General features: G+C 46.3%; 5 protein-coding genes across 7 annotated transcripts; 2 read left to right on the forward strand and 3 right to left on the reverse strand.

Annotated features, from left to right (window-relative positions):
- Positions 1-9,849: 9,849 nt before the first annotated feature.
- On the forward strand, positions 9,850-15,983 carry LOC123050999 (uncharacterized). Of its 3 annotated transcripts, XR_006423884.1 has the most exons (9): positions 9,850-10,663; positions 10,743-11,662; positions 12,451-12,507; positions 12,861-12,910; positions 13,024-13,108; positions 13,222-13,345; positions 15,246-15,305; positions 15,478-15,570; positions 15,741-15,983. XR_006423884.1 is itself a non-coding variant. In XM_044473727.1 (6 exons), exons 2-6 carry the CDS (start codon positions 11,504-11,506, stop codon positions 13,228-13,230), a joined length of 360 nt encoding a protein of 119 aa, XP_044329662.1. In that variant the 5' UTR covers positions 9,850-10,663; positions 10,743-11,503; the 3' UTR covers positions 13,231-13,517. The 3 variants fall into 3 exon arrangements, 1 of the variants encoding a protein (XP_044329662.1); XM_044473727.1 differs by lacking the exons at positions 15,246-15,305; positions 15,478-15,570; positions 15,741-15,983 and having other exon boundaries at positions 13,222-13,517; XR_006423883.1 differs by lacking the exons at positions 13,024-13,108; positions 13,222-13,345; positions 15,246-15,305; positions 15,478-15,570; positions 15,741-15,983 and having other exon boundaries at positions 12,451-12,946.
- Positions 15,984-22,729: 6,746 nt separating this feature from the next.
- LOC123051000 (cytochrome P450 85A1) lies at positions 22,730-26,769 on the forward strand. The gene is made up of 8 exons (XM_044473728.1): positions 22,730-23,046; positions 23,624-23,948; positions 24,746-25,147; positions 25,250-25,336; positions 25,447-25,525; positions 25,630-25,736; positions 25,844-25,968; positions 26,061-26,769. Exons 1-8 carry the CDS (start codon positions 22,838-22,840, stop codon positions 26,146-26,148), a joined length of 1,422 nt encoding a protein of 473 aa, XP_044329663.1. The 5' UTR covers positions 22,730-22,837; the 3' UTR covers positions 26,149-26,769.
- A 5,278-nt stretch (positions 26,770-32,047) lies between these two features.
- LOC123048178 (cytochrome P450 85A1-like) lies at positions 32,048-34,608 on the reverse strand. The gene is made up of 8 exons (XM_044471330.1): positions 34,418-34,608; positions 33,818-34,142; positions 33,043-33,444; positions 32,837-32,923; positions 32,662-32,740; positions 32,464-32,570; positions 32,238-32,362; positions 32,048-32,135 (listed from the first exon to the last, which is right to left on the reverse strand). The coding sequence occupies exons 1-8, from the start codon at positions 34,606-34,608 to the stop codon at positions 32,048-32,050; spliced, it is 1,404 nt and encodes a 467-aa protein (XP_044327265.1).
- Positions 34,609-45,150: 10,542 nt separating this feature from the next.
- LOC123048179 (cytochrome P450 85A1-like) lies at positions 45,151-48,017 on the reverse strand. Its single transcript, XM_044471332.1, has 8 exons — positions 47,628-48,017; positions 46,935-47,259; positions 46,168-46,569; positions 45,958-46,044; positions 45,783-45,861; positions 45,565-45,671; positions 45,339-45,463; positions 45,151-45,238 (listed from the first exon to the last, which is right to left on the reverse strand). The coding sequence occupies exons 1-8, from the start codon at positions 47,816-47,818 to the stop codon at positions 45,151-45,153; spliced, it is 1,404 nt and encodes a 467-aa protein (XP_044327267.1). The 5' UTR covers positions 47,819-48,017.
- Positions 48,018-49,410: 1,393 nt separating this feature from the next.
- On the reverse strand, positions 49,411-52,851 carry LOC123051001 (cytochrome P450 85A1). Its single transcript, XM_044473729.1, has 8 exons — positions 52,368-52,851; positions 51,487-51,811; positions 50,633-51,034; positions 50,452-50,538; positions 50,283-50,361; positions 50,081-50,187; positions 49,848-49,972; positions 49,411-49,740 (listed from the first exon to the last, which is right to left on the reverse strand). Exons 1-8 carry the CDS (start codon positions 52,565-52,567, stop codon positions 49,653-49,655), a joined length of 1,413 nt encoding a protein of 470 aa, XP_044329664.1. The 5' UTR covers positions 52,568-52,851; the 3' UTR covers positions 49,411-49,652.
- Positions 52,852-70,190: the final 17,339 nt, after the last annotated feature.

Raw genomic sequence — 70,190 nt, forward strand, 5'->3', positions numbered from 1 at the left:
TGTTGTAATTTGTTCATAAATGAATAATATGCAAAAGTTAAAAAAAAATTCTGTTCATAGATTTTTTTGGTTATATTATTGTTGAATATGCAAATGTTTGTGTGTTCATATATATGCAAAGAATATGTCAATTTTTTCATAGAATTTTTATGATTTTTTTCTGTTGTAATTTTGTTCACAGAATTTTTATTTTGTTCATAGAATTTTTATGATTTTTTTCTGTTGTAATTTTGTTCATAGAATAAAAAGAGAAAGTGTTTAATATAATTAGTTAGAAAAATAATAGAACTAGTTAAACTAGTTTATTTTTAATTAGTAAGTACTACTTTATTCTATTTATAGTAAGTGCTTAGTAGTTGAACTAGTTGATTTAACAAAACTAGTTTATTTTACTATAGAAGTAGTTTATTTTTAGCAAGAAAATTAATAGAACTAGTTTATTTTTTTATTTAAAGCAATTATTCCCGCATCGACATCGACGATGCCTATCCCGCATCCTCGTCGTCGACTCGGCGGAGGAGGCCGACTTGATCAGAGGGGCCATGTCCGGGACTGGGTTCCGCCAGCCCGTCGTTGACCCGATCCTTGTTTGGTGGCGGTCGCGTGGGCCAGTGACGGTGCCGAGGTTTCCGGACACCGCGGAGGTGGTACGTCACCGTGTCAGCGAGGAGGACGAGCACGCACTAGTAGAAAACAGGGCATTGGTTCGGCCCTCGTAATACCATTAATCCCGGTTCGCTCACGAACCGAGACCAAAGGAGGCAACTGTCCGAGTTCGTGAGCCCAGGGGGCCGGCCGGGCCACGTGGGCCATTGGTCCCGGTTCGTGTGGACCTTTTGGTCCCGGTTCCACGCACGAACCGAGACCAATGCGCCTCGCCCCTGGCCCATGACCATTAGTCCCGGTTTGTGCCACAATCCGGGACTAAAGGGTTGGTCCTTGTTGCGGTCAGAGTTCAGTCCCACCTCGCCAAAGGGCAGTCACACCGGTTTATAAGCCCGTCCCTCTCTGCCTTGTTGAGCTCCTCTCAAAGTGAAAATAGATGCCCTTATACAGGGTATTTGACCTAAATTCAGAGTAAATTTCTTTGAAATTCATAGAAATTTATTATGAATTTAGGTTGAATTCTCTCTATAGGCGCATCTATGCTCATCTTTTTATGTTGGGGTTGGCGATCTTTACAGACTTTTTGTGTGTTGAATATGCACCATTCGAAATCGGTCTCTGCTTTGAATGGTTCATTTTGAACACACAAAAAGTCTGGAGTTCAAACAAGTTCAAGAAAATGAAATCCCTTTGTAACAGATGAGTTTTCGTCCGAAACCCTGATACTTCGAAAGAGATTATCCATTTTGTTCACGAAGTGCATCCAGCTTTTGCCGTAACCCTCTCAACTTTTTAGCACATGCTATGTGGGTGAAATGATGATACCATGCCAACTTTCAACCTTTTCAGAGCTCATTTGTAGGGCTTTTCAATTTCAGGGTCATTTAGCTCAAAACAATCCGTCACTGCATGAAAAATAACAAATGAAGTCAGAAAGGGTTGAAAATTGATGATGTGGCTTTGAATGGTGCATTTTGAACACACAACAAGTCTGGAGTTCAAATAAGTTCAAGAAAATGAAATCCCTTTGTAACAGATGAGTTTTCCTCCGAAACCCTGATACTTCGAAAGAGATCGTCCATTTTGTTCACGAAGTGCATCCAGCTTTTGCCGGGACCCTCTCAACTTTTTAGCACATGCTATGTGGGTGAAATGATGATACCATGCATACTTTCAACCTTTTCAGAGTTCATTTGTAGGGTTTTTCAATTTCAGGTTCATTTGAAATGCTTTTCAATTTTAGGGTCTTATAGCTCAAAATAATTAGTAAATACATGAAAAATAACAAATGAAGTCAGAAAGGATTGAAAAATGATGATGTGGCTTTGAATGGTGCATTTTGAACACACAAAAAGTCAGGAGTTCAAATAAGTTTAAAAAAATGAAATCCCTTTGTAACAGACGAGTTTCTGTATGAAATCCTGATACTTTGAAAGAGATTGTCCGTTTTGTACATGAAGTGCATCCAGTTTTTGCCGTAACCATCTCAACTTTCTTGCAAATGCTATGTGGATGAAATGATGATACCATGCCAACTTTCAACCTTTTCAGAGTTCATTTGAAATGCTTTTCAATTTTAGGGTCTTATAGCTCAAAATAATCAGTAAATACATGAAAAATGGTGCATGAAAATCAACAAATAAAATAAATAAGTAATTAGAAACAAAATAATATAAAATTTATTAAAATATATAAGTAGAAACAAAATAAAATAAACTTTAATAAAATTTATGAAACTAAAATTAACAAAGTATTTTCTGTTCAAAACATTATAAGAAAGCTCTAGTATTATTGAAACTAGAATTATATAAAATTGATGCAACTAAAATTAACGAAGTATTTTCTGTTCAAAATCATTAAAAGCAAAAAAGAATTTTCATAAAGAACTTTTTTTGTTAGAAACTTTAATATAAAAAAGAATTATCATAAAGTAAAATAAATAAGTAATTAGAAACAAAATAAAATAAAATAAATAAGTTTTTTGTTGTAAGTAGAAACAAAACAAAATAAATAAAGCAAAAAAGAAAAAAAACAGGCTAAAAAATAAAAAATATGCCACCTACTGGGCCACCACGGCCTGAATACAACTAGAAACCCATCGATGGGCCAGGATTCAGGCCCGCAGAAGGCCCAGTAAGCCCATCAGGCATAGCAGTGACAATTAGGCCCGTAAGCCTGCAATGGAGAGGAGCTCGAGAGGGGTGCGGCAGTGGGGCTTATAAACCACTGCGCGCCCCTCTCAACTAGCGAGGTGGGACTAAACTTTCGACGCGGGCGCAGCAGCACAAGGCCTTTGGTCCCGGTTGGTGGCACCAACTGAGACTGGTGCCACCAACCGGGACCAAAGGCCGCCGCTTCCCGCCCTTTGGACTGCTGAAAAGAGGCCTTTGGTCCCGGTTGGTGGCACCAACCGGGACTAAAGGTCGCAATCGTCCCGGTTGCTGTCACGAACCGGGACCAATGCTTCGTCTATATAACTAGCACTTGTGAAATTTTTCATTCAGTTCGTCTTCCCGCCCCGACGACGCCGCTAGGCTGCCCCTCTGTGCCTCGTCGTCGCCGTCGTCGCCCCTGCCTCCGACGCCGTCCCGCACCGCCCAGACGCCGTCGCCGCCCCGCGCCCCCTGCCTCCTCGTCGCCCGTCGCCGCGCCCCTCACCTCCGCCCCCTGCCTCCTCGTCGCCCGTCGCCGCGCCCCTCACCGTCGCCGTCGCCGCCCCCTGCCTCCTCGTCGCCCGTGGCCGCGCCCCTCACCGTCGCCCCCGTGCCCTTCCTCCTCGTCGATCGCCGCCCCCTTAGTGAGCTCATATGAATTTTCCTAATTTAGATGTGTAGTTAATTGACTTGTTGTAATTTGTTCATAAATGAATATGCAAAAGTTAGAATTTTTTTTCTGTTCATAGATTTTTTTGTGATATTATTGTTGAATATGCAAATGTTTGTGTGTTCATATATATGCAAAGAATATGTCAATTTTTTCATAGAATTTTTATAATTTTTTTCTGTTGTAATTTTGTTCATAGTAAGTGCTTAGTAGTTGAACTAGTTGATTTAATAAAACTAGTTTATTTTAATACAGAAGTAGTTTATTTTTACCAAGAAAATTAATAGAACTAGTTTATTTTTTAGTTAAAGCAATTATTCCCGCATCGACGTCGACGATGCCAATCCCGCATCCGCGTCGTCGACTCGGAGGAGGAGGCCGGCTTGATCAGAGGGGCCATGTCCGGGACTGGGCTCCGCCGGGCTGGTTTTGGGAGGTACTACCTTCCGGGGGGGCGTAGGTTGGTGAGGAGCCAGCCCGTCATTAACCCGATCCTTGTTTGGTGGCGGTCGCGTGGGCCAGTGATGGTGCCGAGGCTTCCGGACACCGCGGAGGTGGTACGTCACCGTGTCAGCGAGGAGGACGAGCACGTCCGTCGCTACATGGTTGCGTGGGAGTGCAGGTTCGACAATACCTGGCAGGTTCTTCAGGGATCTCACTGGAGCTATGATCCTGTGATGGTTCCTTCTCTTTGGGTATCCACCGCCCGCGCCGATACCCATCGGGCACTACGGTTCTTGCTGTACTAGCGATGCTATATGTATGATAGTATTCGAGGTGTATTAGTGATAATATTCGACGATGTACGAACGCATGAAGATGATGTAGTTTTGCTTATAATTGAATGCATCCTAATTTGAATACTACTTTATTTTGTGATTTGATTTTGCTTATTGAATGCTCAAATTGGAAAACTACTCCTACTTTGAATGCTAAAATTGGAGAGCACTATGCAAGGCGTATGCATATGACTAGTTGATAGCTTATAGGGTTTTTGTTTTCGCAGAAATCTAGGAGCCCCCCTCCATCATCCCCGCCGTCGTCCCCGTCACGGACCCCCTCCGACCTCGAGGTGAGACCAGCCATGAACCGGTTTTAGAAATATAATTAAATGATAGTTTGGGTTGACTTTAAGTCTATTGAGTGTCCACCATATATGAGAGGACGAAGAATCCCGACTGTTGTCATGGGGGTAGCTTCTCCTTCGTTCCCGTGTGCTAGACAATTAGGTGTAATGCACTCAGGAACGAAAGGAAGGAGCTACCATCACCGACGGTCGCAAATGTCTGAGAGGAATCAGTGAGGGAGAGTTCCACCATATATATATGAGAGGACGAAGAATCCCGACTGTTGTCGTGGGGGTCACTTCTCCTTCATTCCCGTGTGCTAGACATTTTGGTGTAATGCACTCGGGGATGAAAGGAGGAGCGACCATCACCAACGGTCGAATGTATACACCACGTGAGCTGAGTGTTTTCAAGAAAAGACTCGACAAACCGATAGTCAACCCGTGATGAATAATAATGATCTAACTTAGGTTTTTTAGTAAATATATTTAATTGTAGACGTTTAATATTTGAATTATGAACATAGGAAATGTCGTACTCGGACGACGAAAGTCTCTCGGGGGAGTGCGACTGGTGCCACGACGACCGAGGTCTGTGCGAGAGGCCTCACCTGGACGAAGATCAGCGCTTCAGTATTAAGCTGGAGGAGACCTTCGATGTTGAAACGGTACGCAACGACGACAAGTGTTATTTTTTCGTAATTAAGCACGACTTCAACTATTTCAACATGTACTTTTCATGTTTTACAATTCGACTAGCTTGTCCCATACCATGCAAGACGCTACGTCTTGGAGAGGATGGGTTTTGAAGACCATGAAAGTATGGAAGCAAAGAAAATTCACCTAAGGACCCATCATGATATAGATTTTGAAGTAAATCTGTATAATTCTGAGAGCGTAACCCATTTTGGTTGCAAAATTTGGGAAGCATTTTGCAAGATGTATGGTTTTAATGAGGGTATGCTTGTCACCATGGATCTTGGTGATCCTGACATCGAGCAAGACAATATGGACACTTGGGTCCTTGTTGATACACCTTCAATTCTACCGCTATGTGAGTTTCTCAAACATAGTTATTAGCTAATTTATATTGTTCATTTCAAAATAGTTGACATCTTATTTTCATTGACAACTTATTTTGATTGTTCAAACAATGTGCGGAACATGGTAGACAGAACCTACTACACCGATGGCTCTGAGTTAACTTATAAGGAGAAAACTCATCTGGTCGGTTCTTGGTAGTCGCAAGGAGGTTCTTGGTAGCAAAAGGAAGCGAAGCGCAAAATTGGAGACATGATGATCTCCATTCTCCATAATGGAGAGTCGGGGTCTATATTGTTTTATGCTATTTTACCTTAAAGAGGGTATTTAGGTCCTACCTAATACTGATGATCATGTTCTAAGAACAATTAAGTAGGGTTGGTTCGATGACTATGAGGATGATGATCGTATGACTTGTTATTAATAACGAGTAGAAGTTGTATGATGATTAGTAGGACTTGTTATTATGATGATGCATGACGCGGGCATGAAGAGTTATTATATATCAGTGGGTGAAATGAACATGGATTGGAATGAAGTGAAGGCAACAAGCATGTGGTGCATGTCGAAAGTAGTACTAATCCAAACTTGATCAACTTAGGATAAATATTACTTTCGACATGCACCCCATGTTGCCTTCACTTTAATCTAAGCCATGTTTAGGCATAGCAGTAGCATTGGTAAATCAAGCACGGAAATAAGAGAGGACAGTTCTCTCTGTTAGCTAGCTTACACACCCTAAATTACCCCCTAAACCCTCCCCCTTTCAAAAAAAAAACCCCAGCCACTGAAATGCTGACGCGTGGATGCTTTTTGGTCCCGGTTGGTGTCAAAGGACCAAAGGCCCTCCTGCCTGGGCTGGCCGCAGCGGCCACGTGGAGGCCCATCTGTCCCGGTTCGTGTAAGAACCGGGACTAAAGGGCTAGGGCATTAGTAACGACCCTTTAGTCCCGGTTCAACAACCGGGACAAAAGGCCCTTACCAACCGGGACAGATGACCCTTTTTCTACTAGTGACGTCCGTCGCTACATGGTTGCGTTGGAGGGCAGGTTCGACAATACCTGTCAGGTTCTTCAGGGATCTCACTGGAGCGATCATGTGATGGTTCCTTCTCTTTGGGTGTCCACCGCCCGCGCCGATACCCGGCGGGCGCTACGGTTTTAGCTGTACTGGCGATGCTATATGTATGATAGTATTCGAGGTGTATTAGTGATAATATTCGACGATGTACGGACGCATGGAGATGATGTAGTTTTGCTTATAATTGAATGCATCCTAATTTGAATACTACTTTATTTTGCGATTTGATTTTGCTTATTGAATGCTCAAATTGGAAAACTACTCCTACTTTGAATGCTAAAATTGGAGAGCACTATGCAAGGCATATGCATATGATTAGTTGATAGCTTATAGGGTTTTTATTGTCGCAGAAATCTAGGAGCCCCCCTCCATCATCCCCGCCGTCGTCCCCGTCACCGACCCCCTCCGACCTCGAGGTGAGACCAGCCAAATCCTCTTTTAGAAAGATAATTAAACGATATTTCGGGTTGAATTTAAGTCTATCGAGTCTCCACCATATACGAGAGGACGAAGAATCCCGACTGTTGTCATGGGGGTAGCTTCTCCTTCGTTCCCCTGTGCTAGACAATTTGGTGTAATGCACTCGGGAACGAAAGGAGGAGCTACCATCACCGACGGTCTCAAATGTCAGAGAGGAATCAGTGAGGGAGAGTTCCACCATATATATATGAGAGGACGAAGAATCCCGAGTGTTGTCGTGGGGTCGCTTCTCCTTCGTTCCCGTGTGCTAGACATTTTGGTGTAATGCACTCGGGGACAAATGGAGGAGCGACCATCACCAACGGTCGAATGTATACACCACGTGATCTGAGAGTTTTCAAGAAAAGACTCGACAAACCGATAGCCAACCCGTGATGAATAATAATGATCTAATTTAGTTTTTGTAGTACATATATTTAATTGTACAAGTTTAATCTTTGAATTATGAACATAGGAAATGTCGTCATCGGGGGAGTGCGGCTGGTGCCACGACGATCGAGGTTTGTGCGACAGGCCTCACCTGGACGATGATCGGCGCTTCAGCATTAAGCTCGAGGAGACCTTCGATGTTGAAACGGTATGCAACGGCGACAAGTTGTTTTTCGTAATTAAGCATGACTTCAACTATTTCAACGTGTAATTTTCATCTTTTACAATTCGAGTATAGCTTATCCCATGCCATGCAAGACGCTATGTCTTGGAGAGGATGGATTTTGAAGACCATGAAAATTTTGAAACGAAGAAAATTCACCTAAGGACCCATCATGATGTGGATTTTGAAGTAAATCTGTATAATGCTGAGAGCGTAACCCATTTTGGTTACAAAAATTGGGAAGCATTTTACAAGATGTATGATTTTGATGAGGGTATGCTTGTCACCATGGATCTTGGTGATCCTGACATCGAGCAAGACAATATGCACATTTGGGTCCTTGTTGATACGCCTCCGGTTCTATGGCTATGTGAGTTTCTCAAATATAGTTAATTATTAACTAATTTATATTATTTATTTCAAAATAGTTGACAGCTTATTTCCATTGACAGCTTATTTTGATTGTTCAAACAATGTGCGGAACATGGTAGACAAAACCCATTACACCGATGGCTCCGAGTTAACTTATCAGGAGAAAAATCATCTGGTCGGATTTTGTACTGATCTTGAGAATTATAATATCTACAATCAAACTCCTCAACATTATGGTCAATACGTGCCACTAGTGCACGTGTTGAACTACGGTAACTACCATGGAGATACCCTGGTAAGATTTTTTACTATTACGACATCCGTGCATGTTTTGCATACTTCTAAAACTAGTACATCATTGCTAACTATGAAGTTATTACTATGTTTTTCAACAGAGAATCCCAGAGGATTGTGTGCCTCATTTGATGTATCAAAATGGCAGCCTTCGTGTTTTGAACATATATCCAGGTCATCCTACGAATCTCAACTGTCCATACCGGATTTCTAAAAGAAGTGAAGACATGCTAATCAGAGAATGGAAAAAATGTATAGACAGTCGTAAGGAGGTTCTTGGAAGCAAAAGGAAGCGCCGCGCAAGAATTGGAGACAGGATGATCTCCATTCTCCATAATGTAGAGTCAGGGTCTATATTGTTTTATGCTATTTTACCTTAAATAGGGTATTTAGGTCCTGCATAATACTGATGATCATGTGCTAAGAACAATTAAGTAGGGTTGGTTCTATGACTATCAGGATGATGATCGTATGACTTGTTATTAATAACGAGTCGAAGTTGTATGATGATGATTAGTAGGACTTGTTATTACGATGATGCATGATGCGAGCATGACGAGTTATAATATATCTGTGGGTGAAATGAACATGGATTGGATTGAAATAAAGGCAACATGCATGTGGTGCATGTCGAAAGTAGTACAATCCAAACTTGATCAAGTTAGGATTAGTATTACTTTCGACATGCACCACATGTTGCCTCACTTCAATCTAAGTCATGTTTAGGCATAGCAGTAGCAGTAGCACGGAGATAAGAGAGGACACATCTCTCTATTAGCTACCTATAACAACCTAAATTAACCCCCAAAACCCCTAAACCACCTCCTTTAAAAAAACCAGCCCCTGAAATGCTGACGCGTGGAAGCTTATTGGTCCCGGTTGGTGCTACCAACCGGGACCAAAGGCCCTCCTGCCTGGACTCGCCGGAGCGGCCACGTGGAGGTCCATCTGTCCCGGTTGGTATAAGAACCGGGACTAAAGGCCTAGGGCATTAGTAACGACCCTTTAGTCCCGGTTCCCCAACCGGGACAGATGGGCCTTATGAACCGGGACAAATGGCCCTTTTTCTACTAATGTCTCATGCAACTAAGGTACATGCAGGCAACCAAACTATATGAATCTGGGGTCTTTTTGCCTGCATCCCCTCAAACTGGCTTACTAGAGCCAGACTCGTCGGACCAGCCTTGATTGGCAATGTAACCAAACACACCCAGAGTAATTGTGCAGGCAGCAACGTCTCGATTTGTACACACACAACACACTTATGATCATCCGAGCACTGCACCGTGCAACGAATGGGCACGGTTGTGCCGTATCAATGGTACCAATCTCTACTCCTAATGGACAACTTGATGAATAGTCTCCGCGGTTTAATTTCGCTGGGTTTTTTTCGTCATCCTCCCACCTCTGATTTTTTTCGTCATCCTCCCACCTCCGTTAACTCGCAACCCTCCCGCGAAAAAAAACCTTGCCAAAAAAACCCTACTATCGATGCTTCGTGCCCACAGCAGATCGTTCTCCGCCGCCAACCAGCCCTTCGCACGCCCGATCCACCCCTTCGCCCACGGGGGACGACTCCTGCCCCCTAGGGTTTCCTACGCCACCACCGCCGCCGGGGAACTCCTCGACCAGCCCACCCTCCCGCCGCTCCGCCCCCTTCCCTTCCCATCGCCGCAGTCGCCCCCTCCATCTCCTGCCGGAGCCACTCCCCTGCCGCGAACATCCTGCTCGCGTTGTATATGACCGGTACGGCGGCCCTGACGGGGAGCGAGAACCGCCACGGGAACGCGGTGTTGAGCCCCTCGGTGAAGACCTGCGCGGAGAGCAGGAACGCGTGCGGGGCCATGGCGGCGATCCCCGGACCGGAGGCCGTCGAGGATGTACAGCGCCGGGAGCACGGCGCCGACGAGGAACCCACCCACGGTGTGCGAGGGGTCTCTTCCCGTACGTCAAGGCATCCCGCCTCACGTTTCCTCTTTCGGCATCACGGGCCGCCGCCGCACTCCCTCCCCCGGCCGCCCCGCGGGCTTCTATCTCTCCCAGCTCCGCTGCCGCGCCCCGTCTTCCATCTCTACATGAATCACTGCTGTGGAAGCCATGCCCCACCGCGCCACCCGGCGGCCATCCGGGATGATGGAGTTGAGTCGGCCAGGTCCCTGTTCCCGTCGGCATCTTCTGCATCGGGACCCGTGGGGGCAAGCCGCGCCTGCTCATCTGCGTCGATGGCGTCGGCGTGGCCTTCCCCTGCCAAGACCGGCGGCTCCTTGGCTGGATCCTCTCCTCTCCTCTCTTCCACCTCTCGTTGTCGGGTAAGTCGCAGGTATTGTATTCGTAATCGGTTCCAATCTCGCGCCCCTGATTCACTGTTGTTCGCTTGATTCATTTCAGGTGCTCCTTCCGTCGATGTCGAGGTCTTAGTCTCGGTGATTTCTCCTTGTATGTTCTGTTAATATTGGTACCGTGTTCTGAACCTTGCTGCTTTGGAAAGGGTGTGGTTTCAGTTTTGATGGTTCTGTTCAATTCAAGGTGATTCAGTAATGTTCTGCGTACAAAGTGCTTCCTATTTTTGCGGTGAAAAACAGTGTGTTGGAGATAGTTCGGATAGTCAAAATTTGGCAGTATTTTCTTCTTCTTCTTTTGATCCCGTTTCTTCATAGTTAGTCAGACTCAATAAGAATTAGAGCAAGTTGGAAAGAGGTTTGTTAGGTCGGAACTGATATATTTGCTTTCGCCTAGCAGCCTATACATATCATTTTATATGACGGGGATTGTGCTATATTACCATGTTATAAAGGTAGACCTAGGATATGTCTTTCTTGAACTGTGTGGACATGCTCATGGCGGAGGTGCTCTGTTTGTATGTTTTTTCAAGTAAAGTGGAGAAACTCCTGAATTGTGTCTTCAGGAATCTACCAATCCTTCTGATCATTGTGTTTTTCTGGGCCTGGAGGTCTACGCCAAACCCCAGGGCAGGGTGGTTCGAACACCAGTGCAGTACGGGCTGGGACGGACATCATCTTGTCTCTGTCTCTACTAATTCAAATTACATGTAACTTATTCCCTCAAAAAAATTACATGTAATTTATTCAGTTCTACAGCAGCCAAGGGCGGGGCATCGCACCGACGACAGTGACTGCAATGAGGGCGAGATGCTGATGTTCGTGCCGGCGCCGGAGACCGTGACCACAACTCGGGGGCAAGGTGCTGGTGTCAGCGACATCGCCCGTGTTGGCCCCTTGAGTTTTGGACCTGCCGCGCTCTGGTTCTGGAAGCTGCCATTCCCATCGAGCCCCTCCAGCAGCGTTCAGGTGAGCGCACAGCTTCTGCTCCATTAACGCAAGCATCCAGGGGTTCGACTGCGTGGGCAGGAGCTCGGCTTGATTCACTTGCATATGTCTTTTTTTCCTTTGTGGGCAGGAGCTCAGCTTGAATCACATACATCCAGATGTTCATGCATGTTAATCCTCTATTGGATATGGTTTAGCTCATAATGTAGGCCATGAAGATAGGCTTCCTTTTCCGAAAATGCAAAACGGAGACCGAGCTCAATGGAGGCCTTTATTTGAAAACTTTAAAATTTAAACTTTTCATATGCAAAAAATTCTATAAATAAATACACATATACCTAGATACATAATGTACATGTGTGCAATTTTTTAGGTGGAAATACATTAGAATGTGAGCTACACAAAAAAGACAAATCTGGGGCTTTTTAGCATATATATTGTTCATCTTCAAAGTCCATGATTTTTTTTTGTGCAGCTCGCAATTCAAGGTATTTCATCCTGAGATTTTTCACACATACACTTTACATCCTTGCATACATGTGTATCTTTTTTCAGATTTTTTTCAAAACTGAAATTTATGAATTTTGAATTTTTCAAAATAAAGGGCTCCATGGAGCTCGGTCTCCAAAATGCCCCACTCTTCCTTTTCTGCTTATAAGCAACTAATTAATAAATGAATCTGGGCACGGCTCTACCATTTTTGCACTCAGTTATGGGGCATCGATGCTTATATTAATAATAAATAAAAGGAGTATGTGTGTTCTACAGTTCTGCAAACGTCAAAATTATGTTCATCTTTGTGATTTCAGTTTGGATCTGGGTGCTTCTGGCTGTTCCTGGAGTTGAGGTTCAAGTTAACCATGGAGGTGACTCATCCTTTATTTCCGTGAGGTTATTTGTGTCACATGTTACTGTTGCTTTAATCTTTGACATACTGTGCAAGTTGTTGAATTTCCTGAGTTTGTTTTCTGCTCCTGAGTTTGAATTTCCCCGAAATGCGCCCCCGTGGTTGCTGCCACACCGCGCTGTTGCTCTATCCGTTGATGCGGTTATGGGTTAAATAGTCGTGGATTTTATCGTCGTAGTTTGACGCCCTGTAGTTTCACACGCCTCCCTTTCTCTATTTGGAGTATACAGTTGCAGAGGATTTATAAGTGAGTGGATCATATGTACTCTTTTTATGATGCATCTCTGACCATGCAATTTCTGGGCGTCACAGAGAAGCCAAGAAGGACGAGATTGTCAAGTCAGCGATCGAGGTGCAGACAGGTTGCTCATTCAGTTCAGCAATTGTGTGGATGTATTTTTTTGGAATCATATGCCAACACCTCAGTGTTTAACATAGTGTTGGTTGTTGATTTTCTGTCACAATCTGCTGGTAGACGTGAGAGACATCTGGATAGATTCTTCCTTACTAGAGCCATACGACCAAAAAAGATGATTGGAAAGGCTCTTTCCAAGCATAAGGTGAAGTTTATTTCTTAAGATAATTTGGCCAGTCTGATGTCTATTTTCTGAAACTATATCACCGTTGTAGATTATCTGATGAAAATTGCATTCTCTGTTGGGCACTGATTCAGATATATTAATATTGGGGAAGTCTCTCATATACTGCTCGAGGTCGGGAAGGTGCGGAGGCTGCTAGAGGAAGTGTTGGAGGCCGAGCGCAGCAGCAATAATGATCTGCTACTGGTGCTGGACCAGGTACGTCTTCGAAGGAACGAGAGTGGGGTGGCTGGATGTATCCGCCAGCTTTTTGCGGATGTGCTCAGCCAAGTTTTGAGAGCATATTCAGTAAATCTTGGTTGCCCATATCTTGGCATGGCATGTCTTCTCATAGCATGCCGCAGGGCCCAGGCGAAGGAAGAAAGAAAGAGAGAGGAAGGGAGAGAGGGGTGGGTGGTGGGAGAGAGCGAATGGGAGATAGAGAGGGAGGCAGAGAGAGAGAGAGAGAGGGGGTGGGGGTTGAGGGAGAGAGGAAAAGGTTTACCATGATGCAATGAAAAAGTGCACAAACATATGATGATAACAAGTACATTGCAATTTAATTTAGAGATACACAACATAGGCTACCATTGCAATTTAATGTATTTAGGACTGAATTTTCTATTAGGAATTTTGCAACTCCTCGAACCAGCTATTGAAATTGAATCTCCCTAAATTTTCTAACATGTGGGAACAGAGTTCAAAGAATACATTGATTAAATCACAACAATCGATAAAAACTCTTTATTCTACTACATGTCATTTGTGCTCTCCAGCGGCCTTTGTAATTGTCCATAGTAAGAACTTACAACACTGTACTTCAGAAGCAACAAATCTACCATCCTGAAAAATAGTGATTTGATTCAGCATGTGTTTGGCCAAGATTCCGAACACCAATACTTAATGAACTCGACATTTTATGTTTCATTTTGCCATGCTTCTTCACAAGTTCCAAATTTTTATTTGGCTTAAATTGATTAAAATTTAAAATTTTGTGTAATCAAATTGCAGGATATGTGTTTGCTATTTTTTTCCCTAAAGGCAGATCTTGTAAGCTGCTATGTTCTTTGAACCCGTGGGTAGCAATTTGATTTAAGTGGCCTGGTTCTTTCAATCTGTGTGTAGCATATCCTGTTTGAACACATAACTATGTACCAACCACCTCGTAGGAGGTCTTCCAAATTTTCAATGAAATGAAACGCAAAGGACTTTTGCGTTTTCTCGAAAAAAAAAAGTTCAAGTAAGCAGAGTATGAAGCTATGTGATAGTCCAAACTCTCACTAAATATCATGGTTACTAATGCCAATTAGCATCTCATAATTTGATGCCAAATTTCCTTTGCCTATATATGATCAGAACAGTTTACATATATATCTTTGGAATGTCTGCTTACACTTTTTTTAGGACAGCTGATTTCAGTACCACACGTAATAATTTTCTTAGGTGGATTTCAGGACATTATATGGTTATCAGAGTGTCATTTTTTGATTTGGACCTGCATGCCATGTTTTCAGCAGCCATTGTATAGTTAGCTACTCATCTTGTCACCTGGAGTTATACCCCCGCACATATCTGAAGGCAAACATGGTATGCAAGTGATCTGGTTATGAAAATCTTCATGGCCAGTCAAAATATACTTGATGCTAGGTGAAAATAATCATAGAGATTCATTGAAGATGCATTTGATTTAATTATTTAGTTTTTCCGATGGAGTTAATTGTCATTGAGAAGCATACTATTTTGTTGATGGATCGTAACTTGTTAGTTGTCGTTATTTAGTTTTGCCCCTGGAGTCCAAGAGTCCATAAAATTTCATAGATTGCTTCATAACTTGTTGTTGATGCTTGTTTATGCCTTCTGAATATGTGCTCCGTAGCTTGCTATTGTCGTTTGACACTTGATATGACTTGGGGTTCGGTGCATAGCTCTTCCACAAAAAATGTAAAGTATGATAGAGCATCTTGGACAGTACATAGCTCACTGAGGCCTTCCGCACCTTCGATTTATTTTGTTTTGAGCAATGTTGATTGGCTTGAACCATTGGAAGGATATCACCATCGGTTGGCTGAGAAACTTGTGTACTTTCTGTAAACTATTAAAGCTTTGTGCTGAAATGCAGGCCAAGATTGATGAGTTGAAGGCGAGAACAAACTACTACACTACCCAGCAACTTATACAGGTGCATTTCCTATATTTTTACAATAACATGACCTGCCAGTTGTGCTTTATGCAGAGTTGTACTGGTTAGTAGTTAGTGTATGAAAAATAAGCATGATTTATGCTCCCTTTTCACCTTCCTGAAAACAGTACATGTTGTATGTGTTGATGACGCTTTCATAGTGGTGATATAGAGATATGGTCTTGACCCTACTCAAGCTCGTCCACACCGATGTCACGGTAGCTGCTTTTGCGAGTCTCTTGTCATCTTCTTCGCCGCCGGCTCGGTAAATCTCTCGGTTTACTTCTCCTCTTTCTCTCTTGAGCTTTGTAGAAAGTGGGCTAGGTGGGGAGGCCGAGGGCAAAGTGCAGCAGGAGGTGCATCGGTTTGAATGTATGTGTAGCCGTTAGGGCTGGTTCGTTATCATCTCAAAGGCTAAAAGATCCGCTGCTGCAGGTCACCACATCCGCTTCCCACAGCTACGGACGACGATAAGGAGGTGGTGGGTGACATGGGCAAAGAGTGCTTGGAGGTCAATGTTGCTTGTCTCCGTGTCTGCCTAGAGAATTTTCTGTTGTTTGATTTGGTTTTATAAGTCCATATTGCATGTCTGCATTGAGAATCTCATAATATGATTGTTATTATTATATGTCTTACAGAAGTGCATAGTTTCACTATATCATAGTATTATAAATGCAAGAGGGTTGATCTGGGTAAGTGTCTGGCACTCTCTCCAGCATGCCACAATGTAGCATTTCTTAATGTTGTACAATGATGCTGATATCACATACAATAGCAGTGGATGTGGTGGTAATGTGAGCTACGTGAAACCTTGCAACCTACTATTTTAACTACCATTTTTTATCTTCAGTTTCTGAATTATTACCAATCACACATTAATCCCGAGGCGATTCCATGCTTGATCACCTCTTAGGTGGACTTAACCCCTCATGTTGCCGGAACAAGTAGCAGTGCCGCCCAAACTCCCGATTACCCGTTGTACTGAGTTAATTGCCCTTGAGGTGCGGACTTGCCATTTATTATGATTTTACCATTCCTCATTTTAACATTTTGTTCCACAAGATAGTTCTTGCTCATAGAGATGCGTTGCATGGATTAAAAAAACCAGAGAACATGTCAAGTTTGTGCTTTGAAAATGGGATACTATGCTCAGTTCTAACTTTAGTGCTGACAAAATGGAGGAGACCATGATTCCTCTTTCTGTGTACCTTCATGTGAAGGAGAAATTACAACATTGTGATATATCAACTAAAATTGTGCACTAATTTATTGACGGAACTGCTAAAGCATGACTTTTGACTCATTTGCCTACATTTTTGCCAGTAGCAACGCACGGGCATACTACTAGTTAATCTAGCGATCGATTGGAGATCTGGCCAACCTGTTTGACCCACCGGGACAATAGGGATTCATCAATTATACGTACTGCTACCAGCTTTTTAAGTCGCGTCACGACAGGGTTAAGTCGAGATTGATTTGCTAATTAATCATGCTGAAAATGACGTGGTGCTAGCATGCCACAGCAGTGTGGTAGCATGACCGCTAAGAGCATGATTAATAGAATAGCCAGCTGGTGACTATATGAAATTTCAACGTCTATAGCCAACCTTATACCCGGCAAGTACAATACTTGTATATAAATATGTACTAATTTGTTTATACATGACCCATCTCCTTCTCTCACAAAGTATCTAAAAGCGCGTGCTACAGCCGGCTGTTAATCAGTAACCCGCTTCTCTTCCCTCTTTTCTTCTCTCTCCTCCAATTCATCAAAATATAATATTTAAAATCTTACAGCCCGCCTACGTCATACTATTGTATTTGCTCTAAAAGCTTTCAAGGGCCGGGGATAGATGAGAACGGAGAGGACATAGTACTGGAAACAGATCCAAGCCTCTGCTGCAGCCGACCATCACATCATGATTTACTAGCCGTAACTTTGTGAGTGAAAAAACACGATTTTGACACTTGTAGTACACTACTCCAGTGGTCAATAATTTGAGAGAGAGGGAGAGGACAGAGGACAGAGCGTGCACGAGTGGGCAAGGCAAGGAGATCTGGCCACTGAAACCAGCGCCACATGCGGTAGGGCCCAACCTGGTTTTATTTATGTACAACATGCTGTCACCCACACGACCACACCCACATGCACCCAGCAGCAGCAGCAGGTACCCAGTTTAGCCACCCATTTCATCCATCTACCATCAGCCCCGCCCAATAATCCATCCATCCATCCAAATGGATCTTGATCATCTTCACCTCTAAGCAAAGGCATGCTACTCCAGTGCATTATTAGCTAGTTAAATCAGAGATCCAAGCATGATTAACCTCACAACAACGTAACACGGCCCACATAATCATTTGCATGCATGTGAACAGCCGGGCCATCTGTTAGAGCAAACTACCCTTGATCCGCCTCTTTATTCTCACTTTTCTTACAACAAATATGCCCTCGATCGCCTTTAATTACGTGTCAACTCCTGATCCAAGCACTGGCCCTGGCCGTAGCTATAGAGTAAAAATGGTCCAATGCGAACCACCCATGCGCCACCTCAAAATGGTTCAATGCTCTAATTTTATTTCAGCAAATCACTTTAACCAACACCGTCCCGGGCACACATGCACAGAGCCGGTCCAATGTATTTTTGGGCCCGGGGCGATGTAAAATAATTGTTTTTCATATTAAACTTTTATACTTATTTTAAACTAAGTGTACCATATTACAGTTATAATTAATATATTTTTATTACTTAGCCACATAAAATGTTTTCAAATAACATTTATATTATTAATTTGTACGCATCCGTAATGTATATAATTGAAAATTTTAATTTTACAAAATGAAAAATTTATGATGTACCAAACTTTTCTTTATTGCTAAGACAATCTTTCATATTTATTTTTCTAATATTGCATAAACGATATAGTGTATGCACATTTGCATATACATGCGTGTGTTCATATATCTTTTAATATTATATTGAATATTATGATAGAGATTTATAAATTATAGACACACTAAAAAATATTTTTATAGCGATTTCTAGTGTATATTAGGCAGTCATATTCATGGAAACTTCTAGGGCATAGAAAATGTGGCTTGCATGTTAGGTTTAATAATTCGAAGAACCAAAAATGTTGTTGATTATACTTTTACACATGATTCGATTACCTAACATGCTCGTCCAGATTCACTTGGTTTGGTTTGGTGCAAATGAGATGCCTACACGTTTATCGAATTGAAAATTGTGTATTGGTTTAAACATTGAAATTCAAATATCATAATTTTCATTATGATACTAAGACATGTATCGTAAAGAGAGACTAATGTATTTGAACTCAACTCCGCCAGTCAGATTGGTTTGCCTAAGCGTGGTATAACTTATCAGTATGTGGTGTGAACTTATGCTTCTACAAATTGAGGCTCTATTTTATCAATTTAATAATCTTTCGGATGTAATGTATGCTTGAATAGATCTTACTATGTAAGTTTTAGTTGGGCCCCTCCCCTCTTGGGGCTCGGGGCGGTCGCCCCTTTTGCCTGGCCTATGGGCCGGCCCTGCACATGCATGATACACAAAACCACCAAGTACAAATCTCTTTTCTGCCTAGCTAACACTGTGCATGAGCAATCAGTAGCCGGACACACGCATGTATCTTGCACATGGCACCATGCAACGCAACAACTCCTTTTGTAGTAATAATCTTTTCTTTTGCAATCCTCATGATTGATAGGATCACATCGACGCACTGCTCGCTGCCAAATCTCCAGCCAAGATCAACAACAAACGTTTTTCTTTTCCGTTGAGATTTTCTTTTACCAGAGGATGGATGATCACCTGTACATACAATCCCGGATAAACTATTTTCTAAGCAAACAAAAATCACTTATGAGCTCTTTTAAGACGGTACGTGTAATATTCAATCTTAGCCGTCCATTGATCAAGGGTAAAAATTTGGCCATAAATATTTCTAGCATATAAAATCCAATAAATTAGAAACACAGTCATTTCCATAAACGCAGGATTTACGTACGCCGTAAAGGTTTCAAAAAAAATTCCATGGATTTACGTACACTGTAAAATATTATGGTTTCAAAATACTCAGGTATTTAGGCCTGCAGACTTGTATTCACATCTAGAGGGAGTATAGTAGTTCCCCAACCACCCCCGTCCATATTTCCACAAAGGGTAACCTTCACTCTGAGTGGATGATAGTAGTATAGCACATGTAATGGACTGTTAAATTAATTTGGGGGTGTTCGGAAATTTTACAAAAAAATATGGCACAGCTTTAAATGTGTGTGTATAAAACCAAAACAAGCACACATGGGTAGCAGCATCTCGGCAGGAAACCTTTTTGACCGGATGGCCGCAAACCAACACGCGCACGGACGGCGCGACGCCGATTTCGAGGCCAAGCATGCGCCTCCTAGCCTAGCCGCAGGCCTACAGTATTTTGTTGCTTTGTGTACTAGTAAAAATTTCTCTGGTTGTGATGCCATCTGACGATCTGACCCATCGTCTCGATCCGCTCCTCCCTCCATGGTCAGGCCAACTCCACGCGCGATCCAAACGGACGTCTATTTTGTTCCTATTATGTCTGTTTGGGTAGGGCAATGTGGTCGTGTTCGGGCGTGTCCTGGGATGCGGTGGCCGTGCGCCCAGTGCGCGGCCGCATCCGTTTGCCCCATCTTGTCCGCGTCTATTTTAAAAAAGAGCAACATTTCAAATGCCAAGCCCTAGTTCACGGCTCTGGTTCATCACGCCGGCAACAAAGCCAGCGGCCTACACGTCCATCACCGGCATCAGCCAGCGGCCGGCAACACAGCCAGCCTCCAAAATAAATAGTTGTCCTCGCCGGCAACACAGCCGGCCTCCAAAATGAATGTTTTCTCGCCGGCACACTGCCAGCGGCCCAGCGGGCGGGCGGCACCCATGCCAGCCTCCAAAAAGAACGGCCACGCCGATCGGACGACCTAGTTCAGGCCTTCGGCGTCGAGCATCTCCTTCTGCGTGGCCTCGAACCAGGCGCTTGTCTTCTCGCTCATCTTCGACAAGTCCACGCTCATGATCGCAAGGGCCACCTCCTTCGCTTTGGGGGCGGCATTGGTGGCTCGATGTCGAGCTGCCTCTGCCTGGCCTTGACGTTGTCGGCCTCGATGTCGAGCTGCCTTTGCCGGGCCGCCTCCTCCATGTCGAGCTGCCTTTGCCGGGCCGCCTCCTCCATGTCGATCTTCCTTTTCTTGGCCGCCTCCTCCATCTCAAGCTTCTTTCTTTGAAGGTCTAGGTATTGCTTCATTTGCTCGTCCTTACTTTGCCGCTTCTTCTCGTCCCTCACATCCTTTTGAGACATCATGCCATGCAAAGTGTCATGCAATGCCATCGATGAGGCATCACGTATGTCATCAACCTTGGAGTTGGTCTTGCCCCTCGGCCTCTTCAACGCCTCGCCATCTCCACCTCCGGCGAACTTGGCTGTCTTCAGTCATCTCTTCCTTTGTAGTTCACGGTATTGGTCCTTGAACTTAGGGCAATTGTCGATGAGCGTCCAACAATGCGTAAGAGTGAATGGCTTGTCATGTGCCGGGCCTTGAATGCCTCCAAAGATTGAAATGCCTACACCACATGATCAACAACAAGTGAACATGCAAACATATACAAGGCCGAAGTCTCATGGCCGTAGCAAGGAAAGGGCTAGGAAGAGGAGAGCATACCGTGTCCCCAACGTCGAGACCACTCACGGGCCGTGCTTCAACGCTCTCAAATGCGGCTTGATACTTGTTGCACTCTTGTTGGATGAACAACCATCTCTTTTGAATCGAGCCGATGCCACGGTTGCTTGTAATTTGGTAGGGCTCGAACATCTTCCTTTCATGGAATGTTTTGTGGACTCTCGTCCAAAAAACAACGCCCTTTTGTTGCGCGCCGGTCCTCGGATCTTGGCTAATCTCCATCCACGCTTGGCAAATCAACTTGTCCTCATCTTGTGTGTATGAACCCGTGCGAATGCTCTTCCTCTTCTTTTGTGCTTCCGCTCTTTGGGTCAGCTCGTTGATGAACAATGGCTCGCCACTAATATCAACGTCATTGCTTCTTCTTCATCACCATCACCTTCGAAATAGATGTCATCGTCTTCATGCCACGAGTCACCATGGTCGTAGTCAGCACGGTCGTCGGCCTCTTCATCGGGGACGCACTGGGCGCGGCCATCCTGACTTTGGGTCTCCTCGGGGTCGTAGGCACGTCCGTGCCCAGCCTCGAAGATCACGTTCTCCATGTACTGGTTGTAGAAGGGGTCGTCGACCGGTGCCGTTGGTGTTGGCATTCCGTCAAACAACACGCGGGGGGCCGGCATGGTGCCCGTGAACAGTGCACGTGCTTGCTTGCTTTGCATCTCGACGGACGGCCGGCCGCCGCTGCTGGACCCAGGCGTGACGTTGAGGTCGATGACGGCCGCGGGGCGCGGTATGGATGGCGCGAACAAGCCAACGTCCGGCGACCCAGAGAAACGGGTGTGCCCGTCGTGCCTTGGCGGAAAAAAGCCGGGCGACATGGGCGTGGTCCGCGACGTCGGCGACTGGCAGTGCGCAGGCCAGGCGACCGACGAGCCTGTGCTCGCTGGGCAGGCGGCCGTTGTAGTGAAACCGGCCGGACGGGCCATGCCAAGCATGAGGATGGCGTGCGCTTTGTTGATGATGTCCTCCTTCTCGTCGGCCGCGGCCTTGCGCCGAGCAGCCTCCTTCGCATCGCGCTCGGCGGCGAACTTGGCCGCGGCGGCATTGACCTTGACGACCGCTCTCCGGCTCCCCTTCTTCGCCGCTTCCGCGTCCAACTTGGTGATCTCCTCCGGCGTGCACTCCGACCGCGGCTTCCTTGCTGCCTTGGCCGCCTTCTTCTTCACCTTTCCGGACGGGTCGACGGCCAGGCCGCCGGAATTCGGCTGGGCGTCGGCCATGGACGGGGGAGAGAGGGGGCGGCGGGAGGGACGTGGGAGGGTTTGGGAAATGGCGCCAAATGGGGCGTGGGGGGTTTTGGTTTCTCCCACCGACAGGCGGGCCCGGGGAGGACAAGCGCGCGCGTCCCGCCCGTCCGCGCGCTGTCCGTTTCAACCCAAAACCGGCGCAAACTTGGGCCGGAGATGGGTCGAAAGCGGACACAAAACGGACAAAAGTCCGTTTGCTCCTGCGCGCGGGGCTGCCCGGTTTATCCCTTTTACCCCAAACGGACGGGGATGGACAGGATAGGGTCGCGCGGTGGAGTTGGCCTCAAGACCTCCCCTTGGAATGGGGACCCTCATCGGAAAAAGAAAATTTTCACAAGGGATAATTAGGAATCTCCTCCTCCTCTGGTGTGGAGTGTGGCCTCACTCGCCCTATATAAAAGGGCATCTTCCTCTGCCTAACTCATCCAGGACACAAGCAAGAGAGAGCAACACTTGTCGCCAACACAGACGCCACCAGCTCTGCTCTGCCTGCCTCTTGACCTAAAACAGAGCATCCAAGAGGAGGCAGAGAGAGGTAGAAGAAGAAGATGGCGCTCCTCCTTGTGCTGGTCGGTGTTGTGGTCGGCGTGGTGCTGGCGAGCAGCCTGCTGCTGCGCTGGAACGAGATGAGATACGGCCAGAGGAGGAAGCAGGGGGTTGGCTGCCTGCCGCCGGGCACAATGGGGTGGCCGCTGTTCGGCGAGACCACCGAGTTCCTCAAGCAGGGGCCCTCCTTCATGAAGCACAGGAGGCTCAGGTACGTGACGCGTTTGCTCGACGGTGATGCATTTTGACGTCTTCTTCCTCGGTTCACCGGCTGTCTGGTCCTTGGCTCCATGTTGCTTGGTTTGTGCTGTGGACAACTCAAACTGGAGATGGGTGCATGCTATTGCTCCAACTCCAATAATAGAGAGAGAACCACTCACTCTGTTTTTTTAGCCGCTCTGGCTGATGGAGTATTTAAAAGAGATTTCTTAGTAATTATATTACTCCTAAAAGTTATTCCTGCCTACACGAATGGATGAGCTACGGAAATGCGCCGGTTTGGCAGCTGCTTTCCGGTTGTGCAAAGTGATGGGGAGAGCTGTGTCCCCCTAAAGCTCACATAATAACACACGCTCATCACTGCACCAGCTCCCAAAAGTACCATTTGTAAATTATGATACTACAGATCATCAAAAGAGAAACATCCACATCATGACCTCCACTGTTTTTCTAGAGAGAAAACTGAAATATTACTGCTCGTGCATAATGAATGAATAAGAAAGAACATAGAAACTAGCATAAGCTTTCTTGAAACTACGAGGAATTAACATGTGCGTGCGCTGCTGCAGGTACGGGAGGCTGTTCCGGACGCACATCCTTGGGTGCCCCACGGTGGTGTGCATGGACCCGGAGCTCAACCGCCGGATGCTCCTGCAGGGCGAGGCCGGCGGCCTGGTGCCGGGCTACCCGCAGTCCATGCTCGACATCCTCGGCCGCAACAACATCGCCACCGTGCACGGCCCGCTCCACCGGGTCATGCGCGGCGCCATGCTCGGCCTCGTTCGCCCCGCCATGCTCCGGCAAACCCTCCTCCCCAAGATCGACTGCTTTATGCGCGACCACCTCCATGGCTGGGCCGGCAGCGTCGTCGACGTCCAGGCCAAGACCAAGGAGGTCAGTACACTGTCTTCAAACCCCTGTACATGTGGAGTTGGGTGGCATGTCGGAGTACGTTAATGCAAACAGCTACTACCTCTGTCTCCTTCTCAATGATGCAGAGGCCGCGGGTTTCAACCTCCTTTCCGACACAGCCTTCATCTCCTTATCCAGTCCGTATTCTCTTCTTTTCTGAAAAATCGGGCTATTCAGTTCAACAACAACGAGTGGAGTGAAGAGCATGATGTCCAAACATTTCCACCAAAATTTCCAAAAATTTGTCACCAACTTCAAATAGAGCAGAGAGAAAAGATTTCAAGATTTCCCCCAAAATTCAGATTATTTTTTCACTATCATCGTGCATAGTAGAGTCCAAAACTTCCTGTCTGCAGTTCACTTAATGATTTAGAAAATCGGTCCAGAATTCGTGGATTGATGCATTGGTTCATGTCTACTGAGTAAATCTTGTTCATACTTCTGGTGCTGTGTTTCCACTGATTGCTACCCCAGTACCATGTTATTTTGATTGAGGTGGTGGACGGCCAGATGTATCAGTGATAAAATAGCCTTGTTTTATAGACAGCATCTCTCTGCACGTTCCAAAGTGGCTGTTGCAGAATTTCATACTAGTAGAGTAGCATCCCCTTGCAAAAACAGAGTATCGCATTTCGGGACACCATCATCACCGGTTTGCCGCTTTTGTGGTTGTTGCAGAGTTTCATAGAAGCATCTCATCCCCTTGCGTGGGCATGGCAACAACATACCACAGAATCTTATGTCCTCATATCATACATCTAACTGACTTTCCCTTTCAGATGGCCCTGCTATCTGCACTCCGGCAGATTGCCGGCATCACCGCTGGCCCGCTCTCTGACGCCCTCAAGACAGAGCTATACACGCTTGTGCTCGGCACGATCTCCTTGCCAATCAACATTTCGGGGACCAGCTACTACCAAGGGCTCCAGGCTAGGAAGAAGCTTGTGTCCATGCTAGAGCAGATGATCGCGGCGCGGCGGTCCTCTGGTCAAGCTCACGATGACATGCTGGATGCTCTCTTGAGAAGCGGCGATGACGGGACCAGGGAGAAGCTCAGCGACGAGCAGATCATTGACTTGCTCATCGCCCTCATCTACTCTGGGTACGAAACCATGTCGACCACTTCGATGATGGCCGTCAAGTACCTATCAGACCATCCGCGGGCCCTCGAAGAACTCAGGGTATGTACTATGTACACGTACTCTGAAAATCTATTTTGATTCCATGACAAAAGTCCATGTGCTTCTGGAGTTTACTGACGACATCTTCACTTGTGAATGCAGAGAGAGCATCTTGATATCAGGAAGGGGAAATCGCCGGAGGAAGCCATCAGCTACGAAGATTTTAAGTCCATGGCCTTCACTCGAGCTGTAAGTAGGAAATCAAACACACACAAAAAATGAAGTCAGAGTAGGAATTTACTATGAGCAAGGCATGATCATGATGAACTCATGGAGTCATGGATACTTCTACCATGCAGGTCATTCTTGAGACGCTGAGATTATCTACAGTCGTGAATGGGCTGCTGAGGAAAACCACCCAGGATGTGGAAATGAATGGTGAGATATGCTTGGAAATTGTACTACTACCACGTTAATTAGCATCTCCTAGGAATATATGAAGTCAGTTGTGCTAATGCTATATTATTATCGATTTCTTCCAGGGTATGTCATTCCAAAAGGGTGGAGAATCTATGTTTACACAAGGGAGATAAACTACGATCCGTTCATGTATCCTGACCCGATGACCTTCAATCCATGGAGATGGCTGGTACGTGAAAGAGCGGACAATTATTAAATTACCATCAAAACACCAGTAAAACGTACAACCAAAGCAGAGGAAGTTCTAATCTTTTGTTACCTGCTAATAATGTTCAGGAGAAGAACATGGAATCACACCCACACTTCATGTTGTTCGGAGGAGGCGGCCGGATGTGCCCTGGAAAGGAGGTGGGAACGGCAGAGATCGCAACTTTCCTGCACTATTTCGTGACCCAATACAGGTCTGTACAACCTCTTATTAATCGACCGCAATCCAATTACTAAGAACAGCTTCGGTGTTATTTACTGACAACATTTGGTCTTGATGTTGCAGATGGGAGGAAGAAGGCAAGAACACGATCTTGAAGTTCCCCCGTGTGGAAGCTCCGAACGGGTTGCATATCCGAGTTCAAGATTACTGATTTTGCAATGTACATTTTGCAGAGTTTAGATAGATGACGATGACAGCACAATTCTGCGCTGATGAAAATACTAGATCAGTCTTTTAAGAAATATGAAACATAGCCACATAAGGATAGAAGTAGGTATAACAGATTTGCTAGGTAATTGAAGCACAAGGAAGGCCACAAGATTCACCTGGTCGGCAGGTGCTACGCACGACAGATCTTCCAAGGACTTCAAGCTGTGTCGGCTGGTGATACTTGGCAGCATGGCGCTGAGGTGTATCAGTGGCGACCGCGACGTGTTCAGCTGTTTGCGCGCAGGGAGGAGGTGTCGTTTGGCGCCGTGGTGGCGTCGACATTAGCTAGACCGAGCAAGGTTGATGCATCAGGACAGTTCTGAAGATGGAGCGGTGGCAGTTGGCGGAGGCGGCATCTGAGTGCACGCCGGACCGGTGAGACCCATGCCTGGCGGGCGTCCTGGATGGGTTCTCAGGTCTTAGATGTTAGGTTTGGCTGCGATGTCTGTTTGGTATTAGGCCCAGGCTATCTGCGCCCCTTCATCAGCGGGATAGAGATGATTAGACGGCGGCTTTAGTCTTACTGTTGTATTACTTTGTAAGGTCTTATGAGAATAATTAATAAAGTGGCCGTATGCATCGCCCAGATGCAGAGGCCGATCCTCCTTTTCTAAAAAAAAATACAAGATTCACCTGGTGTTCTTATGTGTGATCAGTGAATTCTTGAATCAAAACATGGGAATCATCTCGCTGCCTTGTATGCTCGAGAGTGATTCAGGCATCAACTGTCTGTTTCCAGATACAAGAGAAATGTACAAAGAAGAATTTGTGCAGCACAGTGAATGAAGAAGTAGCAGTCTCGGATATGATTTGTGCTTGGAATCGACATGGCACCGCATGTTCTTCCTCACCTGCATTCTTCAGTGTCGTGGAGATCAGGGAGGAGGACGAGGTTCTGCCTGAAACCGCCCACTCATAAGCTACACACGGGATGGCGGCGGCGCCGGCCAGTCCATTATCTTCTCCGTAGTGCAGCGCCCCTCTGCTCCGGCATATCCATCACCTTTGCCCCGCTGTGACGCATACACAAATGTCCACGTGATTTGGGTTATTAAGGAAAATAAATCAGGCAGTTCCTTTTTCAGAATAATAAGAAAAGGAAGGTCCCTCGAAAAAAAAGGAAGGTAAGTCCTTATATATTCAAACATGAGAGCCAATACTCCAACAAGTGTTTGAATTTTTCTTCAATGTTTTGCCAAAACTCAAATATTTCGTGCGACGGCCGGCGGGGCTTACCGGGCCCGTTTCCGGCCTGGCCGGGCCAAGGGTGGCCTAGTATGCCCCGCTGCCATGTCCGGTCGGCTACCGCGACGGTGCCGGAGGCGCGGGCTTCTTGCACGACGGCGGTGGAGGTGGTTCCCTTCCGCTCGGCCTTGGTGCTGCCGCTCTCGTCGCGTGGAGCTTCTCTTCGGTCTTCTCGGCCTCGTGTTGGTGCTCGTAGTGAGACGGCGTGGATGGCGGCGCAACCGTGATGGCGCATTGGGCGGTGGTTTGGATGGTAGGCTCCGGATGGGCGGTGGTGTTTGGTGTGCGGGAGAAATCCTTGCCGGTTTGTCCGGCTCCGATGTGGTGACACCGGGGGGTGCCACCATTCCTTCTTGAAGGGTGTCGGTGGTAGCCATCCCCCACTTTCCTCCGCATACCGAGGGAAACCCTAGGACTCGTCCGGGCAGCAGCGTCGTCGGCGTCGCATACCTTCTTGGAGGTGCTGCTTGGTACGCGGCTCTCGGAGCCTCGGGCTGTGGTGGGGTGTTTCCGAAGGGCGCAGCGATGGCGGGCCTTCCACGCTTTGTCGAGCTGCCGTTGTTGGCATTTGTTTCTTCTTCTTTTCTATCTTTGGGCTTGTTGTGGTGCTCGCCCCAGCGTCGCGATGTGTACTGTCGGTTGGTTGCTTTGGAATACATGGTGGGGTGTTTCCGAAGGGCGCAGCGATGGCGGGCCTTCCACGCTTTGTCGAGCTGCCGTTGTTGGCATTTGTTTCTTCTTCTTTTCTATCTTTGGGCTTGTTGTGCTGCTCGCCCCAGCGTCGCGATGTGTACTGTCGGTTGGTTGCTTTGGAATACAAAGCGGGGAAACCCTTTTTGAATAAATAAATAAAATGTGTCATAGTTAATGCTACGACAATTGGAAACAAATTAACCACAATAAAACCCCAAGTTATTGAGAGCTGTTGCAGGCAAGTGCTAGCTAGCAATGCAGTACGCATTCAAGGACAAACAAAGAAATTTAGAAAAGCATTTTTTATAACTAATTTATGAAACAAGTGAACTTGCTCCTACATAAATGTGTATATGGGTTTTTGAATGCGCAAAAAACAACAAAAGTTGATAAACTAGAGTCTAGACATACCACTACCCACGCATGATCCCAAATAGGTCTGTCCAGCATTGGGCTAGCCCACCGGATAGGCTGCCATCACTTGTGGAGGGTGGTATATAAATTGGCTTCGCTTGCAAAACTATTGTGAAGCAACTTTAGTGATGCCAACAAGCATCATCATTTTTAAAAAATGCATCCCACGGTCCATATAGATATATGCACCTTATTTACAAAAATATTGATATCCTGAGATGAAACTAAGTTTGACCTCTTTCACGTGAATCGGAGAGTGAACAAAAAATCATAGAAAAATAACAAATTATAGTTCAAACAATAGATGCAATGCGGCTAAATTCGAAGTTGAGGTCATGAACAATTATCTAACATGGTTGACCATTTCTTCCACAATTTTAGTGTGAAGTCACGGGAGTAGGATGCTTTTTCATCACGATGGTGAAGCCCACAATAAAGAAAGCAATGGGAAAACAAGAACATAAATGGATAAACTCGAGGGAGTACTCACCAGAGCATTAAAGTGAAATTCCACTCATTGTCGAACGATTTATTGGCCCAACAATTGACGACAACCAAGAGATCGCCATGGTCTGTGAGCTCTGCCATAAATGCAAATTGTTATTCTTGATCAAGGAAATCATACAGTTTGCCATAGAAAAAAAACATATGGTGGATGGTCTTTGAAATCCAACCATATCTTGACACATACTTCCCACTTGAAGATTATATTTAATCGGATCTGGATAAATCCATAATATGTACCAATACAGCAATATCTTGACTAACACATGCCAGATCTTTATGGATGCAACCAGATCAACCATACGTCAGATCTAGTCATATATTATGCTTGAATGCCTAGAATATAACTATACATCAATAACCAAACGATGATAGAATACATCTTGCAGTACCTTGAATTTGATGGGATACATATCCATCTAGAAGCTGCTGGTATGACAAATATTACATATCTCTACTTTGGTGGGAAGGATTTGGTTAGATCTAGCCAAATCTCACCTGATGAAACTGAATTCACCATGAGGGGGTGGTACATATTGCAGTATCGCGAATTCAATAGGGGTATGTGCTACTTTTGATATGTTGGGATTTCCCTGAAGAGGAAGGGTGATGTAGTGTCGAGCGAATTAGAATCTGATTGACAATAGATGTCTCTACTACTGAATATGTGCATGGAAGTTTGGGCATTATGTAAAACCAATTGTACAATGGTGTATAGGTCGTTTCTACTCGTGAGGCAAGTTCACACATCGGCGTACGCACACTGCCCTTCATGCCATGTTGTTTCATGATGACTTGTTTAGTGAAATGCTGCCATATATGCACCCAATGCATTCCAATTCTTTGGACCCGTGGAAAAAAAATTGAGAAATGCGATCTGGCTGGAAGATGGATGCGACATATTTGCAAAGAAGACCTCACACTTTATTGCAATCAACCGGCACCCCACCTTAGCTGTCGACTATTAAATCAATGTTTTTTTATTTCCTTCCAAACACAAAATGGCACATATGTTCTACATTATTCTTGTTTCAAAGATATTGTCAAGGCAAAGACATGACTCAAAACAGATACAAAATTAACCATCTGGTAGCAAATATAAATAAGTACACATATTTATTGATGGGAAAGGAGTGCGGGTTGATTTTAATAAAATAATAGAAGGCTCATTTTGCAGATATGCCACTATCCTTGCCCAACTGAGCTGTATCATACGTTGTTGAGCCTCCGGCGCTCCCATAATACAAGCCCATGTGGAGGAGCAGCTAGGGGGGTGGAGTGGGGGGTCTGCAAATTGGCCAGAGCTCCTTAGATGACCGGTATATCTAAGATCAAATGGACGAGATCGCTTTGGAGCATAGGAGCAAGGCTAACACCGAGCATCTAATATTTACCCTCTCCTAGCCCTATCATGTCCTTATATTTCCTATCCCATGGTTTAAATAGTGCATAAGTTAGGGAAGTGCCCAAAATAGGTTCTCCCTGCTTCATCCTAGCATTTTGGCTGGCCCTTGCATTGGATTGTGTTGGAATATTAGGAAAATTCATGATCAATTTCAGTAAATAATTCATAACTAGTAGAACAGAAAATAGCATGCAATAGTCTAGCATACTAGATGAACAAGAAAACATGCACAACAACATCAAACATGAAATAGTAACTAAAAATAGAGACACAGACAAATCACGATCGACGTATTGTGCGTTAGTTGCTGCAGGAGCGAAGTTGTTGATGACGATGTTAGCAACGAGATCTGTTGCGAACGACGAAGGAGACAGCGATGAGTAGCACCATCCGACTTGGATGGAAGATGACCCGTGATGACGAACTCAAGCAGTCGCGACAACGCTTTCCAAAAACCTAGTTCGTCCTCTCCCGGTGCAGAATCGCAAGGACGAGCTGTTCTGGAGTTCTGCTCTCCGGCAAGCCAATGCACGCCAGCGTTCAGGGTGGAGTAGCCTACGATGGCGGTGCAAGTTGCAAGATGAGAAAAAACCCTAGGTGTTTTTCGAAGTGCCTTTGGTCATGGCCGGTACCAATATATATAATAGTACCAGAGGCGACATTGTGTCGCGATCACGATATCAAACCGACTTGGATTCTAAGTCGTATACTTACCGGACAAGAAATAATTAACTTATCTGCCAAGACATCAAAAAATAAAATGACAAAAGGAAGTTGCGCCCCTGCAAGGCAACAGACCGGATTTCGTCGGATCATTCACACGCATGTCGCATGCGTGCGCCATCCCGGCCTCGGCCTAAGCCCATGCCCTTGCCTTTGCCCGACAAGGTGAGCGAGCACGTGCGTGTGGTCTCCTATTTCTCTCCTCAACACACCACTTAAATTGGTGGAGAGAACCCACTATACAAAGAGATCTCACACCTCCTCAACTTTCGGGGTGGGACTAAACTTTAGAACGACCACTTGCTATTTTACACATGGGCCACTTTGAGATTTGAGAAATTCTTAATGGGCCAAGCAACACCCCACCAGATCTCAAATACCCATTTATTTCTAACATTCGCTTCTCCCACCGGTGTTAAGAACGATGGCGCGGTGCCCCACGACGGAATGTCTCATTGTGCTGATGCTACATTCAATAGAGCATTACAACAAGTCCCTATGTACAAGGATAACACCTCCTTGATAGCTGCACCACAACCCAAGACTCTCAATCCCCAACTTATTCAGAAATAATATCACAGTCTTTACTTCTTCATTGTGCTGCATGTTTGTTATCTTCTTTTTTTGCGGGTATCTAGTAGAAGCTGGCCACATGATACATCTGTTTCGGTCTAAGATTTGATCGAACGAAAATAACACAGGAGCAGTCTACCTCAATTATTCCCTAATTAGCCATAACACCTATATTGTACTCCCTCATTCCAAAATATAAGAGCTTTTTGACACTAGTGTCAAGCTCTCATCACCCCTGTCTGGGTCCTATCAATCTAAACTATGCGAAATGTATGCTGCAAGATTAATAATCTTGAACTCGGATATGTAGCCCGTTGGGAGCTACCACCCGGGGGAATCTCAAGATGGCGTTCCTGCCTTCCTCCTCCCATCTGCAAAATCAAGACCGAGTGAGAAATATTCGTTGTATGTAAATAATAATGCTTGAGTTGTTTTTCTTAGCAACTGAGTGTGGAGTCACAAAAGGAACAGACCTGTATCGAGTCACGAAATAGTGGAGGAAAGTCGCGATCTCAACCGTGCCCACCTCCTTCCCGGGGCACATCCGGCCGCCTCCTCCGAACATCATGAAATGTGGGTGCGATTCCGTGTTCTTCTCCTGTATATTTTTAGTGGGCAGCACAAGATTAGAACTTCCTCTATTGTGGTGGTATGTTTGAGTAGGTAGTAAAGATCATAATTGTCTGCTGTTTTGCTTACCAGCCATCTCCATGGGTTAAAGGTTGTCGGGTCAGGGTACATGAATGGATCGTAGTTTATCTCCCTTGTGTGAACATAGATTCTCCAGCCTTTTGGAATGACATGCCCTAAAAGAAATTGGTAATGCCGCATGAGAACAAACTTAATATTTACATAGAAAGTGCTGAAGTAGCAGGATAATTTGCAAGCATAACTCACCATTCATTTCTACATCCTGAGTAGTTTTCCTCATCAGCCCATTCACGACTGTGGCTAATCTTAGCGTCTCAAAGATGACCTGCATAGAAGTATCCATGGGTACATCATGATCATTCATACTCATAGTAAATCCTACCCTGACATCATTTTTGTGTGTGTTTGATCTTCTACATACAGCTCGAGTGAAGGCCATGGACTTGAAATCCTCGTAGTCGATGGCCTCCTCCGATGATTTCCCCTTCCTGATATCAAGATGCTCTCTCTGCATTCAGAAGTGAAAGATAATCATTAAACTCTAGAAGCACATGATCTTTTCTATAAAATCAAAATTGTTTTTTTGCCCGCAAGAACAATATCGATTTTCAGAGTATGTGTACATACCTTAAGATCTTGGAGAGCCCGTGGGTGGTCCGACAGGTACTTGACAGCCATCATCGAGGTCGTCGACATGGTCTCATATCCGGAGTAAATAAGGGTGATGATCAAGTCAATGATCTGCTCATCACTGAGCTTTTCCCTGGCCCCATCATCGCCACTTCTCAATAGAGCGTCCAGCATGTCATCGTGAGCTTGAATAGAAGACCTCCGCTCCACGATCATCTGCTCTAGCATGGACACGAGCTTCTTCCTCGCCTGCAAGCCCTGGTAATACCTAGTCCCTAGAAGGTTGATGGGCAAGGAGATGGTGCCGAGCACAAGGGTGTATAACTCTGTCTTGAGGGCATCAGAGAGCGGGCCAGCGGTGATGCCGGCGATTTGATTGAGTGCGGATAGCAAGGTCATCTGAAAGGGAAAGTCAGTCAGCTACAATATGAGCACATAAGATTATGTGACATGTGTTGCCATGCCCATGCAAGGAGATGCTTCTATGAAACTCTGCAACAACCACAAAAGTACCAAACGGGCAATGATGATGTCCCGAAATGTGATACTATGTTTTTCTTTTCTTTTCAAGGAGATAGTATAAAACTCAGCAACAACCACTTTGGATCCCCCCCCCTTTGCTGAGTTACAAGTTTGAGTGTGTACCAATTTCTTATATGTCCCTAAGTGTGATATATCAAAACTGTGTGATAGTTCTGAGGTTGGTTACCCATTTTTTTCAGGGAAAAATAGTACGAAAAAGTGAGCATTTCTTTGGTGACTACTAACTAACCTCCTTGGTCTTTGCCTGGACGTCGACGACACAGCCGGACCATCCATCGAGGTGGGAGCGCATGAAGGCGTCGATCTTGGGAAGGAGGCTGGCGCGGATCGCGGCGGGGTGCACGAGGCCAAGCATGGCACCCCGCATGGCTCGGTGCAGCGGGCCGTGCACGGCGGCGATGTTGTTGCGGCCGAGGATGTCGAGCATGGACTGCGGGTAGCCTGGGACCAGGCCGCCGGACTCGCCCTGGAGCAGCATCCGGCGGTTGAGCTCGGGGTCCATGCACGCCACTGTGGGGCACCCCAGGATGTGCGTCCGGAAAAGCCTCCCGTATCTGCGGCAGCACATGGATTAATTCCTCGTAGTAATTTAAAAAAAACTTATAATACGCTAGTATAGTCCTCTGTCCTGAATTACTTGTCTTAGATTTGTCTAGATACATTTATCTAAACAAATCTAAGACAAGTAATTTAATTTTAGGACGCAGGTAATATTATATATTCTTTTTGTTTCTTAATAGAAAGCATGCAAGCAAAGAGGTGAAGAGACATGTCCAAAAATACAACATCATGTCAACCATGCTAGCGAGCGGCAAGTTGATGGACTTACCTGAGCCCCTTCCGCTTCATGAAGCTCGGCCCCTCCTTGAGGAACTCGGTGGTCTCGCCGAACAGCGGCCACCCCATTGTCCCCGGCGGCAGGCGCACATTCCCCCTCCTGCCGTACCTCACCTCGTTCCACCTCAGCAGCAGGCCGACCATGCCGACCACAACACTGATCAGCACCAGGAGGAGCGACATCTTCTCTCCTTTCTGCCTCCACTCCTCTATCTCTTGGACGCTCTCTTTTGGTTCAAGAGGCCGGGCAGAGCTGGTAGTCTCAGTCTCAGCAAGAAGTATTGTTTCGGTTGTGTGTGTACTGGAGGAGTTAGGCAGGGGTGGAGCCCGTTTTATATAGGGAGGCTGGGAGGACAGACGCCACAACATTTGATACTCGGCGACTAAGAAGAGAATCACTTGTATAGATTGGAAATTAGCATCCATTTAATACTTGGCGATTAAGGAGAGAATTGCATGCATATAGGTAATCTCCATCTCCATCTCCACTAATTTTAAAAGCAAGAGTTGGGTTGGATCCAAGCAATATCAGCCATTCAACCGTATTAACCTGGCTGTTCAGATTTGTCTATGTTGTATTGTTTTGTCGACACGAACTATGTATTAATCCTCTTCATTAATTCTCTGCATTCGACGAGAATAAGATTGTCCATAATGGAAGTATCATAGGTAGTATCATGCATGCCAACTAGCCAATAGTGATGAGATGGCATAAAAATAAATGAAGAAAGAGAGGGTTGAGTATCATATCATGATATTATATCATATTACATGATGTGTTACTATGTGTCATGCACGACAATAAATAAACTATTATATAATACCAATATATAATATGTAATATTAAAAACTACTATCATAAGTATGATACTAATATATGATACTCTTCATTACGATCAGCCTAATCGCCAAAAGAGGGCGCGCAGTCCTCAAGCACGGCCACAAGGAGAGAATCGTATGTAGATTGGTAATTAACATCCATTTAATACTCGGCGATTAAGGAGAGAATCACATGCAGTTTCATAATCTTCATCTCCATTGATATTAAAAGCATGAGCTGGGTTAGATCCATACAATATCAGTCCTTCAACCGTATAAATCTAGCGGCTCAGATTTGTATATGTTGTATTGTCAACACCAACAATACCTTAATCATCGCCATTAATTCTCAACATCTAATGAACCATATTCTTCCGATGATGTACTCCCTCTAATCACCAAAAGAGGGCGCACGATCCTCAGAGCAGCCATTAAAGAGAGAATCGCTTGCAAATTGGTAGTCATCAATCATTTAACACTCGGCGATTAAGACCAAATCGTATGCAGATTTGTAATTAGCATCCATTTAATACTCGGCGGTTAAGGAGAGAATCGCATGAAGATTGATATCTCCATCTCCACTATAATATTATTAACCGCATGAGTTGGGCTGGATCCAAACTATATTAGCCCTTCGATCGTATAAATCTAGCGGTCCAGGTTTGTCTAATGTTTTATTGTCAACAACAACAACGCCTTAATCATCACCATTGATCTTCTGCATCTGACGACCCATATTTACCCAATGATGTACCCCTCCAATCCCCAAAAGACGACCCATATTGTTATTGGAATAATGGTGTTGGATAGGCCCAACTTATAAATTACTGCGAGATCATATCGTTAATATGTTGTTGGTATTTTCATATCTATATATCTATATCTATATCTATATTTATATCTATATCTGTCGATATATATATCTATACTTATATACGTACGAGTACTAATTAGAGACTCCCAAATAACTCCTATGTTAATTAGAAAATATGAGCCGTTTATCTAGTGGGACCGAGTTATTACGGTGTGGATTAAGCCATGTAATCCGTCTATACTTATACGGAGTAATAATTAACGTTCAATCTGTAACTCTCCATGAAGAAATAACAATCCATCATACACGTAACTTCCCCTTTACAATTTATATTGTAGAGAACTAAAAATAAGAAACTAATCATCTAAAAAAATAGAAACCAATCTAGTGTACTTCAAAAAAAAAACTAGAAACTGATCCTCTAGGAAACCAGAAACCAATCTAATCCTCTAGAAAAACCAGAACCCAATCTAGCGTACTCCAAAAAAACTAAAACTAATCCTCTAGAAAAACCAGAAACCAAATTTTTTTTGCAGGGGTAAAGGGAGTTTTATTGCATAGACATAGAGTTATAGTCGAAAGGCCACAAGTCCTGAATACACGGTGGGATCGAGCCTAGCCACACAGCAGTTGCACGCTCAGATCGGCTATACTTTGCCAACCGATCGGCAACTCTATTTTGAAAGCAACTAACTTTTTGAGGAAGAAACTCTCTAGTACCTAGTAAGGCCTTGATCTCCAAGACTATCTGGCCATACGCCGAGCGGATAAGCGCGCCATTTGTTAAGCTGGACAGAGCTTCATAAGAATCCGATTGCACCACCACCGAAGGTCAAAGTGTTGTATCGACAATGCCATGCCTTGCATAATCACATGTAATTCTGCCTCCAGTGGATCATTGCAATGGAAGATGAAACGGTATGTTGCCAACAAGATCTCCCTCTTATCGTTCCTGATAACCATACCAGCAGAGGCCGAACCATCCTCCTGGCAGAAGGAGCCGTCGACCGATAGGGCCAGCTTACCCGACGCCGGGGCCAGCCAAGGAACTGTAGGACCCTTGTTCACCTGGGTTGTAGCATCACTGCCCGAAGAGGGCATCTTTCCTTTTAGAATTTCTTCCGTAGAGAAGCGCCCATCGAGCTTAATAGATTTATAGTAGCTATCCAAGTATCAACGATGGCTGGGACTGGGGGCGCATCCTTCCCATGTGACAACTCATTATGTATTTGCCAAATCTGCCAGATTAACATGATAAGCATATCACGAACATCAGCAGAGCACTTAGAGAGCAAAGTAATGAACCATTCCTTTCCATCCATAATGAGTAGATCATCTCCTGGAGTTGGCTATCTTCTTCGCATATTTACCCACAAAATTCTTGCCTGTGTACATGCAACCAAGGCATGAAACGAATCCTCCTCGACGCCGCATAGCGGACATGTTGATCTTGTCGACAAGTGTCTATATCTCTTGCCTTTCTGTGTTGCTAGCATCCCCGTAGCACACCTCCAGGCAGTAATCTTAATCTTTTGAGGTACCGCAGATTTCCAAACAAGATTCCAGAGGCCTCAATTCCCGTCCAGGCTGGTGCTAGAAGTACCATTGGCAAAGGTAGAATTATGAGCATAAGTAGCCAACTTATAGGCACTTCTCACCGTAAACAAGCCATTCTTTTCCGGAGCCCAAGCTAGGAAATCACACCTCTGGCGCGGCGAGGTTCTAATCTTCAAGATCTATTCAATATCCATTGGCCAAAAAAAATCACTTAGACGGTCATATCTCCATGCACCATTATCATCTAGGAAATCGGCTACCCGATGAAAACGACAATTCCCTTTTGGAGTAATTGGCCGGAATGAGAGAGGTCATGGGATCCAAGGGTCATACCAAGTGCGTATCCATGTACCATTTCCAACTCGCCAAATGACACCGTTCTTAACCAGTTCAAGACCATGCAGAATACCCTTCCAGACCTCAGAGCCATTACATGGAAAGAACGTATCGAATAGTTGGACAGAGGGGTAGTATTTTGCTTTCAGGAGGCGCGCACACAAGCTTTCCGGCATATCCAGAAGCATCCATGCTTGTTTGGCTAACAAGGCCTGGTTGAATGCCCTCATGTCCCTGAAACCCATCCCCCCCCCATGGGTTTTGGGAGCCTCAGCTTGTCCCAACTCATCCAGGCCATTTTCTTCTTCCCATCCTCAACTCCCCACTAGTACTGACATATCATACGTGGTAGATCATCACAGACCGAGGCCGGGAGCTTGAAGACACTCATAACATAGGCCGGAATGGCCTGAGCAACCGACTTAATAAGAATCTCCTTATTCCCAGAGGACATATACTGCTCACTCCACTCAACGAGTATCTTCCTCAAACGTTCCTGTACAGTTTCGAACTATCCTTTATGCATCCGTCCCTTAGGGACCGGCATGCCCAAGTATTTGGGTTCAAACACCTCCTGAGTAATCTCCAGAACACTCTTAACTTCCTGCACCACATTAGGTTGGCAGTTATCTGAAAAAAGGATGGAACACTTGGACGGATTTATCAGTTGTCCCGTCGCCGTCGCAAATGTGTCCAACAAACCTTTCACCGAGGTTGCCTGTTGTTATGTCGCATGGAAAAACAGCAGCGAGTCATCCGCAAACAGGAGGTGAGAGACCTCCGGAGCACCCCTGCTTATTTTGATCCCTTTGAATCCATCTTCCCGTGTAGCCTTATTAATCAGCGAAGAGAGTGCATCAACTACAAAAAGGAAGAGGAAGGGGGGGGGGACAAAGGGTCACCTTGACGTAGTCCCCTAGACGGGAAGAAGGGCTCCAATAATTTCCCATTAAATTTCACTGAATATTTCACCGAAGAGACACACACCATCACAGGTGAGATCCAATGCTGAGAGAAGCCCCACTTAGCTAGAGCCTTCTCTAAAAACTCCCAGTCCATGCGATCATAAGCCTTAGATAAATCAAGCTTGTACGCACATAAGCCTTAGATAAATCAAGCTTGTACGCACATAAGGCTGGAGAGTTATTCTTGACTGGCTGTATTTGGTGGATGCATTCAAAAGCAATGATTGAATTATCAGAAATAAGCCTCCCCGGAATGAATGCACTTTCATTCTCAGAAATGGGCTCGGTGAGGAGGGGCGGAAGTGTATTCACCAAGCACTTAGAAACAATTTTGTATATGAAATTACACAAGCTGATTGGACGGAAATCCTTAAGCTCCTTGGGATGAGGGACTTTAGGGATTAATACAATCATTGTTTTATTGACCCCATAAGGCATAACACCCGAAGAAAAGAATTCCTGCACTGCCGCAATAACTTCAACTTTTAGCAGCACCCAATTCCGTTGATAAAACCTAGCTGGAAACCCATCATAGCCCGGAGCCTTCATTGGTCTGATCTGGAAGAGGGCATTTGAAATCTCCTCCTCAGTGTAAGGTTTACATAACGACTCATTTATCTCCGCAGTGACCATAGGCGTGATACATTCAAGGACCGCAACAGGGGAGAGGGTTGGGTCCATCGTGAAAATCTCCTTAAAATAGGAGAGAGACATCCTTTCCATATCCGTAGGAGCATTGCACCAAGTGCCATCATTTTTATGTAGACGCTATATATAATTCCTCCGCGCATGCCAAACAGCTCTCCTGTGAAGATATTTGGTATTGCCTTCATCCTCTTTTAACCAAGTAATCCGTGAGCGCTGTAGCCAGAGCATCTCCTCTCTATACAGTAGCTCGTCAAGCTAATTCATCTTGGACCCGATAATAGTACGATCTGAACCCGCCAATTGTAGCTCTGTCAGTTGCGCTCGAAGCTGCTCAATCTCTTTCAACACATTGCCAAATTTTGTAGCACTCCACTGTCGGAGTTCCTTCATCAACTCCTTTAAGGAGGAGGCCACTGAACCCAAGCTGCATGCGGGCCGATGTTTATTCCAGGCACCGACGATCACGTCAGGGAGGGTAAGATATTGTTCCCACATTATTTCGTAGCGAGGGCTAGACGCCTGACGCTGCTGGTCCTGCATGCCCTCCATGTTAATCAGGAGGGGACAATGGTCCGAGCACGAGGTGGCCAGGTGGCCAACCCTTGCCAATGGGAACACGTCTCTCCATGCTTCATCCGCACACGCTCGGTCAAACGAACCTGAATGTTACGGTCTGCTGCTTGTCCATTATTGTATGTGAAAGGATTGCCCGAAAAGCCAAGGTCCTCTAGCTCGCAAACTTCCAAGCGTTCCCCAAATGCAGACATCTGAACTTCTGAACGCAATGCCCGTGATAGGTGCTCATGCTGCCACAATGCCTCATTGTAATCGCCACAAACCAGCCATGGCTCACGCGACATTGCTCGTAGCCTACAGAGGTGCTCCCACATGCGGTATCTGTTCTGTACCCGGGGCACCCCATAGACAAAGGTGCCCCTCCAAGCCATACCGGAGCCACCATCTACCACTCGAACATCGATAAACCGACTGCAAGATTCAAGAACTGTCACAGGCAGCGACTCATCCCAAAAGAGAGCTAAGCCGCTGCTTCTCCCATCACTACTTACCCCATGAAAGCCTTTCAAACCAAGTCTCCAACACTTCTTCTCCATTTTTGCAGCTTACCTAGTCTCACATAGGAAGACTAGTTTGGGGTTATTGGCTTTTGAGAGGGCCAAAACCTCACGAACTGTCCGGTAGTTCCAAGATCAGATATTCATTGTGTCCGGCGGTCCTTCCCGAGGGTGGCCGCCGATATCCCCTTACTGTCACTTCCCTTTGAGAGTTTTACTCACTTGCTGCTTGAGTTGCTGCTGGTTGGTGAGGTAGTCTCTCTCAGATCCTTTCCACTGCCATCGGTGATGGAAAGTAATGCATTCGAGTTTCTAGAAGTGTCGAAAGATTCATCCCCATCATCCATGTTCAGCCTCTTTCTTGTGTCTCTCTCCACCTCCATCCCGACACCTAGATTCTTCAACGGACTAGTGGCCGTAGCTAAAATCTCAGGGTCAGTATTACTATGCCCTGGATTTAGCGGCGCAGCGGAGCTCACATTCTTCCCTGTACGAGGCCCAGATGACCTGGTAGGGTTTTGTTCAGTCCGTGATCTGTTAGGCCCGTCAGCATACAGCCAGTCCCCAAATTTCAGCTTCTTCTCATCATGAACACCTAAACCACACTCCTTATGCTCATGGCCAATTAGGCCACTAAACTTACAGAAACGGGCTAGCTTTTCGTAACGAACCAGATAAACATGTTGTTCTCCAGCACGAACAATACTCACAAACTTTGTGAGGGGCTGTAGGATGTCATGATTCACCCTCACCCTGAAATAATCACCACGGATTTTGACGTTTAGACGCATCTCCATAATATCCCCAACACCCTTTAAGAGTTTCTCAACAATCTGCTTCTTACAATAAGGGTCCGGTAGCATGTGTATAAATAGGCAAATGATTGAAAATGACCTCATCTGCACTAATGAAGCCATCATACGGACACAACAGAACTGCCAGGTTACGGAACAGCCATGGCCCTTGCATCGTTATGCGTTCCCAATCACCAAGGCACGAAGCCTGGACAACAAATCGATTGGGACCAACAGGCCGGAATCTCACCCTTTGTGCTGGGTTCCATGCCGCCCTCATGTCCTTGTAGAAGGCCGCCTGAGAGAAGTTCTTATCGGTATGAACCCTAGCTAGGGCTAACCACCTCACACTTTCCTTGATTCCTGGGTCCTCTTCGTCAATCTCCACATCATTGAACTCCTCATCGTTGAGATCCAGTTGATCGAAGAAATTCTCCAGATCGGGATTCGCGGTCGCCGTAGCGCCGCCGCTCGTAGCAGAGTTGGCGCCCGAGGGGGAAGCCATCAGGTCTCGATCAGGGGAACAACCAGGGCCGATGAGGGCGTCGCTCCGGCCGGACTCCGAGGGGTGAGACTCTGGGGCATTCGGATCGCCTTAGAGGAAGAAAACCCTAATCGCAGGAGCATAGGGGAAAAAACTCTCGTGCAGTAGTTAGGACTAATTCAAAGATCAATCTCTCAAAGAATCCCGAGGCCGTACGTGTATCTCCAATGCTTTCTCTTCCCAATCCCTTCGATCCCACATGTCTTCTCTTTCAGGATGTGCACCTCCGCTCGATCCAGCAAATACTACATGGTAGTACTGGAGCCCTGCCTCACACCCCTCTCGATGCTGCCCTCCATTATAATCTTGATGCAGCTTATACTAGGCTTGTGGCGCTGAAACTATCGGGGCTGCGGAGCCAACTTACATCTCCCAAGGATCTGTCCATCTCCACTATCCAAGCATGCCCATTCTCTTCAATCTAGATCGAGGCCTTCGTTTCCTCTCGGCTGGTGCATGGAATTCGATTAAGCAGTCAGTGAGGCTTCCCCGTCCCTTTCCTCCAAACAATGGTGGGTTCATTGTGCCTCACAAGCGTCTCACGCAGTATAGCTGGTAGGTGTGGATGGATTACACGTCAATCCAGTGGTCTTCAACAGCAGCGAAGCATGATGTTATCTAGCACTGTTCTTTCAGATTTTAATTAGATGATGAAAAGCGTATGGAGAATCGGAGATGCATTGACCTTCACTTGTGAGGGGCCAGTTTTGCTGAGACCGTTCAAGCCCGTACATATATATTACAGTTTTGCTAAAGCACATCTGGATGTGCCATAAGTATTGCACATCTAACTCCTATATCATTGATTTTACACGAAGATTCGTATGGATATTTTCTTTCCTCTTTTCTTTTTTTATACTTGATCAAGTTACTTAGATGTGCAATAACTATGACACGTCTAGATGTGCAATAACTATTACCTTACTATAGCTTTTAGTTTACAGTACAACGCCTTATGCACTACTAATCCATGTCTTTCCAATGCCTACTTAGTTTCTTTCTGCCCCTTCTAATGCAGGTCCACATATATGTGTGATGGCGCACACGAAACTATTATTTGCACTACGTTGTGGCCAAGAAGGAATACACATGGCCACTGCCGAGGAACGATGCTTCATCAGGTGCGCATTTGTATTTTTTTTTTTTTTGAGGAGCAACGGCAGGTGTTCTGCCAATTCATTAAGTAGAGGGAAAGGGCCAAGGTCCCAGGTTGTCATACAGATCATCTCCAAAGCCGGAGGCTGGCTGAAAGAGAGCACCTCAAAACTCGAATCAGATCAAAAACTAAAGAGAAGAGAAGAAAGAAAATAAGAGGGGGCGCACAACCGCAGCTGTTTGCCGCCCAAAAAAGTGAAGTCTCCTCTCTGCGCATTTGTATTTAGTGTTGGAAAAATATCTCTGCTTTGAACTGGTAGAAAAATCCATGCCTATGACTATCAGTACGAAATTGTACAAGGCCAAGGATCACCCAGTATTCAATTTTTTTACAGGCTGTGTGAAATTCATGATGGGAATGACCGAACCCCTTTATAGTGTCCAATATAACCAAGCATCCAAGAGAAATTTATACAGATGAAAAATACAGGGCAGTCATCATGACCTGTTTCTTTAATAACAATACAGAACACATCCATGTAGTATGTAATAATACATGAAAGCAAATTCATCACATAAGACCATAATCCATGTCATGCATATGCAGTCTATGATCTGAATTTGAATTTTACACATGTCTATACATGTGGTTCAAGTGCATCCACCCACGCAAGAAAACGTACGAAAACATTTCGAAAAAATCTGGAACTTTGTGGTAATGAAAAAATCTGGAATTTTACACATGTCTATACATGTGGTTCAAGTGCATCCACCGACGCAAGAAAACGTACGAAAACATTTCGAAAAAATCTGGAACTTTGTGGTAATGATCATCAACAAATGTTAGAGAGGCTTGCCAAGTTTGATGGTCAATTGACATCCGAGGAGAGCTGTACAAATAAACATTACAAATTTTGGACAAACAGTGCACATACATTTTGACTATTTTTGAGTAATTTTGTTTTTTTTTCTTGTAGAGCTCCTCGGATGTCATTTGACCACCAAAGTTTGCAAGCCTCTCTAAAATTTGTTCATGATCATTTCCACAAAGTTTCAGATTTTTCTGAAATGTTTCAGTATGTTTTCTTGTGTGGGTGCATCGAGGGTGGGTGTAGAAAAACCACTCTCTATTTCCTTGTATGCACGATTCTTTGCTATGTTGTTGAACAAAGGATCTCTTCAAATTGTGGCGTTCTTCAAATACCGAATCTAGAAGATTGTATCGTTTGTTTAATTCTAACTTATTTGTTGTATCTTTGCTTGGTTGAATAAGCGTGTTCGTTATTTCCCAGCTATTTTCACTTACTCAATTAATATGAAGGATATATGAACTGTGAAACATAAGAAGTATCTGAGAATGTTTTTCTAATTGTGTTTCCAAGATTCTGATAGATTACACGAGTAACAATCTTATATAAGATGCACATAAGTTTTTTTAAGCACACAATAGGTAATATTATTTATGAAATACATTTCATAAATGAATATCATTGGTAACTGTGATAATATTTATAAATAGTCACATGTATTAAAGTTCATGATTATACGCATATGAGTAAGTCCAAATGCCAGTGTCCCGATCGGAAGCGCTGGTGCCAGGTCCATGATACAGATCAATCGATTCCAGGGGACTGCCAGACGAACTGGTTTCTCACGACTGGAGATCGGCGATGCTCTAGACGAGGCCCTAGCAGTGGTGCCGGCGGGCGTAGTTGCTTCCAATCCGATCCCATCGGCTGATCATCCTGATGCCGTGAAGAGCAACAGGTACACGCTCACCCTGACGTGTGGTGCCGTTCGTTTCGATCAGGATTCCGCAAGACAAGAAGGCAGGATTCAAGAACACGCCCACGCCCCTACTGTGCTTTAATCTCCAAGAGCAAGGATCCTTTTTCAATTCATGTTCTTGTATTTGAATGATATAGTCATGTAGTCATTACATCAAAATGATCTCTTGGACAAGTCCTAATATCTTACAAGCCTGGTCTAATCCGTTCATCGGCGCGGAATCATGATCACACTCTCATCGTCCCTGTCTGGGTCCTACCAATCTAAACTAAGCAAAATGTATGTTGCAAGATCAGTAATCTTGAACTCGGATATGTAACCCGTTGGGAGCTTCCACCCGGGGGAATTTCAGTATGGTGTTCTTGCCTTCCTCCTCCCATCTGCAACATCAAGACCGAATGACAAATATTTGTTGTTAGTAAAGAATAATGCCGGAGTTGTTCTCTTAGCAACCGAGCGTGGAGTAACAAAGGAACATACCTGTATCGAGTCACAAAATAGTGTAGGAAAGTTGCAATCTCAGCCGTGCCCATCTCCTTCCCGGGGCACATCCGGCCGCCTCCCCCGAACAACATGAAGTGTGGGTGTGATTCCATGTTCTTCTCCTGTATATTTTTAGTAGGTAGCACAAGATTAGAACATCCTATGTTGTGGTGGTATGTTTGAGTAGGTAGTAAAGATCATAATTGTCCGCTCTTTTGCTTACCAGCCATCTCCATGGGTTGAAGGACATCGGGTCAGGGTACATGAACGAATCGTAGTTTATTTCCCTTGTGTAAACATAGATTCTCCAGCCTTTTGGAATGACATACCCTAAAACAATTGGTGAATCGTGGGTAAATGACACCCTAGTCGCATTAGAACATACTTAATATTTACATAGAAAATGCAGAAATGGCAGGATAATTTGCAAGCATAACTCACCATTCATTTCTACATTCTGAGTAATTTTTCTCAGCAGCCCATTCACGACTGTGGCTAATCTTAGCGTCTCAAATATGACCTGCAAGGTAGAAGTATCCATGGGTACATCATGATCATACTAATAGTAAGTTCGTGCTCTCACTTCATTATTGTGTGTGTTTGATCTCCTACATACAGCTCGAGTGAAGACCATGGACTTGAAATCCTCGTAGTTGATAGCCTCCTCCGGCGATTTTCCCTTCCTAATATCAAGATGCTCTCTCTACATTCAGAAGTGAAAAGACAATCACTAAACTCTTGAAGCACATGATCTTTTCTTTGAAATCAAATTTGTCTTTTGCTCGCAAAAACAATATTAATTTGTCTTCAGAGTATGTGCACATACCCTTAGTTCTTGGAGAGCCTGTGGATGGTCGGACAGGTACTTGACAGCCATCATTGAGGTCGTCGACATGGTCTCATACCCGTCGTAAATAATGGTGATGATCAAGTCAATGATCTGCTCATCACTGAGCTTTTCCCTGGTCCCATCATCACCACTTCTCAATAGAGCCTCCAACATGTCACCGTGAGCTTGATTAGAGGACCTCCGCTCCGCGATCATCTTCTCTAGCATGGACACGAACTTCTTCCTCGCCTGCAAGCCCTGGTAATACCTGGTCCCTGGAAGGTTGATGGGCAAGGAAATGGTGCCGAGCGCAAGGGTGTAGAGCTCTGTATTGAGGGCATTAGAGAGCGGGCCCGCGGTGATGCCGGCGATTTGCCTGAGCATAGATAGCGAGGTCATCTAAAAGGGAAAGTCAGTCAGCAACGATATGAGCAGATAAGATTCTGTGATATATTATTGGCATGCCCATGCAAGGAGATGCTTCTAGGAAACTCTGCAACAACCACAAAAGCGGCAAATGGGAATGACGGTGTCCCGAAATGTGTTACTCTTTTTTTAGCAAGGAGATAGTATAAAACGTTGCAACAACCACTTTGGATTTTACCCCGTTACTGAGTTACAACTTTGAGTTTGTACCAATTTTTTATGTGTCCCTAAATGTGATATATCAAATTTTTGTGGTAGTTCTGAGGTCAGTTACCCATTTCTTTTTTAGGGCAAAGTAATACGAAAAGCGAGCATTTCTTTGGTAACTACTGACTGACCTCCTTGGTCTTTGCCTGGATGTCGACGACGGAGCCAGACCATCCATCAAGGTGGGAGCGCATGAAGGCATCCATCTTGGGGAGAAGGTTGGTGCGGATCGCGGTGGGGTGCACGAGGCTGAGCATGGCGCCGCGGATGAACCGGTGCAATGGGCCATGCAAGGCACCGATGTTGTTGGGGCCGAGAATGTCGAGCATGGACTGCGGATAGCCGGGGACCAGGCCGCCGGACTCACCCTGGAGCAGCATGCGGCGGTTGAGCTCGGGGTCCATGCACACCACCGTGGGGCACCCTAGGACGTGCGTCCGAAAAATCCTCCCGTATCTGCAGCAGCGCACGGATTAATTCCTCGTAGTACTTTCGAAGAAGACTTATATGATATGGAGTATTATATTCTTTCGTTTCTTAATATTACCTTCGTCCCAAAAAAGTTGTCTTATATTTATTTAGAGACGAATGAATCTAGCACTAAAACATGTCTAGATACATCCATCCATATTTAGACAAATGTAAAACTAGCTTTTTGAGACGAAGGAAATAGCAAGCTAAGAAAAAAGTTTGTCTCTTCACCGGGATACCTGAAATCCCGGTGAAGAGACATGTCCGTCCGGACATTAGTAGCTACTACTCTGAGAAAGAAAATGCATCATCAACATCAACCATCCGAGAAAGCGGCAAGTTGACGGACGTACCTGAGCCTCCTCTCCTTCATGAAGCTCGGGCCCTGCTTGAGGAACCGGGTGGTCTCGCCGAACAGCGGCCACCCCATTGTCCCCGGCGGCAGGCACCCATTCCCTCTCCTGCCGTACCTTACCTCGTTCCACCAAAGCAGCAAGCTGCTCGCAACAACCACAACGCCGATCAACACCAGGAGGAGCGACATCTTCTTCTCCTCCTTACTGCCTCCACTCCTCTGCCTCTTGGTTCAAGAGGCAGGTGATCCCTACTGCTTGTGTGTGTACTGGAGGAGTTAGGCCGGGGCGGAGGGGCCGTCTTATATTCGGCGATTAAGGAGATAATCACATGCAGATTCGTAATTAGCATCCATCTAATATTCGGCGATTAAGGAGAGAATCGCATGCAGATTGGTAATCTCTATATTCATCTTTTGGAGTATCATTTTTTTTAGTATTAAAAGCACGAGTTGAGTTGGATCCAAACAATATCAGCCATTCAACCGTACAAATCCGACGGTTCAGATTTGTCTATGTTCTAGTGTCAACACCAACAACGCCTAATCCTCACCGTTAATCCTCTTCATCTGACGGCCCATATTCATCCAATAAGGTACTCTCTCTTATCCCCGAAAGAGCGGCGGTTAATTTGAGAATCGCATGCAGATTGGTAATACTCGGCCATTAAGGATTGAATCACCATTAATCTCTTCCGAAGTTCCCTCCTTGAGAGGGGGGGGGGGGGGGGGTTCTATTGGAGTGGTGCGGACGCACAATGGTAATATAGCATGGGGCATTAATGAAGGAGAGAGTGAGGCAAGAGGTGAGTGGGAGGTTCCAAAAAGTTCTTGAAAAAACTTGTGAAAAACTCCAGAATAATATTTGAGTTCATAAACGCTATAGGATTGTCCAAGGTGGCTGCCCAATGTGGGCCAAAAGAGGCCCAAAGGAGCGCCACCTTAGGACGGAACGCGAAGGCAAATTAGACATGGGGAGGGGCAATCACTTTGCCCCTTGGTTCGGCTGTGTGTGTGTGTGGAGAGAGAGACCCCATCAACTCCAAAAATGATCTCTTTCACATACTACCTACATTCTTGTTCCTAGATGTGGAAGCGTTGTCGGGTTATTACTTCGGAACGCGTGAATGTCTCGAAGGGGTCATTTACTTTGACTCTTGACCGGCTGATCATCTCGAAGAATTTCTCGTGGCTAGGGGGTATAAACCTACCCACGGGAATTGTCGCGCTTCACCGATTGAATAAACTACTTCCGCTACTTTGCTCGTTGATGAGATTGATCTTACCGGCACCTTCATAATGTTCCTGGGTGTGATCATGTATCATAAATTTTTATTGGGCAACATGTTCACCTACACACGGTCCTCCCACCATCATGGGATCACGACCGTAGCATTCCCACACCGCCCTGCTCCCTCACGGCCGCATCCGCTTGTCCCACATACGTTTAGGAAGACCGCGCCCCATGACGGTACGCCTCGTTGTAGTGATGGTATGGTGAAGAGAGAGCATGCTCTCTTGTTAGTCACCATGACTACGCCAACGAAGCAGAGCAACAACTCCCACCGCACAAGGACAACGCCTCCCTGATAGCCGAACTGCAGCCCGGCACTCTCCAGCCTCCAACTCATTCAAAAATTGTATCCGAGACTCTACTTCCTTCATTTTATTGCATATTTGTTCTTTACACTCGTACTGTTCAGACAATTGTATTTTTATCTATCTATCATTTGACATGCAACTCTGCTGCATGTGTGGTTCGACAAGAAAAAGAGAGTTGAAGCTATCCACATCATACGCCTTTGTTCATTTCGGAATTGGTAGAACAAAAGAACACAGGAGCATGTTGTTGCCTATTATCCCGGCTACCTAGTGAACCTATAACATCTATACTATCGCTATTTTCCTATGTTTATACAGGCATCAAATTTCTAATCTAATCTATTCATCGGCGCAGAATCGCGCTCTCATCGTCTTTGTCTTTGTCATATCTATCTAAACTCTGCAAAATGTTTCTTGGAAGAGTTCAGTAATCTTGAACTCGGATATGCAGCCCGTTGGGAGCTTCCACCCGGGGGAATTTCAAGATGGTGTTCTTGCCTTCTTCCTCCCATCTGCAACATCAAACAAAATGCAAGCATCTGATGTTAGTAAAAATGACGCTGGAGCTGCCCTTAGCTAGCAATCGGATCGACGTGGATTAATGAGAGGTTGAACATACCTGTATCGGGTCACGAAATAGTGGAGGAAAGTCGTGATCTCCACCGTTCCCACCTCCTTCCCGGGGCACATCCGGCCGCCCCCTCCGAACAACATGAAGTGCGGGTGCGATTCCATGTTCTTCTCCTGAACATTTTTAGTAGGCAAAAAAAGGTTAGAACTTCCTCTGCTGTGGTGATATGCTCTTGTACTGGTGCTTTGATGGTAATTAATATTTTCCGCTCTTCTACTTACCAGCCATCTCCACGGATTAAAGGTCATCGGGTCAGGATACATGAACGGATCGTAGTTTATCTCCCTTGTGTAAACATAGATTCTCCAGCCTTTTGGAATGACATACCCTGGGAAAAAAATCGATAGTACACCAATTAGAACTGACCTATTCCTTTTCCTAGAAAATGCTTTAGTGGCAGAGTAATTTCCAACCATAACTCACCATTCATTTCTACATCCTTAATAGTTTTCCTCAGCAGTCCATTCACAACTGTGGCTAATCTTAGCGTCTCAAAAATGGCCTGCATAGAATTGTCCATGAGTACATCATGATCATACTCATATTATACTACTACTCTGACTTTATCTTTTGTGTCTGATCTCCTACTTACAGCTCGAGTGAAAGTCATGGACTTGACATCATCGTAGCTGATGGCTTCGTCCGGCGATTTTCCCTTCCTGATATCAAGATGCTCTCTCTGCATTCAAAGGTGACAAGACCATCAATAAACTCTAGAAGTACATGATCTTTGCCATGGAACGAAAATTGATTTGCAGAGTATGTGTGCACACCCTAAGTTCTTCGAGGGCCCGCGGATGTTCTGACAGGTACTTGACAGCCATCATTGAGGTCGTCGACATGGTCTCGTACCCAGAGTAGATGAGGGCGATGAGCAAGTCAATGATCTGCTCATCGCTAATCTTTTCCCTGGTGCCGTCATCGCCGCTTCTCAAGAGAGCATCCAACATGTCATCGTGAGCATCACCAGAGGATCGCCGTTCCGCGATCATCTGCTCTAGAATGGACACGAGCTTCTTCCTTGCCTGAAAGCCTTGGTAGTAGCTGGTCCCTGGGAGGTTGATGGGCAAGGAGATGGTGCCGAGCACAAGCGTGTACAGCTCCGTCTTGAGGGCGTCAGAGAGTGGGCCGGCCGTGACGCCGGCGATCTGCCTGAGTGCAGACAGCAAGGCCATCTGAAAGGGAAAGGGAAAGTCAGTTAGATATGATACGAGGACACATGATTCTGTGATATCTTTTGCCATGCTCAAGCAGGGAGATGAGATGCTTCTATGAAACTCTGCAACCACCACAAAAACGGCAAACGGGTAATGATGATGTCCTGAAATGTGATGCTCTGTTTTTGCAGTGAGATACAACAACCACTTTGGAATGTGTAGAGTAATGCTGTCACTGAAACAAGGCTATTTTTATCACCGATACATCTGGCGTCCACCAAGCTAGCATTCGCAAAACAATTAACAGGCGAAATGTATTTGAACAAAATTTTCTCGGTAGCATGAAAGGATGCAAAATATTTTCAGAGCAGAGCAGTGAACTAATCTGTGGGGGACAGAGAAATAACATGGAGGCTTTTTTTTTTGCAAAAAAACTGCCTCTAGATGTACAGGTGGCCTGTGTGGTATACCTCCTTGGTCTTGGCCTGGACGTCGACAACGGTGCCGGCCCAGCCGCAGAGGTGGTCGCGCATGAAGGCGTCGATCTTGGGGAGGAGGCTTTGCCGGAGCGCGGCGGGGCGGACGAGGCCGACCATGGCACCACGCATGACGCGGTGCAGCTGGCCGTGCACGGCGGCGATATTGTTGCGGCCGAGGATGTCGAGCATGGACTGCGGGTAGCCGGGCACCAGGCCGCCGGCCTCGCCCTGCAGCAGCATCCGGCGGTTGAGCTCCGGGTCCATGCACACCACCGTGGGGCAACCCAGGATGTGCGTCCGGAACAGCCTCCCGTACCTGCAGCAGCGCCTCCATTACTATTCCTCGTTCAGAACAAGATTAACATCCCATGTTTTTCTTACTGGCAAGCAAGCAAGAAGACACAAAGATTTGCCCACAATTTTAGTCATGATGGAACATGGAACATGGAAGTATCAGCTACAGTAGTATGATTATGATCCGCTTTTGATCTGTGATAATACTAGTAATTTAGAAATGGTGCTTTGGGAGCTGGAACAGTGATGAGCGTGTGTTATTATGTGAGCTTTTGGGGGACACAGCTTGATGCTCCTCTTTCTTTACGGATCACTTTTCACGGCCGGAAAGTTGCTGCCAAACCGGCACATTCCCGGCGTTAACAGATTCGTGTGTGCGAGTATGCTATGCTTGTCGCAATTCTTGGGAAAATATTAGAGGTGGTTCTCAATTATTGGACAGCATCCGTTTCAACGCGGCAACAAAATCTCCCAAATCCCGGTGAAGAGACAGACATGTCCAGACTCGAGACACGGGAGGAAGAAGACGGAAGCAAGAATGCAGAGCCATATCGTCGACCATGCGGACTAGTACGTACCTGAGCCTCCTCTGCTTCATGAAGCTCGGGCCCTGCTTGAGGAACTCGGTGGTCTCGCCGAAGAGCGGCCACCCCATTGTCCCCGGCGGCAAGCGGCCCTCCTTCCTCCGGCCGTACCTGACCTCGTTCCACCGCAGCAGCAGGCTGCTCGCGAGCACCACGCCGACCACAACGCCGACAAGCACAAGGAGGAGCGCCATCTTCTTCCTCTGCCTCCGCCTCCTCTGGTTTCTTTGATGCTCTGCTTGGGTTCAAGAGGCAGAGCGGTGTCTGTGTTGGCAACAAGTATTGCTCTTGCTTGGTAGGCAGAGAGGACGCCCTTTTATACAGGGAGGGGAGGCCACACTCCACAGCAAAGATGAAAGGGGGGAGAAGATTCCGCCTCCGCCTCCGCCTAATTATCCACCCCTTGCTGTAAAAAACGGAGGGACGTCCGTTTCTTTTCCGACGAGGGTCCCCATTCCAAGGCGAGGTCTTGACCATGGAGGGGAGGAGGAGCGGATCAAGACGATGGTCAGATCATCAGATGGCATTGACAACTGCGACGCGCACCGCACCGCACCGCACCAGAGAAAATTGTGCACAAACCAACAAAATAGCGGCGATGGAGATAGAGGTGGTGGAGAGAGATGAGATGAGCAGGAGGCCTGCTGCGGCTAGGGATAGTAGATAGGATAGGAGGGAGGCGCATGCTTGGCCTCGACGCGCACCGCCGTCCGTGTGCGTGTCGGTTTGCGCCCATCTGGTCAAAAGGTGGCCTGCCCAGACGATGGGATCCGGTGTGTGCGCGCGCGCGTGTTTTTGTTTTTTTCTTCTTCTTTTTTGCCAATGTGTAGTTATTTGGGTTTTATTAGAGCATCGACAGCCGGCGACCCAAACCGGCCTCAAACGCTCGGTCGGCTCGTTTGGTCGCTGACCGGTCACGATTTTTTGAATCAGACGGACCCCTCAAACGGGTCTCAAACGCCCGGGTTGACTGGCACCCCCATATCCAGCCTAAATATGGGGCGGATATGGAGCGTCCGGGCACGTCCGCCACGTCGGTCTGACGGCGGGGTCCCACGCAGAAACGCCCGGAAACCCAGCGGTCCGATGGACGTCGTGTCTGTTGCCGTGGTGTGAACGCCGCGTGGAGCCGGTCCGGCTCGCCGTCCAAGACCTAATTCGGCTATTTAAGCCGGCCGGCGTCCCGCAACCCTAACATATCCACCTCCCCCCTCTCCATGCCACCAGTCCGAGCCCATCCCCTCCTCCCTCTCCCGCTCCGGTGCTCTACCCACGGTCCGACGCTCCGCCCACGCTCCGGCACTCCGCCATGCTCCGGAGCAAGATCACCTACTACGCCATGCTGACGCCGGAGCACCGCTACGAGATCCAACAGGAGATCCGGGCGACGCAAGCCGCGCGCACCGCCCGCATCGCTGCGGGCTGCCTCCGGACTCGCCAGAGCCTGACGAGGAGGAGGAGAAGGAATCGGGGGAAGAGGAGGACGAGATGGCTCCGATCGAGGTGGAGGAGGCGGAGCTGCTAGCAGCAGCTGCCGGCTTCAACATGGATCAGGCGGAGCCGGAGTTCGTCATCGCCCAGTCCGACAAGATGGCAGACCAGTAGGCCATCCTGGAGTCCATCCAGGATGGGGCCTATGTGGAGGCCAACCGGGCGTTCCTCCGGCGGGAGCAGGCAGAGTCTGACGCGCACTTTGCCAAACTCGGCGCAAAGATAGAGGCGGAGGAGGCCGGAGCAGAGCAGCCGGAGTCGCTGGAGGAGGGGAAGTTGCAGCTGGCGCCCATGCTGCCAGAGCCGGGCACGGAGATCGTCGACATCTCTGACGAGGATTAGCTAGGTGATCGACGTAGTACGTAGATTTTTATAGTTTGTATGTCTTTGTATGGATTTGAGAATCTAGTATGAGATGTCCGAATGCAAGACGTGAAATTTGAGGAGTGCCTGGTCACTGCGAGCGGACGCGCCCGGGCGCGTCCGTGGACGTTTGTGGGGCCATATTTGACATATCGGGTTGTAGATGCTCTTACTACTTCCTTGCCATGCACAGGAACAAAAACGGACTGGAAACATTTTGCTTTTTCAGAGGAAAAAACAAAGCTAGAAAAGATCTACAGGAACAGATTATTATTTTTACATGTAAACGGAAACAAAAATGAAACAGTGTTTTTGAGCGAAACAGACACGGAAATGGGACCTTCTACTTCCGTGAATATGGATTTTTGTTTATACGATTGGCGAGTGGTTGCTTTGTAACTCGATCATCAAACAACGAGCAGAATGCCCATATGAGGCCCAGCTTATAACATACTCCTTCCGTCCCAAAATTCTTGTCTTAAATCTGTCTAAATACGGATGTATCAAGTCATGTTTTAGTATTAGACAAGAATTTTGAGACGGGGGGAGTGACACGCATGTACTCTACTAGATTATATGGTTGTAAATATATATAGAACATAAGTAGCATTTCTGATGCATGTTAAGAGAGATGTAACTAATGTGATTGGTGAGGTGGCATGTGTGGTGAGTTGGGTGTGTGCATATTGAGAGAGAATATAAATACCATTTTATATGCATGTGAGGGGAAATAATTACTGAGGTGATCAGGTGGCATGTGTGTATGCTGAGAGAATTGTGATGGTGAGGATGAACTATTTAGGTATATAGAATACTATGCTAAGTCACTAACCTAATCATATTATTTTATAGCCATGTCAAAAATTGATTAAGTTTTTGGGTTGCTTATGTTTTTCTCTATTGTTCACGGGGTTTTCAAGTTCCAGTCAACAACTGCTTTCCATGCCAAGTCCGATCCGCATTCGCACCATGTTTGTTTTCGGTATCATCTGTTTCCATATTCATTTTCGTGGTATGTGTATCAGTTTTCGCTTCTGCAGGAAAAAAATATGAAAACAAACATGGTAGCACTCAGTGCCATCCGGTTTTGCTCCGCTTTCATCCCTACACAAATGGTACAAAGCTGCTTTTTTTGGGGGGGGGGGGGGGGGGGTAATTTAACCATCCATTGCACATCTCTGCTACTGTTTTCATTTTCGAGCTTGATTCTGATTAATACAGTAGTCAATTATGATAACAAAATAGACGTGTCATCTTTACCCTAAATATTCTTTCTCACATAGGCACTTGGTTGTCATGTCCTTTCTTCGAAATGTATAACTTGATTTTTAACTCTTAATCAATACGCCGGGCAAAACTTAGGTTGCGTTATGAGTATATAATACAAATTGCATATTCATGTAGCATGTAAAACAGCTCTAATTTTGTTTGATTTTCAATATTGGGATCAAATATCTAATTACAGAACTAATACCATATGGGGAATGGAAACAAAAATGTTTTGAGGCAGCCATATTTTTTTGGTTTTTGACAGATTATTAGATAATTTATTTAAAAGGCAAAACCAACCAAACTGTCTTTGTGGACTTTTTGTGCGGGAAACATTTGTAGGATATATGCTTACTACAGAGTAAATATTCACAACATATGATAAAGGAATAAAGCAAAGTTGCAAATATCTTAGACATGTCGTGGCGGCAACATCAAGTTAAATAATTGCCATCGTTGAATTTGCTTACAGCAAGGACTACCAAACGTAATAAGTATGAAATAGATAAATTGGTTTCCCTAAACTATGACTTCTGAAAATCCCAACGACTTAAAGAAAAAGGAAATGTCTTTTTAGAACTTAATTATTTCGAATAATTTTGATAATCCAAATATGATTTTTCTTTATACTTGAAATATGTATGGCTGAAACCCTTTGATCAATGGACGGCTAAGAATGAACGTTCCTCATGTCAAACTAAAGGAGCTCTATAAGAGAAATTCTAGTGAAAACAACGATTTATCCAGGATTGTATATGTAGCTGATCATTCCTCCACAATCAAAATACGAGCGTTGTTGATCTTGATCGGAGATTTGCTTGTGAATAGTGGGTCGATGTTGATCCGATCAATCATGAGGATTTGAAAGGGAGTTGTTGCGTTGCATGGGTGCCATGTGCAAGATACATGCTTGTGTCCGCCTACTGATTGCTCATGCACAGTGCTAGCCCGGTTAAAGAGATTTATGCTTAATGGTTTTTGTGTATTTGTGTGGCCGGGGCTGTGTAGGTTAAACTTAATTGCTCAAATAGAATTAGAGCGACGGAGGTTGCCTTTGAGGTGGCACACACATGGGGTGGTTTGCATTGGACCATTTTTACTCTATGGTTCCTGCCGGCCGGCACTTGGATCGAGAGTGGGCACATAATTAAAGGCGATCGAAGGCATATTTGTTTCTGTAAGAAAAACGAAAATAAAGTGGCGGATCAAGGGTAGTTTGCTGTCACGGATGGTCCTTCAGCTCACATGCAGGCAAGTGTGATCATATGGGCTCTGTTTCGTGTCGTGGGGTTAATCATACTTGGATCTGTGATTTAACAAGCCAATAATGCACGGGACCAGCCCATATGATGTGCCTTTGCTTAGGCCATCTTCAACTCGGACCCTCAAATAACCTGCAAACGTCTGAATCAATCTGGTGGGACACATTTTATCATCCAACGTAGAGACGTATTAGTCCATGGACGTGTCCGCTTCCGTTTTCCCGCAAACCAGATGCAATCTGGAGGGCTTTGCGAGAGTTCGTACCTTCACCACATACGCATCCGACAAGCGGTCTCACTCAAAACTCGTCTTGCAAGAAAGAGTACGACATGTGACAAGCTAATCACCTAGTTGCGATGGCCTCACGTCTAAGTCCTCACACTAAGACATATGCCGTGACAAAACCATGACAGCAGCCATGGCGCTCGCAGCGACGGAAGGAGCACCTCCACGACCTCGCCCACCTCGCCGGAGAAGTCGAGCGGGAGCAGTCCGTCCGTCCGGCGACGACGGCGTCGCGGGGCCGAGGCACTGCCTGTCGTACGCGGGGCCGACGTCGCGAGAGGGCCGTGGCCATTTTCTGTCTGGCGGCTCGCCTGGTGTTGCCCCCATCCGTGCTTGTCCGCTCCGTGTGTTGCGTCGTTGGGTGCATCCATCCTTCGCGCGTGTCCGCCGCATGTCCGTTAGACGGACAGCTGACCCAAACGGACAAAAAACGAAAAAAATCGACGTCCGTTTGGGTCACCCGGTTGGAGTTGCTCTAAGAGAAATACAGAGGGTCGGTGGAATAGATAAGTAGGTATGATACTCAACATGATGGGTGGATTATTGGAGTGGATGATGGTAGATGGATGGAACTGCTGGCCAAGGGGCAAGAGGGAGTACCCGTTGCTGCTGGGTGCATGTGGGTCTGGCCGTGTGCGCAGCAGCATAGCACGTCAATAAAACCAGGTTGAGCCCTACCGCATGCGGGGCTGGTTTCAGTGGCTAGATCTCCCTGACCTGCATGCCCACTCGTGCGCCCTCTGTCCTCTATCTCTCTCAAATTATTGACCCCCACGAGTACTGTGTACAGTTACGGCTAGTAAATCATGATGTGATGGTCAGCTGCAGAGCCTTGGATCTGTTTTCGGTACCGTGAGAATGAACAAATCTGGCCCTTATCTGAAACTTCATCATAAAATGGTCCCAATCTAAAAATATTACATGAAATGGCTCGCTTTTACATGACGCCCGGGGCTAGGGCGCCATGCTAGATAGCATGACGCCCCGGGCTACTGCGGTCATGATACTCCTACTGCTAGCACCAGGTCATTTTCAGCACAAATAATGAGCTGATTCATGTCCACTTAACCCTACCGTGAGGCGACTTAAAAAGCTGGTACGTATAATTGATGAATCCTTGTTGGCCCGGTGGGTCATACAGGTTGGCGTGGTATCCAGTCCATGGCCGGATTAGTTGTAGGACCGAAAGCACTGTTTTCGCGAGAGATTTGAGTAAATAGATAGATCGGCGCGTGCCGCCTTGCGTGCTTTAAACTTGTGTGAACCTCATCAAAATATTCATTCCATTTGGTGTGTTGCATGTACCGTTCAGTGCATGCATCCCATCATAGCAACTCGAACGCGATGACCCAAACGAACACTTATCTTATCCGCTTTTGGGTTGACCTGGCGAACCGGCGCGTCCGCTTTTTAGTTTGGGTGGACTGATGCGCCCAACGAGGGAGGCAGACCCATATTTGCCCGCGTCCAAATAAATGTAAATGATAAACACGTGGCCGAAATAAACTTAATAAAACATAAATAGTCCACTTAAACATTAATTAAACAATATAAAAACTCTGCCTGCACGCTGCGTTAGGCGTTCGCCTTGCCCTTGCCTTTGCCGTCGTCGTCGCCGCCGGTGAGGTCGATGAAAGGGGAGGCGGCCCAGCCCACCCGAACGCGGGTTCGTAGGCTGCCAGGACAGCCTCCTCTGTGTCTACTGCGACAACGGCATTGCTGCAAGGCGGGCGCGCTCCTCCTCCCCCCCCCTCCCCCAACCAAAGGTGCAGTGCCTCGTCGTCGCGGCATAGCTCCTGCTCCCGGCGCATCTGCCGCTGACCATTGGCCTCGTCCTCGGCGAGCCAATGCGCCTTCCAGCGGTCAAGGTGGGCCGCCTTCTCCGACCCAATGCGCCTTCCAGCGCTCAAGGTGGGCCGCCTTCTCCGACATCGCGGCATCGTGGACGGGAGGCGCGCTCACCTACTCGCAGAACTCACCGGTCCATAAGTAGGACTCCTTGGGCCAAGTGGGCGGCGGCGACGACCGCTTTCGTGTGGGCGTGGGCTCGGACTCCGGCTCGGCCATGGGCTCGACGAAGGGCGGCTATGGCAGGACGAACAGCGGAGCATGGACGGAGTCCCCGCCGCCGACAAGGCGAGGGCATGGTCCAGCCCCATTCCAGTGCGCGCTCCAGGGCCCCCTCGAGGGCGGCTTGGTACGTCGCCTCTGCCTCCTCTTCCTCTGGCAAAACCTCTGGGTCGGCGGGGGAACGTGGTGGTTGACCTGGACGCCACGGCGGAGCTCCTCCTCATGCTCTAGTGCAAACCAGCGCTCCCAGTTGGCGGTGTCTGGCGTGTAGGCACGCATCGCGCGCTGCTCCGGTGTAAGGAGCTCGCAACACCGGCTAACCTCCTCGGCGTGCGCCTGTGCCGAGCGTGGAACCGCTGGAATGGAGATCTGCCGCGGGTCCAGATGCCAGTCGTGCGGCAGGTTGACATCCGGATACTGCAAGGGCCGGCGGTATTGCCAGTGCCACCGCGCCTAGTGAACTGGTATCACTAGTAGAAAAAGGGTCTAATGTGAAACTCATTAGTCCCGGTTTGATATTGAATCGACACTAATGTGACCATTAATGCCGGTTCCAACGGCCAGGCGGGCGGCGCTCATTAGTATCGGTTCGTGGCGAACCTTTAGTACCGGTTCGTGCCACGAACCGGTACTAAAGAGGTGGTGGCCTTTAGTACGGGTTGGTGGCTCCAACAGGTACTAAAGACCCCTCCCCCCCCCCCCTTAGTACCGGTTGGAGCCCCCATGGCTGGTGGCTGGCTGGCTAGGGTTTTCTGGTCTCCGGTGAGGGAGCAAGCGTGGCCAGATGTGGACGGAGAGATGGAAGTGGATGTGGCTGGCCCCGCCACACACTACAGTTCCACACACTGCCAAGCGGGGCCGAGGTAGATGCTGGCGTTTAATACGACCGCGGGTGGTTGTTGAGCGGCCGACATGTGGGGCCGTGGCGGTCATCGCGGGGATGTACGGCGCGTCAGTTTCGTGCCCATACGGATGCAAACCAGGCACAAATTTAGGCATGAAATGCGTCGGCGCGGATACGTTTTGAGATTGGGTCGGCGCATTGTCTGCGGCGATCTAGACAGACATGGGGAGATGAAATAGGTCGCCCCGTTCGAGTTGCTCTTAGATATATCTATATATGCGTCCATGTGCCTGTTTGACCCGCAGTGATCGAAGGGGCCGGGCCGGGCCGACGAATATGATGGCGACACACGGACACACAATTCATGTCGCTCGTACTCCTACGATCGGCCCGTAGGTACGTGAAGCCGGAGAGCATGGCAAAGTTACGGTGAACTTAGTACAAGACGATGTGAATGTAGTACACTTAGTGTAGGTGCAGTTGCTGCTCTGGCTTGGCTGCTGCTGCTGACCGCGCCCGCGCGTGCGCGTGTGGGCACAGGGCGTAGGAGTAGTACTAGTACGGAGGTCGGAGGTGGAGTTGTTGGGGGCAATGAAGGCGGCAAGGAAGCAGGAGATGGATGGATGGATCGGCCGTCTGGGTTCGGTGCGCGGAGCAAAAGCACGTACCAGTAGTACGTAGCACAAGAGAAGCCGAACAGAGCAGATGCATAGTGTGTGTGGCGTTGTACTGTTTGACATTGGTTTTGCACCGTCTGGGTAGCCATAGCTCAGCGTGCTGTGCTGGACCAAGGTATGCATGGACCTGGCTATAGCCTATAGGTAAGGTAGGTGATGGGCATGGAGCAATGCATGGTCCATTCATGGCCGCTCATTACTGCGTCTATTCATTTCCGTATGTGTTTATGTGGCCACTCCTTTCTTCCTTGCAGAGCAGTGCGTGCAGAGGGGCCGATCGGCACAACGCAGGAAGCTTCCCTCCATGCCGGTCATCGAGACCGACGGCGACGTGCGCGCGTGCGGCACATTCATGGATGGATGGCCATTTGTTACGCGCGGGTCAGCGAGCACCTTCCCGTCGGCGTCGCCCGTGCGCGTGGGCGTGCAGATCCATATCCATATCCATACGATCCAGATCTGGCGTTGCGCCTCTATCATCGATCAAGCAGCAGCAAAGAATACTCCTACTACTGGCTTGCGAGGCACATGCACACGAGCGGAGCAGGAACGTCGTTGACTTTTTTAATCTACTATTATACATGTTGACTGTAAGATGGGCTGTAGATGACATGGCTATACTATTAACCATGCTCCTATGTAGCACCGGGCCTCGGTAGCACCAGATATTCCACCGCCACCCGTTCGTGTGAGGTGATTCCTGTGCCAAGTTACGCATTACACATTTCTGCTTGCTGCTTTTCATATGCGTGCGTGCGTGCGTTGGATCTTTGTTTTTGGTTTTGGTCGTAGTACTACATGATTAAGGTACTAGTACTACTAGTAGTACATGTGGCTGGCGAATCAATCAGTCAAATCACAGTCGCACGAGCGCCTCTCGCTTGTCCTCTTCCCCGCGGCCCCACCCACCGGTGGATGGATGGATACCTCTCCTTTTGCTCTGCTCACTGGTGTGCACATGTGTGCCTGCGGACTGTGGTAGATAGTTTGACGATGAGAGACAGTAACAAATTTCCGGTCAAACTAATACTCCAGCCACTCTAGTGCATCAATATCTTAACACCGTCTCTTGGCACTCCTCCTAATGCATATCTAAATATTTGGTATGAGTCGCTTGTAGTATGTATAGACGCACTATCTCCAACAGTGATGAATGGATCGTTTGTCATCTAGATTCAAAAGAGTATATTATATAGTACGTGTGCCGCTCGAGGTCTTCCGAGTAGAAATCTTCCATTGTCAAAAAGCGCGCCTCTACTTTCTTGAAATGAGCAAAGCACTTGTAGAGCTAATCGCACGACGCAGAGAGGTGGCACGGAGAAAACGGAAATGGACATCCCACTCGCCACATAGTGCCAGCAACAACGACCAAAAAAACATAGCTGTTCAAAGATCGATTGGCAGGGCGGAAAGAACAAGGCCCTCTGTGTTCACCAAAATGACGTGCTGATAGATCAAAAAATTTCACTCTATATTAGTAGTCGTAGCTAATCTTTTGACCGGCTGGAAGTATGGTATGGGTGACATGCATGCCTCGTCGTTCAACTGTGCCACGCATACGCATAACGATCTTGTACATATGGAAGACATGCGAAGGGTCGTACTCCTATCACGGTCAAGGTTGGGGAGCCATTCCAATCGAAGCAGTACAGGTATTTCATCCTTAAATACCGAATAAACTGCAAATAAAGCAACATATCTAAGAGTATCCGTCGGTGCATTGATTTTGAAAGGTACTAATAGGGCACCTTTAACTTATCGTACCCACGGTGCATTGCATAAGTTGTACCCCTTCCGTCCCATAATATAAGAGCGTTTTTGACACTAATAGTAACTTATTGATACGACACCCACCAAAAAAAAATGGTACTACGCCCGTGGGGGAATTCGGTGAATATTTAGTTTCGGTCCGAAATCAAAGATTGTTTAGGTATATGTGTGCAAAAATTATTAACATTGATCGTTGATCAACAGAAGAAAAATGATGTCAAACAAAATGCAATATGAAAATGTGTTTAATCTGAATATCGATCCACTAATATTGATTTGATACCGGGTCCCTAGTATACCCGCTGGCAGCGGCCTCCTGTTGGGTCTGCTGCATGGTGTGGCTCTGTGTCTGCCTCTGCCTGCTGCGGCCCGTGCGTGCGCGTGGGCGTGCGGGGCTCTGGCAAATGCGGACCACCCTGTTCTCAAATGCTAGCTCCGCCACTGTCCATCCATCCAATCTATGTTTTGATCGGCGGGGGAAAGGCACGGTGCACGCCAATGAGCTCCCATTGTTTTGAGCGGCGTCCATCGGTGTTGCGTGAGCATCGTCGGAACGCGCAAGCATGGCCAGATTATCCAAGATGAATGGATCCGCCGAAACCTCCAACTGTTGGGGTACAGCGCCAGCGCAGCGGCGGAGCAGAGCACAGGAGCGCACCGAGCGAGCAGAGTACAGACAGCCGCACGCTCGGCGGCCGGGGGATGGATCTTCTTTCTAACTTGTACTACTGCTACTAGTACGTACCACTAGCCTTTTGAGAGAGAGAGAGAGAGAGAGCGGGTGGTTCTATCTTGGGTCACGTTCAACGCTTGTGTTGCCTTTCGTACGTACGTGTGCAGTGTATGTGTTTTTTTAGAGGAAAATGCACTGTATGTGTTGGATTTTTGTTCTTGGTCTTGAGATGTGTGCACATGGTGAGCCAATCAATCAAATCAGGTTGCACGAGCGCCTCTCACTTGTCCTCTTCTTCTAGAATCTAGACCCCTGCCTCTCCTTGGCCCCGCCCACCTTTTCTTTATTATCCTCTGCTTGGATAATACCTATCGACGTCGAAAGTACCCTGACCTCGAGCTCAAATGAGCCAGGATAACCAGTAAAATCAAAAAAGTTCTGAAGAAAATTCAGACAGTTCTGATTTTTTTTCATGATAACTTTAGCAAATGTTTTGAGTGGTTGCAAATTTTCATCATGAGATCACATTCGTGGAAGGCGTGGTAAAAAAAAATCAGTGCCCCAAAATACTTCTGAAAGTAGCATTTTTGAAGCATCAATTTTGTTTTACTGTCACACCTTCCAAGAATGTGACCTCATGATGAAAATTTTGAACCACTTTGAACATTTGTCATAGTTTACAACAGAAAACATCAACAAAAAATTTATTTTATTTTTTTCAATTTTTTTACGATTTTACTGTTTATCCGAGCTCATTTGAGCTCAAGCTCATATACTCCACGCCCGACGTGGTGACGTACACATGTGGTTGTTCTTGTTTCTTCTGCGCAGGGATATACTCCAGTGCAGTTTGGTCTTCGTGGATGTCTTCCCCTCTCTCTTCTCTCGGAGCATTAAAAAAGATTCATGATGTGCAGTGCAGTCTAGTTGATTTCCACACTGTGTGTTGTGCTTATATTCTTCCCAATAGACCGTATGTATTTCCTTCATAGAAATTTATCGACTTTTCCTTTCGCAACAAAAATATGATAATTGTGTGTGTGTGTGCGTGTGTGTGCGTGCGCGCGCACGCTCGTGCGCGCCGCTTGAGGTTCTGCTTTTGTCCAACAACTTTTCAATTTTCAAAAGTAAGGATGGAATGAACTTTCTTGAAATGAGGAAAAGTTGGGCCTGCTAATTGTGAAAGATAAGAAATCCACTCGTGCAGCTATGGCAGCACGCATCAAGAACTACGAGCACACATGCGTTCGCAAAGCACTACATATATGGAGTACCGCACGATCACAACAGTTTGTTTTAAAAGTAGCATATATGGAGTACAAGCGGCAAAAAGGAAATGAAACGGACATCCCACTCACCAAATAGTACTGCTCGCAAAACACCAAACCACGAAGCTGTTTGAGGATCTGATTACAGGAGAAATAACGAGACCTCCTTCTGTTCACAGCAATTGACGTTTCGACATATGATTTGTCACTAGACTGCATATGAAATCATTGGGTTCAAGCACGGTGCATGAACATCAACTTCAAGGTAGAGACGCCATTCCTATCTATGTACTCCTATAGGTATTTCATCGTTAAATACCAAATAGATTGCAAATAAAGCAACAGGTAAGTTGTCCTTATCGCAAACAAAGTGTAGTAGTACTAGCTTGCATAACCGCATTGATTTTGAAAGGTACTCCTACGTGACAAGTCAGCCTCCAAAATGATCAAGTCATGATTGGGTTCTCCCTCGTGTGACAGAGACCCATATTTGACAAAGACGTCGGTTAATAGGATCCGTAAACCTAAATATACGTCTAGGCTTAAACATAAAATTAATGTCTATGCTTCTTAAATTGTAATAACAGCACACTAGCGCCATGGCGTGTGGACGTGCACGGACAGTGTCTTGATATATCTATAATCCTCGCAACTTATGGTTAAGTCCTACTATTGATCAATTGGTCCATAACATTTTGGGGTGGATAGGATGTTAGTTCTACTGTGTCTTGATTGAGGCAAGACATATGGTGTAGCACTATTAGCGAATACATGAACTATGGTGACAGTTTGCCTCCAGCGGAAATGGACCTAATATCTCACATAGACACATCCAGGTCAGCATCGCATAACACTGTAACGACGAAGCATGTAGCTGTCGCGCCAAGATTTTAACGGTAAAATGGGGATCCCATGTGATCTGCCGTTGAGCACGAGCTCGAAACTTTCCTTGATTTCAGCTCAAATTGTGCTTTCTAATTTTCCATTTGCCGATATGGTAGCACTAGTGCGACAAATTAAACTGGCTTCGCTGGTCTGCGACACCTTTCATGGTTTTCAATACCTTGGATTTTAGGGCAGCGCATGCAAAGTCTCGTGATCAACAGCTGATCGTCGTTGTTTGCCACTAATGACCTAATCAGTGGTGGCAGGAGTGCTCTAGTAAACTAACCGTGCGAGGATCTGTCCAAAACTGACAGGCATATTTTTAGGCACCCTCTCCTGAGTTTGCGCGCGAGCACTAGTCAAACCACAAAGTCTTGTCAGTGTGACATTACGAAATTAAACGTCATACCAGAGAAAACTTGTAGTCCAACAAAACAACACATCTTTAGTTTAATCCTGCCGACAGTTTGGAATTTCGCCTAGTGAGCTGTCCCATCCACTGCTAATCGCTACGTACGATCAATCGGTGAGTAATTAACTACTCCCTTTGTCTTAAAATATAAGACGTGTCAAAGTGGGGAAAACGTTTTATATTTCGTAATTACCTAATCGTGCGCGCGTGCTAGATTGCGGAAACAAGCGGCTGGCCTCACACGCATGTATGTGCAAAAAAATTGTCTGCTAGCGCATGTACACTGTGGCATTAAATAAGTTCACACTAGTCGCTTTACTTTAGAAGAAACAGATCTGCGCGTATTTATTTCTGGTTTTTAATTTTTTAAAAAGTCATATCTTTTGAATCGTGTGTTCGAATTCAGATCCGTTTTCACCATTGGAATTGTAGTGATCCGACCTCAAACGGTCAAATCTCTGTGTATAAGTGTCATCCCTGGATCGGTAATGCTGACACACGCATTACTTGAAGGATTTATAACAGAGTGCAATCACATATGCACATGAGACAAACACATTCATATCACATCAAATCAATTCAAACAAGGGCATACAATCGATCTAACTATCGTTACAGTGCTCGAGCTACTATTATATACATGGGGGAATACTACTGATAATATGGTGGTCAACTAGAAGTTTTGATCGGTGGAAGACTCCATGATATCCGCTCCAGCTTCGTCTTCATAATCATCATCACTACTGTTGGGGTCGGAGTCGGTGTCGTCGATGATGATGTAGTCTTCAGGACGAATGTCCTCGGAAGGGTCGTCATCTCCTCCTGGCGTGGGGTCTCCCATGAACACTCCTAGCTTCCTTGTCAGGTCGTCATTCTTCTCCACTAATATTGCGATTTCCTCCTCATATCCGTCGCGTGTAGACTTGTGTTCCTCTTCAAGCTCCATATTCCTGGTCATTACTTTCTTCAGATCTATCATGCTTGCACACATTTGGTTTTCCTGGCGACGAATGTGCTGGTTTAACTCCTGGATGAAGGCTGCAATGGACCTGTCCATCCTGGTGCTGATCATCTTCCATTGCTCATCTCGGCGCCCACATCTCTGGTAGATGGTGTCCTTAAGATCCTTGTGATAAACTTCGCTGATGCGTCCCATGGCGATGTGGGCTGCCATCCTCTTACCTAAACTCCATGTTGGTGCATCAGAGGAAAACTCTATGGGTTCAGTAACTGGCATGAATGTCCTTCCTGGAACTTGCACTCGAATCATCCAATGCCCCTCTTTTGGTAAAGTGGCGGTGTAGGTCCCGGTGAAGCTTGGTATTCCTATGTTCAGGTACCTAGTGACTTCCTTCAAGTGTCGTCCAAAAAGTGTGTCTTCATCCGGTTGTGCAAACTTGTTCCTTGAGTCCGCCATCCTATAGAGTGGAAAATGGAGAGTAGTCAGAAATGTGTAGAGAAGAGTGACCTATGGCTCATCTTAGTGGCCGTGTCCTACAATCAGCGTGTGCTCTGATACCATCTTGTAGCGATCCAACCTCAAACGGTCAAATCTCTGTGTATAAGTGTCATCTCTGGATCGGTAATGCTGACACACACATTACTTGAAGGATTTATAACAGAGTGCAAACACACACTTATTACATCGAATGTCTCAAAAGAGAACTTATTACAATAAATATGGCTTAAGGCCATCTACGATAATAGCGGAAGACTTGGAAGATAAAGTGAGTCCATCAACTCCAACTGCATAGCTGAGTGCACGACAACGACCTAGCGCACCTTACTCTTCGCCTGAAAAGTCTGCAACATGATATGTTGCAGCCAAAACGGGTCAGCACATGGAATATCACTACAAAAAAATACACTTCCGTGATGATACGTGTTTGTCACAGTAGGTCGCGTTTTTTGTCATGCATGTACATCCATGACAAATTTATGACAGAATTAAGATAGTCATACCTGTGCTGTCGTAGAGGTGTTCCATGACATTACCAAAATTATCATCACGGAAGTGTCCATTTCCATGACGATAAATCACGCGTCACAGAAGTGCTTTCGTCAAGGGTGACCGACACGTGGCATCCACCATAACGGAACGCCGTTAAGCTATCGGGTCGGGTTTTGGATCCGATAACCCGTTAACAGCCCCGACCAATGGGGATTTTCCACGTGTAAAATCATCATTGGCTGGAGGAAACACGTGTCGACTCATCGCTGGGGCAGATGTCATCCACTCATTGGACAGAAGGCGCCTATGATACGTCGACACGTGGCACGGCTCAACAGAGGCCCATTCCTGTGAAAAGGCCGGCCCGTTTGACTTGGTCAAAAGGTGGCGGGCCGGCCCATGGAAAGCCTGTTAACGGCCTGTTCGCATATAGCCCATTTACAGCCCGCTAACCCAAGGCCCGTTACGCCCTATTCGAATTAGGCCCAGTAGCGTCATCTGGGCCATCCAATATGATTCCAGCTCGTTTTCACTTCTGGCCCATGTGAAAGAACATGCGGTGCCCCCATGTTTGGTTTTGGTAATTGATGTCAATCTCTATGGACTAATGGTTGCCTTGAGTTATATTTGAAGGATTTGTCCATAGGCATTTCTTGAAGTCCATGTGTTGGTTTCAAGGAGTTTATGTGGTGACCAAGGTGTTATTAAGGAATTATCCAAAGATTGGTCATGTGAGAGTAGAACTTATTGCAAGCATGTCTTGAAGAAGAAGATTGTGTGATCATTCATGTTTACCTTCAAGACATCATCCAAATGAAGAGAGTTGGAAAGAGTCAAGGTTGATCAAGACTAAGTCAAGAGTGAATCAAGTTGATCAACACACAAAGCGCACAAGATGTACCGAGAGGGATCAAGCGATCCCATGGTGTGGTAAGCATTGTCGATTACGCTTTGTGTACTAACCCATGATCTTCGTGAGAGTTCTTTGTGGGGTTAGGTTGCGTTGCGCAAGTTCAAGTAAAGCATCATGACGAGATCAAATGCTTGAAGCTTGCCGTCCATTGTGGTGACAATGGACTGGTGAAGATGTGCGGAAGAGTGGCTCACCCATAGTGGAGTATGGGGGAGCAATCAACTAGTCTTCATCGAGCCAACACAACCAAGAAAGGTGGTCCAACTTGAGGGAGTCAAGATCGTCATCATCTAGCTCAAGTGGACCATGTGCAAGGGATAGGTTTGCTCTTGATAGGTTTTCTATTTACCGGTCTCATGATGGTAGTTGGGAGACCGGGTTATAGGATCGATTGCCGTACTATCAAGGGGGGCTCTCGATGAGTAGCTTGATCGTATCGTTCATAGAGAGCTCAAACCATTGCATCCTTGCATCATCTTTGTTGGTTCTTGTTTGGTTCTTCTCTTTGTGAGTTTTGGAGCTTATGGTCATCTTGATGACAAGCTCGAGTTCATCGAAAACGGAGTTCACTCGCATCTTCTATGATGTTTTCGATGTTGGAAGTTATGCCGGTTCTTCTCGGTTGGAGGTTTCACTCCTCTATTTTTTTGGCATACCTCCCCTGCCTCTTCTTACTATAACCAGTCGCTGTTTTGATGCTACTCGTCTTTCTCAATCCAACAAGCTTGAGTTTGCTCAATTCGGAGCTCATATGCAGAAGTTATGGCAGTTTTGGTTTCCTAGCGGTAGTACCGCGGCCAGAGCGGCAGTACCGCTTATCACCCCAAGCGGTAGTACCGCTGTCCAAAGCGGTAGTACCGCCTATGGCCATAAGCGGTAGTACGGCTACGGTTCCGCGCTAGTACCGCCTCGATTTTGGGTCTTGCATTTTTCGTGTCGAGTTTTGCAGTAGTTGCACGGCAGTAAGGCACGGCCGTTCCACCTATAAGCGGTAGTACCGCCCTGATGGGCGGTAGTACCGCCTATAAGCGGTAGTACCGCTCCGGTCGGGCGGTAGTACCGCTGCTGCATTTTTGGTCCCGTGTTCTGCTCCTCCAGCGGTAGTACCGCTGGGGTGCGCGGTAGTACCGCTTATAAGCGGTACTACCGCCCCAAGGTTCATGTTTGGTTGCTCCTTTTCCCTGCTTCTTCCGCCAGAGCGGTAGTACCGCTCGTGGAGCGGTAGTACCGCTCATGTGCGGGCTGAGCACATAACGGTTGGATTTTTCCCCTTTTATAAAAGGGGGTCTTCTTCCCCATTGAACCTTATCCTTTGAGCTCGTGTTCTTCCCCCATTGTTGACCTTCTTCGAGCTTGCTAACTCTCAATCCCTCCATGGATTCTTGCTAGTTTTTGAGGGAAAAGAGAGAGGAGATCTAGATCCACATTTCCACCAATCACTTTCTCCTCTTTGTGAGGGGAACCCCTTGGATCTAGATCTTGGAGTTCTTGGTGTTCTCCTTCTTGTTCTTCCTCTCTTTTTCCTCCCTAGCATTAGTTGCTTCGGTGGGATTTGAGAGAGAAGGACTTGGGCGCTCCGCGTGCCCTTGCCATTGCATTTGGTGCATCGGTTTGAGTTCTCCACGGTGATACGTGGAAGTTACAAGTTGAGAAGCTTATTACTCTTGGGTGCTTGGTGCCCTT

The sequence above is a fragment of the Triticum aestivum genome, chromosome 2D (genome assembly GCF_018294505.1).
Source record: "Triticum aestivum cultivar Chinese Spring chromosome 2D, IWGSC CS RefSeq v2.1, whole genome shotgun sequence".
In the NCBI taxonomy this organism is placed as follows: Eukaryota; Viridiplantae; Streptophyta; class Magnoliopsida; order Poales; family Poaceae; genus Triticum; species Triticum aestivum.

Coding starts and splice junctions, on each gene's coding strand:
- LOC123050999 (XM_044473727.1), top strand. CDS start 11,504: ATGCTGATGTTCGTGCCGGCGCCGGAGACCGTGACCACAACTCGGGGG. Junction 11,663..12,450: donor GCCCCTCCAGCAGCGTTCAG/GTGAGCGCACAG, acceptor TTGTGATTTCAG/TTTGGATCTGGGTGCTTCTG. Junction 12,508..12,860: donor GGTTCAAGTTAACCATGGAG/GTGACTCATCCT, acceptor TGGGCGTCACAG/AGAAGCCAAGAAGGACGAGA.
- LOC123051000 (XM_044473728.1), top strand. CDS start 22,838: ATGGCGCTCCTCCTTGTGCTGGTCGGTGTTGTGGTCGGCGTGGTGCTG. Junction 25,526..25,629: donor CCAGGATGTGGAAATGAATG/GTGAGATATGCT, acceptor GATTTCTTCCAG/GGTATGTCATTCCAAAAGGG. Junction 25,737..25,843: donor TCAATCCATGGAGATGGCTG/GTACGTGAAAGA, acceptor AATAATGTTCAG/GAGAAGAACATGGAATCACA.
- LOC123048178 (XM_044471330.1), bottom strand. CDS start 34,608: ATGTCGCTCCTCCTGGTGCTGATCAGTGTTGTGGTCGGCATGGTCGGC. Junction 33,445..33,817: donor TCCAGGCAAAGACCAAGGAG/GTTAGTTAGTAG, acceptor TTTCCCTTTCAG/ATGACCTTGCTATCCGCACT. Junction 32,571..32,661: donor TCAGGATGTAGAAATGAATG/GTGAGTTATGCT, acceptor AATTTCTTTTAG/GGCATGTCATTCCAAAAGGC.
- LOC123048179 (XM_044471332.1), bottom strand. CDS start 47,818: ATGTCGCTCCTCCTGGTGTTGATCGGCGTTGTGGTTGTTGCGAGCAGC. Junction 46,045..46,167: donor AGGCTCTCCAAGAACTAAGG/GTATGTGCACAT, acceptor TTCTGAATGTAG/AGAGAGCATCTTGATATTAG. Junction 45,672..45,782: donor TCAGAATGTAGAAATGAATG/GTGAGTTATGCT, acceptor CAATTGTTTTAG/GGTATGTCATTCCAAAAGGC.
- LOC123051001 (XM_044473729.1), bottom strand. CDS start 52,567: ATGGCGCTCCTCCTTGTGCTTGTCGGCGTTGTGGTCGGCGTGGTGCTC. Junction 51,035..51,486: donor TCCAGGCCAAGACCAAGGAG/GTATACCACACA, acceptor TTTCCCTTTCAG/ATGGCCTTGCTGTCTGCACT. Junction 49,973..50,080: donor TTAATCCGTGGAGATGGCTG/GTAAGTAGAAGA, acceptor AAAAATGTTCAG/GAGAAGAACATGGAATCGCA.